This window comes from Parasteatoda tepidariorum, chromosome 4, assembly GCF_043381705.1.
Source record: "Parasteatoda tepidariorum isolate YZ-2023 chromosome 4, CAS_Ptep_4.0, whole genome shotgun sequence".
NCBI classification, from domain to species: domain Eukaryota; kingdom Metazoa; phylum Arthropoda; class Arachnida; order Araneae; family Theridiidae; genus Parasteatoda; species Parasteatoda tepidariorum.
This window is the reverse complement of record NC_092207.1, coordinates 88123249-88195337: the sequence shown is the minus strand read 5'-3', so window position 1 is coordinate 88195337 and position 72089 is coordinate 88123249. Positions and strand designations below refer to the sequence as shown.

At 28.2% G+C, this 72089-nt stretch overlaps 1 protein-coding gene across 2 annotated transcripts; it reads left to right on the top strand.

Moving 5' to 3' along the window:
- Positions 1–14609: 14609 nt before the first annotated feature.
- Positions 14610–53564, top strand: LOC107453880 (neurensin-1-like). Of its 2 annotated transcripts, XM_016070881.3 has the most exons (3): positions 14610–14983; positions 32298–32393; positions 49264–53564. In XM_016070881.3, exons 2-3 carry the CDS (start codon positions 32325–32327, stop codon positions 50029–50031), a joined length of 837 nt encoding a protein of 278 aa, XP_015926367.1. In that variant the 5' UTR covers positions 14610–14983; positions 32298–32324; the 3' UTR covers positions 50032–53564. The 2 variants fall into 2 exon arrangements, with proteins under 2 accessions (XP_015926367.1, XP_071036259.1); XM_071180158.1 differs by lacking the exon at positions 32298–32393 and having other exon boundaries at positions 14734–14983; positions 49264–50280.
- Positions 53565–72089: the final 18525 nt, after the last annotated feature.

The window sequence follows — 72089 nt, the reverse complement described above, 5'->3', positions numbered from 1 at the left end:
CTTCAATTACAAGAAAAATATTTTATCTCTTAGCTCTTTTAGTTATAAAAAACAGTTTAATAGTTACTGAAAAAATCTGTTAGATTATCAGAATTATATTTATACTAAAATATAAAATCCAAAAAGAGTAGTTTGAAATTTTTTTCGTTCATTTTCAAAATTTATCATTACTTGATTTTGTAAATTAAGTAAATTTCATTGACTAATAATTATTTCTCTTAGATCTAAATAACTGCAAATAAGTGGAAATTTGAAAAATTATTGATGAACTCGTGAACTTACATGTTTTTGCTAATAATAGGATATTTTCATAACAGCTACGAGTTCGCAACAGTTAGTTATTCAGGACGATTAGGTCAAGTTTAATCTATTTTTAGCACCTAAAAATTTTACCGAATTTGGTATTTTTAAAAAATTTTGTTACTTTTTAAAAATATTTTAGCTATTTATCCGTTCTAAAGTCTATCTATTATCACAAATACTGTTCACGCTGTTCTCAGAATTAGCAATAGTCTATATATCTGATCTAGATTCTGAAAATGGAGCGAAAAGCGTTTGGGATCAAATTATCTTTTCTTGCAGAATTCATTACATTATAAAAAGCGTCAAATTTGAGTTAAGGAGTATATGATAGACAAAAAAAGCTTTAAAAATTTCCGACAATTATTCCAATCATTGTACGAGCTTTCTTTTACCGAAATTAATAGCGTTTATTATAAATTTTTTTTTTGCATTTAAAAAAAGATGACAGCTTTATGGGATTAACAATGCTTTTAATTTTAAAAAGAAAAGCGTCAAGGAAGGATCTAATTTAATTTTACAGGAAAATTCAATTTGGACTTTTATTTGATTGCTTTTTGTGGCACTTTAAATAATATTTGAAGGAAACGAGTTTTTGGGTTCCTCTTACAAAATATGTTTTTTAACTACAAAATGTTTTTTTTATCCAAACATTTTAGACCAAAGATTTTTCATTTAGCATTCAAAATTTACTTTATACTTGCATTAATATTAAACTGTATTATGTAATGATGGTTTATTAGTGAAAACTTGTAAATTATTAATATTTATATAATTTAAAAAATGAAAAAATCGTGCCTTTGTGTCGAAATTTTACTTAGAGCACTGTATCAAAATAAAATCATTTAATCCGTAATAATGACCTATATATATATATATATATATATATATATATATATATACACTCTATAACAAAAAAATCGACGNCCCAAATTTCATTAGATTAAATTAAAAATCAATTTTATTCACAATTTCAATTCAATATTCAACTCGAATAAAAGTTTCTGGTCCAGCATAAAGAACTTACGTCCTTATTTTTTTTAGATAAAAAGTGTTGAAACCGAGCAGGAAAAATTTCTGGTAAAATTACAATATTCTATAGTAATGACTTTTCTGGTAAAATTACAGTACTCTATAGTAATGACTTTTCTGGTAAAAATTCATTATTCTGGTTAATAATACAATAATATACGGTATTTAAACCATTTATTTGGTAATTTTTCCTTTTATATGGTAACTGTCTACCGGAAATTCTGGTTTTCAAAATTATAGTTCTTATTACATTTAACAAATTTTTTTTTAACTGGATAGTAAGTTTAAACCAATAAATGGTTTTTATGCCACGCTATAAGGTATCACGATAAAATTACCAAATTTCACCGAAATTACCAAATTTTATCACATATAATAAAACAATATTTTATTGCTAATTTTACCAAAATCATACCAATTCTGGATTTAACAAAAGGAAATCCTAATAAATTCTAATGAAACTCTATTTATTTTTCTATAACATAAAACATCTTTCAATTTTGAATAGACATTGTCTTCAATGTAGCAATTCTGGACTTTGCAAGTACTAGTTGAATTTTCACCTCTCTTTCCCTCTTGCTCTTTATGTATACAACTGATACATAAACTAAACCAGAGACATCACAAAATGTATGCAAACTTAACGAGGAATTAGCATCAATCAATATAAATCTTGGAATTTCATTTTTGCCTGTTGCATTCGGTAGACTCCCACCCTCTTAATTCGAATTTGTTTTCAGCCATCCACTCGGTAAACACTTTAACAAATGTATGCATTTTTTCTTCCGAATCTACTGATATGACGCAGTTATCAACATAAAATGACTCAAAATTTTATAGCAATGTCTTTAGCTTCGTGTTACAAGCTACTCTGAAAACTACTCTCCTACGTCTAAAATCTTGCAGTTTTTCATTTTTGACATCGTCCCACCAGCGGAAACGGAGATAATCTGTACTTTCTTTGCAAATTGAAATTTTCAAAATGCTTTCTTTATATCAGCAGTCAATCCTATTTCCTTTTCTCAGAACTCAAGAAACACTTCAGGTATTAATTCGATGGTATTTGCTCCTTTTTCTAAGCAATAATTTAAAGAAGGGCTACCCTTTTGTTTGCTCAAAACATTGAAGAAGGGTTTAAGTTTTATTTTAGAGTGTTTTTTTGAACACTCCGCTGTGAGGAAAATAACATGAAGGATATGAAAGCTCTTCTGAAGGTACTTTTTCTACAACGTCATCCTCAAGACACTCTATGTAAACAGAGTTGTAAGCATCTTAATTACCATCCAAAATGAATTTTGATGTAAGTTTGTCGAATCTTTTATCCAGGAAAATTTTTGACCTCTTTCCATGGTAACTTAATTTCGTATCTTCCTTCTTTATTTATATAGTCGCTGTCTTTTTAAAATGATATGTGACAGCTTCTTCAGATTCTTTTCTGTTATGTAGCTCATAGGAACCTTTAATTCCAACGGTTTCTAACTCCCAAAGTTTCGGTAAATTGTCAGTGTGTTTTAGGAGTGTAACAGCTGCTAAAAGATCTCCAGAAACGCCTTCTGGCTTTCCCATCACAACCCATCGTAGATGAGTTTCCGCCGCTATTAGTCCTGATTTTAGTTCGTGAATTTTTCCAGCATAAATTTTTTAAGCGAAATCCGCTCCGATTAAAATTTCAATGGGCGTGTTTCTTCCAATAACATCTGTGATAACAACGCCCGCTTTTTTTAATTCTTCAATAATTAATCCATCCGAAATGAATGGTACATTTCCACAAATAGTTTTTTTGACAGATACAAACAAAACAACAAAAACTTGTATGTAAATTGTACACATTAATGTGAAAATATTTATGATCTGTGAGTGTACATTCACCTCTAAAAACAATGTTAGCCAATCTAGTATAACCATGAGATAATAATTTAAGTTCTTTAGCAGTAGATTGTAGAATGAACGAACTCTGAGAACTACAATCAATCAAGGCTCGTAGAGGCCGTTTCTTCCCCTTTCGCACCTCTCCCACCACTAAAGTTTGAATATAGATTTCAGCACGAGAACTGCATAGATTAAATAAAACATTATCTTCATCATTTTTAACTTTTAGAGAAATCTTTGGCTTTTGTTTAAATTCCAGGCACAGTATAATAAAATATCTTTTATCACATGACATACAGCGGACATTACTTTTACAATTTTTTGATAAATGGTCAATTTTTAAGCTGGTGTAACACACTTTTTGTTTTTGTGTTAGTTTTTGACCGTCCTTACTTCGAGGGTTTTATCACAATACACACATTTAAATTTAAACCCACTTTAGAGTTCAAATCATTTGCTGTGGGAGCAGCAACTTCAAACTCTTGGCGCTTTTGTTTTCTATAACTTAAGTCATTTTGATTTATACCCGATTCCGCCATATTTATACGCTATTCTCCCTCAGTTTTTTCTATTAGGAATAATAGGAGTTGAGACAGTAAGATTTGTCATCTTCATTTAATGATGAATTTCTTAACCAAACACTTTACATTTCCTCTGGATTGCAAAGCTCTACCAATTGAAACAGAATTACAGCATACTTGCCTGATATCATCAATACTGATTCTAGTGACTTTAAATATGAATTTAATTTGTCATACAATTGCATTTTAGTTTTAGATTTCATATTAGTAGCGTTTTTCAACACCAGTCCTAATAATTCTGTTACATAAAATTCTATTAATAGCTCTTCGCTACCGAATCTGTTTTACAAAACTCTCTACAGTTTTTGAATAGTTTTCGGCAGTTGGGAGATAACTATCAATTATTTCTTTGGCCCTTGTTCCTGAAGCCATACACTGAATCAAGTATTGAAATTTCTCCTCTGACTCCATGTGTTTATCTTCGTGAATTCTGCTGAATTTGCTCTAAAAAGACAACAAGTTTTTAACTTCTCCCCCAAATTTCATTAGTTCAATCTTGGAAGTTTCTCAACATTTGAAATTGCAGATTCTTGATAATAAAATACATTTTGTAAAATAAAATTTCCTCTTACTATGGCGTCATCATAATTTTCATTGTATTGTTCAACTGCTTCATATTTAATTATATATTCATCAGATTTTGTTTCATCGGCTGATAAAACATCTAAAATTTGTTAATCAATTATACTTAAACTATTTTTTAATCTTTCCAATGAAGTAAGTTTAACTTGAATTTCGGATATTTTAACTGTTTCATTTTCAAAAAAGAGTTACTAAATTATTCTACGTTTTGGAAAATGTTGCCCTTATTGGAGTATTTTTCCTTACTAAGTCATCGTTATGAACGTTATTAGAGTTTTGTTATGAACTGCCAAATCTTTTCAACTAAGTACCGAAAAATTCTAAATATCTTTACACAAATATATAAACTAATCAACCCTTACAGGATTCTGTCTCGGGTCCTATATATTGTATTGAACAAAAAGAAATTCCAATAAATTCTTATGAAACTCTATTTATTTATCTACAACATAAAACATATTCTTTTTAAAATACAACTTATTCTTCTTCAATTATTGACTATTGTTGTCATTATAGGTCTACTAAACGTACGATACAAAATGAAAATGGCATTTTTTTAATTGAGTCGCGAAAGGAAAGTTGGTGGCGCTTTCATCATATATCAACCAAAGCGCTTCGGTAACAATTTTCGAGCTTCGGGCTTTATGGTTTGCCATTGTAAATTTTACCATATTCTGTTAGCTTTGACAATGCTTTCCTTTTCTCAGTGTGCAAACCAACTTTGAAACATCGTCGCAGAATAAACATGCTAAAATTTCTATATTTCTTTGAAGTTATTGGTACATTCTTCAAAAAAATTGTCTTTTAAGTATACGTGTGGAGAGTTTCGTCCTCTTAAGACATTTTCCGTTTTTCTATGGGGTTCAACTTTTTTTTTTTATAGCGAAAACATAAAAATGAATGTTTTGAATATTCACAAGCATCTCCAAAAAATAATTATTGAAAGATATGTTTGCCTTATGTAAACTAACATCATAGAAAGTTTCACATTTTTTTTTTATTTCTCGATTTTCTTCCAAACAAACGAGAGCTTCATCAGCCTGTTTTCGAGAAACTTTACACTTTGATTTCTTCCAGTGGATGTTTGTTTAAGACTGTTTTTGAAAACTGAAATTTAAAACAACAATGGTAGATATTTTAAAAATTTAACAAAGAAGCTCAGATTTTTAAAGAAAAAAAAAACGATGAAGCAAAATATATTAACAACTGGCTTTGACTTTGGCTTTAACTTACCTTAGATTTTAAGAGTTATTTTTCCAGAAAATGAAAATCTTCACTTAACTTTTCATAAGATAAAGCTAGAAGAATAAACTAATTTTAAAAATCAAAATTGTTAATTTTTTGATAAACTAGTTAATAATATTTGCGAATTTTATTTTCAATGTATTTTTGTATTTTCATTATTATTTTGTTGTTATGGGGTCTAGTTTTAAGCAGCAGTTGTAATAAAACCGAAAATCTCTTTTGTGCTGTCTGCCATTTAGGAGTTCATACGAAAACATTTTGTAAAAAGTTGCTACCATTGGGGTAATCTAAATACACTTTTAAGTACATAAATGTAGTTATCATGTAAAGAATTATATAAAAACGACAAAATAAGTTGTTTGAAGGAATTAGCTTGAATATATTACTTACTAAGGGATTTTTTTTTGCGATGAAGCTATTAAATTGGTTCTAATGGGCATAGAAATATGTTTTGTCATTAAACAAACAAATAACTAAATAAATAAAACTATAACAGAGAAAAGTAAATGAAAAATGTGACTACATGCACAGTAAAATAGTTTAGTTTACCTAAACACCAAAAACTGTGGCAATTGCACATGAAACAATTTTCAAAGTGCACTGTAAGAAATTTCTCGGCAGAAACAGTTAAATAGCATTTTAATTGCTATTTTTCCATATTCAACCCAAACAGTCAAATAATCATAAATAATATAATATTCGAACTGTTAAGTGTGAAAAAAAAGTTTTTTGATTGTTTTTTTTCCTAATACGGTTATACCACCAGAATTCTACACGCACCAACTAAGCCCACACAAGGTCATTTTGTTTCATGCAGCTGGGTATGTACTGAAAGTGAGAGGGTTAATCAGTAAATCTCATGACTGGCTGAACAGGAGTTCGAATTCTGACGTTGATACTACATTATTTTTTTCTTTACTCGACTACATGAAGAGTTTCCAGTGTCCCGCACTCTTCAATTGTTGACCTTGGACTATTAGAATACGAAATGATCATTCACGCATAAATGACGCAGCACCAACAGAGCTCTAATTTCCGTTTAAGTTTAATTTTTATGGGTTAGAAACTATGATAGTTGTAAATGGTTACAAAACCGTATAGTTATGTACTCATGGTTTTTTCAGCGTATCACTTGTTAACGATTTCAAAACCACAAAGGTAAATATTGTCCCAAACTTTACGGTTAATCGGGTGGACAGATTGCTGCCGGTCATTTTACCGCTATTTCAAAATGAAAATTCTCACAGTGCGTTGGAGAGATTGGTGTTAATAATTACTAATATAATTAAGTCGCGAACAATCGTAATTTCTCTTAAATAAAATTGTTGTAAGTTTTTTTAAAATAAATGTCATGACTCTAGAGGTGAATATTCCGAATTAATGATTAAAGAACCGGAAAATGACAGGATTTTAATTCAAGCTGAAGAATCGTCAAGCAAAAAATAATTCAATAGTGTTATGATAAATGCCCTACATAAAAAGTTTTTCTAGATATTTTTTGCCCTATAAATTACAACTTTCTTTTTTTTTAAAGAGCTTTTCAGAATGTATAGTGATTCACTATTTTAGAAATATCTAAACTATTCGAGAAAGCTAGTTATATTTTTGTGTCATACGATTAATTTTCTTTACCACGCTACAGATTCTTTTATAAATATTATTTTCCATGTCAACGACTTCGAAGACTTTTGATATCTTTTAGAAAGAATGTTAGTAAGAAGGGCGTGTATAGATTTCTCTCTCAGTCAATCTTACTGATTGAAAAAAAAGATAAAAAGAAACATATACGTTGTAACCAAACACCATTTCCATTATTCCAAACGTTACTACAACGGATTGCGAGAATTTTTTTTATTTGATACCTCTTTTTTCTCTCTTTTTTATAAGACTTCTTTCATCTTTCAAAATGAAAGATGTATCTTTTTATTAAGGATTCGGAAACATTTTATTCAAATGTGAAAAGTATAGTATTTTATTTTTACTTATGAAAAAAAAACTAGACATCAAATTATTTTTTTCCATGTTTTTTAACCTAGAAGGGTACGAACTTAAAAATAACTTACACAACGCTCTGTTTCCTTAACACTGTTACTTTTGCAATATTGTATGTAACATGCTATACGTGGAAGCCTAATAAATGTTTGATAAATTAAGATTCTTTCAGAAATAAAACTTTTATTTTTGCTGATTCAGCTATCCTTAAAATGAATTTCGTTATTTTGATAGTTATTTCGTTGGAACATCACGTGATTAAAAAAAAATGGTGGGAGGCTTCGACCCCTTCTCGCTACCCTCTCCGATCCCTGTGGTTGCTTCTCATTCATCACTTAAGATCCAACGGAAGTTCGGTTTACGTCCATTTAAAAAAAAACAAACAAAAAAATAACGATTATATTGCCATCTGTTGTATTTTGAAAATTACTAAGTTTTGGCAAATCAATAGCGTGGAAAATCTGCTCCCAAGAGAGTTAGAGTTAGTACGCAGTGAAGATGAGCCGTGCTGAGAAAAAAACCGATCTGTCCTTGCGCAAATTCGTTTTTTTCCGCCTTAGAATCAACTTCCAGGGGCATAAATAGTTTTTCCCCTTGGAACTTCTTAAACGTTTTTTCGCTAAAAGTCGATAAAAAAATAATTTTGCTTATAAAATATATAATTATTATAATTTTATGTAAGCACATTTTATTAATATGTTAATCGTATCGAAATGAAAAGATAGCTAGATTTGAAATAAATAAATAAATAAATAAATAAATAAATAAATAAATAAATAAATAAATAAGCTGTATTAGAAAGAAAAATTAAATTCAGGAGTACAGGATATGCGGCCCAATACGAAGTAATAAATGAGAAGTAATTTTACTTATTAACTAGGATATATATAACGATATATAATGTTTACCTTATGTGATCTTATATAAATAGTCCCAGAAACTGAGGCGAAAAGATATTATTTGATTAAAAACTTTTTTTTCTCCCCAAATATATAAATGGGAAATAGTACTCGACGTGTTTCAAGTGCCCGAAAATAGGCATTCCTTTTCAAGACTTGCCAGAAGTGGAAGAGAAGACACAAAAGGGTTTTCAATCATAAAACATAAAGTTGCCATCTAAGTATGGAAAAATAAAGGTGAGAAAAAGGTAGGAAAACCATAGTAATCAAGATGAAAAACAGAGTAAGAAAAACCACAGTGGCAGTGAGGGACAAATCAAGGTAAAATGCATTTTCACGTGATATAGAGAGGAGGTGACGAACTAATGTCGTTAACAAGGGAATCAGTTTTCACATGAATACAAGATTCCGAGGCATCAAGAGGAGCTAATGTGTTTCAAGGGAAAAAATTTCGGTGTTGCCGAAATTGAATTTATGTCCTAGATTCCAGCAATGTGCATCAATCCATGGTTTCTCGTATTCTTGACAACTTGTACAATAGATATGTGTCCATTATCAAGAATACGATAAATTATCAATTGCAGCACATTGTTAAAATTTTGAGCATTCAATATCGCCAATATTATTTCCCTAGAGTCACATTAGCTCCTCTTGATGCCAAGGAACATTGCTCATTCATATGAATGCTGAATCCATATTTAATGGTATTAGTTTCTCTCTACCTCTCCAGGGTGTGAAGACACATTTCCCCCTTTTTTCTCCCCTTAATAGCCTGGAAGAGATCTATCTATAAGAATCCAAAGTTAAAACAGAAAGCAACCAACCTGATTAATTTTTTAGAAGAATACGAGGAAATCTTGAAATAATTTTCATGAAAAACATGACAAAATTATGCAATGTTGAGCACCAACCACTACTAAACTTGACCAATTAGCTCTGGATACTTTCTAATCAAAATGCCCTAACTAATAGAAAAATCGTTTCTTTCCTTTTTTTTCTTCAATTTTTGTATATTTTTTAATATTATTTTTTACATATTTTTAAATTTTATATTTCTTTTTCTTTTCTTTTCTTTTTGTTTCTATTTGCTATTTTTTCACGTTGTTTTTATCTCTCTCGTCTTCCAACCTTAACCATTAAGCGATAAATGCCCCTTCAGGGATATAGAAATGCTGTGTGTGTGTGCGACGATAGTGGTTTTTCTTGTTCTGTTTTTAATCTTTTTCCTCTTTTTCGACTAGAAGGGTTTTTCTAATTTTATTTCTTACCTCTATTTTTCAATTTCTCGTTGGCAACCTTACGTTTTGTATTTCAAATTCACGTCTGGCAAGTTCTGAAAATGGGTGTCTATTTTTGAGCAATTGAAACATGCCGGCTGCTTTTTCTATTTTTATAGTTTTGAAGAGAATGAAGTTTGTTACCAAGCAAAATCTTATGTGATCGTATTTGAAAATTTTTTTATATTTCTTCGGTCTTTATATTTTAAGAAACTTCGATTTAAATGTTAAGATGTATATCTGGCAATATCTAATCTCTCTCTTATTTTTATTTATTAATTTTTGTTATTTATGACATTAAATCAGGCGTGAGAGATATATATATTTTTCTACAACAATGAATAAATAATTATTATTTGAAGAATAAAATTTCAAAAAATAAAAATGGCAATCGCTTTCTGACAAATAGGAATTTCAAAAAAACTCTCGTTCAGTTTATAATTCAAAACTTTTCTATCAGCACGTCAAATTTAATATCCGTAGTTGCATTTCAGTGGAAGATAGATCGAGAAACATATACTTTTTTACTACAAGTTTAACGGTTTTTAATTCTCGAATTAACGATTGAATCGTAATTTTAATAATAACTTGCTTGAATAATTTTTCTCAAAATTATTCAAGCATTCTTTTCTTTTAAATATTATCTTCGGTTGCAACATTATCGAAAATTCGCTTTTAGAGAAACCTTTTTTAATTTTAAATTCAATTCCAAAGTAAGATTTTCGCTAAGTCTACACAGTAAAAACTGCGGTGCAACACCTATCTGAATTCGATGTTAAAGAACTAATAAAATTGAGTGAGCGAATACTTTAATTGAAGTTAATACCGAGCTGAGCATTCTTATATACTTTAAATGATGTAGTTAAAGCNTTAAAATATTAAGGATTACGAATTTTTTTGAGATAAATTGAGACGGTAGTTTCTTTACATACTACTCGTATGTATTTGTGAAATGTGAGTTCGTCTTGCCAGATTGAATTGACAAATTGAGGCTATTTAATGCCTAGTAAGTTTCAATCCTGTTTACTGTTTGATAAGGAATTATGACGGTAGTCGATTATTTTCCAAGTAATTTCAATTTTCTTGTCTGACTGATTCGATTAACTACTAATATAAACTGTTATTAAAAGCATGCATGTTTTTAGTTGTATAATAAAAATATTTATATTCTCATGAGAAAAATATATCAATTGTATTGAATAATTTTATAATTAACATCTATTCACTTCGATTCTGTTAAGCGTACTTTAGATTCATATTAATATTCTGTCTATACTATTTGTGTGTATGTTTGATTAGTTAATTGAGTAACTAATTGATTAATTAATTGATTAACTAATTGATTAACTAATGTGATTGTTAATCAATTGTTTGTTGTGTTGTATAATAAAAATATTTATATTCTCATGAGAAAAATATGTCAATTGTATTGAATAATTTTATAATTAACATCTATTCACTTCGATTCTGTTAAGTGTACTTTGGATTCATATTAATATTCTGGCTATACTGTCTGGGTGTATGTTTGATTAGTTAATTGAGTAACTAATTGATTAATTAATTGATTAACTAATTGATTAACTAATGTGATTGTTAATCATTGTTTGTTGTGTTGAATAATAAAAATATTTATATTCTCATGAGAAAAATATGTCAATTATATTGAATAATTTTATAATTAACATCTATTCACTTCGATTCTGTTAAGCGTACTTTGGATTCATATTAATATTCTGGCTATACTGTCGGTGTGTATGTTTGATTAGTTAATTGTGCAACTAATTGATTAATTAATTGATTAACTAATTGATTAACTAATGTGATTAATTAATTTTATTTGAAGAAATATTGTATACATTCAGTCGAAGTTAATGATTCTTGCTTTATGTTGTACTGTAAAATTAACTTTACTGATTCGTATGAGCACCATATCTTACAGTACATTACATTTGGCAAAAATTATAATATTTGCCAAATCTAAGACATAATGTTAACATTAAGACATAATATTAATTTTTTGAACAAAAAAGTAGTGCAATACATTTTAGCCTACATACTTTCAATCCAAAAGTTTTGTGGATGGTGTCAGCGAAAATCAAAATCAAAATACTCTTATTTTAAAAATTCATGCGGCTTTGAAATAAACTGGTGAAATCTATTTTATTTCTTTTTATGGATTCACATGAGTATTGAAAGTGGGTTTTTTCTTTGAAAGAAAGACATCAGTCAGATTTTTGAAATCTCTACGCAGTATTTACGATTTACTTGAGATTATATATTTTCACAAAAAATAAAAGAGAGTTTCTTTTTTTAATATTTCGAATGCTTTCTCGAATTTATGATATATTTTATTCTGAATACAAATTTTTGCTCTTCTAAAAATTTCTAATTCGAATTTGTTTGCTTTTCATTCAGTAAAATTATGAAATAATTTGTCTTTCAATAACGAAAACGAATGGCTCCAGTTTGAAAATTCGTTGTGGATTGATATTCCGTTATTAGGAAGTTAGAGATTTTGTAGTCAAAGTAAATATTTTAGGACTTTTAGTCACGGAGATAATTTTCATAGGATATAATTATGATTTTTCACTAAAAACAAAGTAATACAGATTATAAAAGAGATTTACACTGTGGAAACTATAGTGCATTAGTTCTCCGAATTTGGAATAAACAAACCGAAAGATTGTGGCATAGAAAACTTCATTTAAAACGAGCACGCACCATTCATTAATTATTTTCGCATCCGAAAACAGCAATTTTGGGGTGTTTTGGATATCGCTAGTAAATTGTTTATAATCGTGTATTTGATAACGTGAGTTTGTTGTTAGTTTGCATTCTATACCGCTACAAAATATATTTGTGTTTTTACTTGCTATAAGATAGTTATGCTATAATTTTCAAACATATATAAATTATATTAAATAGTTTGATAATATTTAATTTCCACCGCTGCTGTTTAACTTAAGCCTAATTCAAATTTTCTTAATACTCTCTCTGTGCTACGTATATGTTTAATTTACAAACCAATTTTATTTTAAAAATAAGTTAGGACATGTATCCTAAATTTATGATTCTCATTTTATATTGAATCGTAAAAATAACTTGATTGACTCTTATCTGGGTCATATCTTATAGCTATAATGAACTTTTGCCTTACTAAAATCTAAAATGGTGGCAGCTACTTTACACCGAGTAATGTAATAGAACATTCTGTGTGTTTGACTACAACAGGAACTCTTCTTAGTTTAGTGAAATTAGACCCAAGAGTTATGTATGGAATTTCATTGCATTACTTTGGCGTAAAATAGTTGCAGCACTAAAATGTTTTACTTCGCAAAAACGAGTTATTTTCCTTTGAATGGAATTCTTTTGTCATGCTTAATCACTGGATTAATTAAAGCTAGTGATTCTAGAAAAGAAGCACGCATGAAAAGAAATTGGTTTAACAGAAATTTCAACTTTTAGTTGCGGCTTTCTTCAAAAATGATCAAAATATAAAACGATAAATCTATAAAAAAATTCATGGTTTCGCATTGTTCGTATACCGTAAATTCTATGTTTCATCAGGTTAATACAACCAAATCTTCACCAAAACGGTTTTATACACCGTATACCCTTTGTTCAAGTACAAATCCCCCTCCGTTCACCAAAACGGGTTCGTATACCGTATATTCTACGTTTCAGCAAGTCTAAGCCAAGTCAAGTTCACTAGTTTGACTTTTGAAAACATGTAGTTGAACCATGTTTTTTAAAGGTCAAATGTTAACATTTTGGGAAACCATTAAATGAAGCGGAATACCACTTTTTTCATGGCATGCATTTATATCTGCAGTGGTTTGATATTTTTCTAATTTTTGTTTGGTGTCGAATAAGTGTCATGTTTAGAGTAGATGGGTTGTTAAGAAAGTAGTTTTATCACAAATAAAGATTTAAGTGAAAAAAACATTTGAGTTCACAAAATTATTTTAGCAGTCTATGCATGAACTGTCCGCTTACTAACAGTCACATAAGTGAGAAATTCTTTACCTACTAATTTAAATAAAAAAAAAAAGATCTGAATTAAAAGGCACGATGGTTTTTGAAAAAATTAAGTCATTTTTTCTTCTTTTTTATTATAATTTTCTTTTTATTTTCATAACAGTACCACTTCAATAAATTATGTTTCCTGTGAATGAATTCAATTATGTTTTCTATTTAAAATATTAAGGATTACGAATTTTTTTGAGATAAATTGAGATGTAAATAAGTTGCGAGATTCAGACCGATAATGAGTTAATAGGTTTACTCATTTCTATTTATGATTAAGTTTAAACTTTGTAATATTGCCAATTTAATTATGAAATAGACTTATTATAAAGCTGTTTGTGTTTTAATTAGGGAGTATTTATCTATCGCCGAGGGAAATTTTGAATAGGTAAAATATATCTTAAATAAAAAATCGACCTATTATAAAACGAGGATTACTCGAGATACACGTGACCGGAAGGATTAAGCCCTTATTAATATTTTAGTTTAGTATTTATAATCTTACTCCTCTTAAATTTATTCATTTATTTGCTGAAATTGAAAATTTTCAAGTGCATATCTAAGCGAAAGCATCAATTTAATTACGCAGTGCTTTTCAAAAGCTTTTTAAGTTTTTATTTTTAAGTAAAAACTGTTATTTAAAATGTAAACAACTATAGAAGTCGAGTCCCTAAATTTGTCAGTTCAAAGAAAAACAGTAAAGAACAATAATATTGCATTTTTAATTTTCCCTATATCACTCCAACTTTTAATTCAAATCCATTGAAGAAATTCCAGCTACCCTGAGGCTCAATGCGTGGGTGTTCACTCCACTGTTCGGAAGAAAACAAAATAAACGATCAGCTCTCCCCTCAGGAGAGGAAAAATTCGGCTCCACTTCGCTTTGTGTGATCGCAGCGACAGTGAAAAGGGCTCGGAATCATAGCAGCCACACATTTATCCCGGCAGTTGTCGTTGCAGCCAAGAAGGCAGATAGTCCGATTTCCCGCAATCGTCTGCTATTTATCCCTTTTCCTTTAATTTCCGAATTCATCGTTTTTAGTTTTCTGTCGCGTCCACTAGGCGACTAAAATCGTTTGGTTTTATTCTGACTGGTGCAAGTTTGATAAAATTGCGCTAGAATTTGTGGAAGTTAAGAGAATGGAAGCAGACTCAAAACGGCCATCTGGTGTTTAAGCAGGTAAGGCTCCGTTTCGTTTTTCTATTTTTTCTCAACAGGTGGGTCATACTCAACAGGTTAGGAGACTGTTATTATTATAAGACTGTTGTATTTGATATTCTGCCAGTAATTATAGTAAATTAAATCATTGTTATCAATGTGACATATTGTATTACGAATGTCATTGTTTATATCATTCAGATTAAAAAACTTTTCGCAGAGAAACTTAAAACAGTTTTATAAGATATATTCCATTAAATGTTTTTTTAAAAAAACATTTATTTAAATAGTTGCAAAATATTAATTTTAGTCATTGAGTTATGACTTTTAAGCATAACAATTTGGAGTGATAGTTATGCATAGCACTATTTAAATTAAAATAAACTCCAACTAACTGAAAGTTCTTAATTTTAATATTTTATTTTGATAGGTGTGGAGTTTGAGTATGATATGGCATTGGCATTTGTAATTGCTTCTTTTATTCAACTGCATTGTTTCAAATATAAATGTACAGCTTTATATCTTAGAATCATTTTGTGTAAAATAACAAAAAGAAAGTTTAAACTATAAACAATTTTTTCATAGACTTTTTCATTTCATAAATTAAAAATTAAGTTCAAATTTATATTTGAAATTCTACATTTTTTTATACAATAAAATTTGCTTGTTTGCTTACGTACATTTTTGAAAAGTTGTTTAATTAAGAAAAATTAATAGTACAATTTACCAAAAGAGTAAGACAACTTTTTTGAATCATAAAAATAAAGTTAAAATTTTAAATTTCATAAGTACTAGAAAATAAAAAAACGATAAAATGAGGTAGTGTTTTTAATAAATTAATACTTTTAAAATTAAATTTAAACAACTGAGCTGGTCGAAATTTGTAAGTAAAAATTTTCTGGAAGATAACTCTGTAGTTTTTTTATATTTCCTTGAATAAATTTAAGGAATGAGTTTTTTAATAAATTTATTATTTAGAACATTCAAAGTTTACATAAGATAAAAAATTTGAAAATTCATTTAAATAAAAAAAGTTTTTAATGTGAATTTATTAGACAAATTTGAGATGTACATCGAAAATGCCATTTTAATTTTTGTATAACCTTAGACATATAGAAGCAAAAATCGCTTTTGAGGATAGTATTTGTATGAATTACGCCATAAAATGTTTGTGCGATGTTTTCAATCATGTATATTTTTCAATTGAGTAAAAATTAAAATTTTGTTTCTTATCTATTTTAATGAAAAAGTAACTTTGTTACTTTGAGAAAAATGTTTTAATTTTTATATCAAGAAAAAAAATTAAATGAAAAGTATTTAATTATAAAAAATGCTTCTTATTTTGCATGGAGCAGGTTATTTAGTTTCATAATACATATTTGTTTATTTCAGTTAAAAGTAAATTCTTATTTTTATTATTTTTCGAGTAACGCTTACCAGACATAGAGATTTTTAGAATATTTTCTGAGATAAATCTCTTAAATTATACCTATTTGAAATAATTTTGACCTAAACTTTTAAAGCACTGTTTTCAAATGTAACCGTTTTTCAATTTCGTAAAGATTATCTTTTTTATAATTAGTTTTGTTTTTTAATGAAAACATTAGTGAGGTTTGTCCTTTAAGAAAATGTAACTTTTATTTGAAGAAAACAACTTATCAACCATTTTATACTTCTTATCTTTGTTATTTTTAAATAATTTTAAACAAAATAAAGGCTAGCTAGAGTTAAACAATTTATAAACTTACTACTCAATAACTATTACTTTAATGTTTATTTTTAGAATTAGGAATATAAATACAGTATATACAGTGTGAAATATAAGTGCGATATATACAGTGTGATATATAAGACTTAAAATTAAAAACGATTACTATTCAATTTTGAAAAAAAAATCACGTAAAAACAATGTTAATTAAAGTTAAGCATATTACAAACTTTTTGCTCAATAACTATGACTTATAACTTCGTTTTTAAAACTATTCAATATACAGTTTGAAATTTATAAAACTTAAAAAAAAACACCATTTAACTTGGTATGTTACGGACATTTATGGTATGTTTTAGTACATTTTGCTAAAAGTAGTTTTTTGGATAAAAGTAAGTTTTTGGATAAAAGTAGTTTAAAAGTTAGTAGTTTCTTCGCGTAGTTTTGACCAGTTTGAACTATTCAAAGCAAATTATAAAACTTGTTTTGTTAATAATGACTAAGTTTTATGTTCATTTTGAATGAGTTATCTTATTTTTTGTAAAATGAACATTTCATTTAAACGACCTATTTTTTCCCTTTAACTCCAGTACAATTTTGCTTTATAAATTTATTTTGAATTTTATTGCAAAGTGTCTTGATTGTTCTTGTGTGATGGTGTATTTTTTTTAACCAATAATAAAAGCTCGAACTGTTTTTCATCTGTTTTTCTTTGTAGATTATCTGTACTTGTTTAAACAATATGAGTTCGAAATTGGTTTTACTTAGGCTTTAAAAATATGTACTAGATGAAAAGATAGTAAGATAAAAAATATACTTGTATACTTTAAGAGTTTTGCTTTTTATTATAAAAGAAGATAATACGTGAAAATAATGACGAAAATTCTTGGAAATTTAAATTTTTTTTTTATATATTTAAATTAATATTTTAATATTTTTCAAAAATTATTATTCCTTTTCATTAAACACATTAGTTTTTAGGATTAAACACAGTATGTATATTGCTTTTGAAATTGCTGTGAATTGCTTTTTGGAAAACTTTCAGAGTATTCTTGCTCCAGATAATTTGCAATTTTTTTTTCAAAAACTATTTAAAAAAATAAATATGAGTTTTCTATTGGGCTTATAATATAATTTCATGTTAGTATAAACTTTTCTTTAGATGATTATCCAATTTCGAGTTAAGTGCCAAAGATAAATGCTTCTTGAATAATTGGTTGAACTGAATAAAAAAAAGTAAAATGCTTTCTAATTTATAAAATTATTACTTAATGAAGTTTAATGTGTTTTGAGTATTGAGCTTTTAACATTAAAAGAATTGATAATTTAAAAGCTTAATGTTATCTTAAGTTTTAACGCAATTAATTTGATTATAAATGTTTCTAAAAGTATCTAATCATGCTACTGTATCAGTGCAAGTCTTATACCAATTTTTTTAATGCTTATAATAAAAATTCATCATTTAAACTAAATAAAAAAACGATTTCAACAACACACATTGAAACTTTTTCTAAAATATATTAAAATTATCTAAGTATAAAATGTTTATACCAAAAATTACTGAATTAAAAATACATATTTTGTACCCATGTCTTAAAATAAATGATCTCCTGATATTTATTTATGATAATAATAAAATAGATTATGAAAACTATATAAATTATTTTTTAACTCCATCAATATTTTCCCAGTTTTCAAAATACTTTATATAGGTTCTGGTTATTTTTTAATTACACATAAACTTTCAAATAGTACACTGAGAAAAAAGTATGTTAAAAACTACCAGCTTTTATTTCTGGCTCTACGAGAATATTGAATAGATCGGTAATTTTTACCAAAATGCTTTGGTATTGACTTTGGGAAAATTAACAATAAAATATGGTTTCATAATATATGATAATATTTGGTAATAAATGTAACATGGCGTAAAACTATTTATTAGGTTAAATTCACTTCTCAGTTTTGAATTTTTTTATGAACTATGTGGTAATAAGAGCTATAATTTTTTAAAAACCAGAATTTTCGGTAAGCAGTTACCATATAAAAATAAAAACTACCAAATGAATGGTATATTGTAAAAACGGTATACTTTGAAAACTACCAAATGAATACAGTATATTTTAATTATGCTAACCAAATAATTTTTTTAAATCTAATGTTGATTATCATACAGTACAATGATTTTTCCAGAATATTTTTCTGAGAGAATATAAAAATATTTTTTAACCTCATTAATATTTCCGAGTTATCAAAAATAAAGGAATAAATTTCATCTATGTATGCATAGCATTTCTTTTAATTTTTCAAATAGTATAGAAATAGCGGGTCATTTATGAATAAATGAATGAAAGAATTTTTTTGGGCGTAGTGTTTGTGCTTGCTTGATTTTATATGGATATAGATTTTACATGAGACATTTATTTATTCATTCATGATTTTTAAATAATTTATTTTCAACTTAATACTTCGACCTATCGCATAAAATATTAAAATAGATCTGAATACATTGAATTTTCAATATTCTCAATTTTTAAGCCTTCTTCGAAAGTTCTAGAATGACTTTTTCCATCGCTAATAAATTGCGAAACAAAAGCATAAGTTTCGATCTTCCCTTATTTACGAAGGGATAATCTTCAGTTATTTATTTTATGAAATATTTATATCATTACATTTTAGATGTATTTGGTAATATTTGAATAATTTATTTATTTCATTTATTTGTTTTAAAATTGGATTATAGATTTTCTGCTACTGCTTAGTTTAAGGATTGAATTGTATCACTTATTTCCTTTCAGATATTTGTTTTATTTTTTTCTCGCTGGCATATTTTTTGAAACGTTCTAATAAATTATTGCTTTGAAAATGTTTTTGCCTCTATTTAGTTTCTTTCCAATTGGATGAAATCTATTGATTCGATATTTTCTTATTTGTTCAGTTCTATTTCTGTCACTAAATCTTTCTCGCTATTTTGAAGGAAATGTTTTAAATTCAAATGTTTGATCTTTTAAAACATGAATTTATTACAAAATTTATTAATGCTCGACCTTTTAATGAAACAATTTTTTTTTCATTTAAAGATTCATAGCATATTCATTCATAAATTTATAATAAATTATTATANATTGATGATGTTGACACATTGTTCTCCTCTAAAGAGCAAATACATAAATTTTGGAATTAAAAGACAAGAAGTTGTTATTGAAAAAGGTTACATGATGCTGTGATAAAGACATTTTATGTATATATATATATATATATATAATTTTTTTTTATACATTTTTTTTATAGGATATTAAAAACGCCAATCTCCTCTTCAAATGAATTAATTTCAGCGAGTTGATTACTTGTTTTGAATTTGAAAAATATTGAATTCAATTTTATAAAACTTGTTTTTATCGCCTGCTTGGAAAAACACAGAGGATTATTTTAATTTTTTTTTCGAAAAAACTTTGAAAGAATATCCTAGAATCAAAGAGAGATAGATCAAACATTACGTCTTAGTTCTTATTCTCTAAAAATTTCGTTTAATTCGTGAGTAATAATTGAGTTATGGTACTCGTAGGGAAAGTATGTGAATTTTAGTAGAGCAAAAGGAAAATCAAATCAAATTGGTCGTTAGTAATACATCATGTATTACTCTTGTTTGTCTTTTACTTATTTTACCGGGTTAATACTTTCTCTGAAGATCAATTCAACTATTAGTGAATATAGATATCGTTTTTTAAAAAAAAGGAAACTCAAATGTGAAATGACAAGTCGAAGGGGTAAGTAACAAAAAATATATTGTCTACAACATTATGTATACAAGACAGAGGATGATACTATTGCTTCAAAAAGGAGTAGGTGTTTTTTCTCAAGCATCTTTGATGAAGGTTACGGTTACAAATTGAATATTAATGAGTTCAATGATGCCCTCTAGTGGTGGCTTCAGATTTTCCCACAGCATGTACTTCACAAGTTTTTTATTGGTTGATGTAATTTCAAATTCTTCAAATATAAACTTATTATTTGAAGAATTAAAGTTTTTATCATTATTCACATGTAGAAAAATTCTGGTAAAATTACCACACTGCATGGTAAGGACATTTCTGGTAAAAATAAAACTGTAATAAATCATTCATTTGATAATTTTTCCGTTCATATGATAAGGGTTTACTGGAAATTCTGTTTTTTTAAACTTTAGTTCTTATTTCCACACATTTAGTAAAAAATAGAAAATTGAAAAGGAAAATTAACCTAATAAATCATTTCTATGACATGTTTTACAGTATTACGATAAAATTACCGAATTTTACCACATTTACTACATTTTTATAACATATCATGAATTAGCATATTTACCGAAATCATTACCAAAGCGCTTCGGTAAGGCCAAAAACGAGGGAAATTTTACCGTATTCTGGTAGTTTTGACCAAATATTTTTTCTCAATGCAGGAGGTAATAAAACTTTATTTGTTTCAAATTAAACTATTTACATAATACTTATCACTTAACAGTTGTATCGGTCAGTTTTAGTTTCTTCCTTTTTTGTCCAGATTCTATGATATATTCCAGTTCCTTTCCAATTTCTTCTCGTTTATTGAAAAAAAAAAAGGTTTTTATCGAAAAAAATTACAATCCTGATTGGGATTCATGAACTGACGATGTATGCACAAATTCTTTTACATTTCATTTTAATCGAGTTTAACAAAAATAGTTAAATGTTATAAATAAAGGATACTTATAGTGGTTGGAAAAAGCAACTAAAATTATTTTCTTAAAAATGTGCCTCCTTTCCTTGTCATGTCTAAACTTAAAAATTCCTCACGTAATTCACTCTTTAAACCACTTTTAGATCTGAAATATGTCAAATATGTTGTGATAAAATAAGTGCAAAATGTTTTCTTAACTTTAAATAAGCATATTCAATTTACTCTCTAGCTTTCTTGTCATATTATGTCTTTGAATCACGTGATAATAAAAAGTTTTTATAACAATAAAAACTTTTCTTAAAATGAAACTTTCTTTTCAAAAATAAAGCTTTGAAGATTTTGTGGAATAAAGATAATACGTTTTGTTCTTATTTGATGTTCCTATAGACTAGCTTGAAATTTAAAATTTTTGTATTTGTGTGTGTGAGCTCATTCAAAGAAATCAGTAGGGGAGAGTGGAATCAATTGGGACATTTTTCCCTTAACTATTTTTAACTAACAAAAAATCCAATATATTATTAGTATTAATTGACGGACGTCTGATAGTAGACTATCCTCCACTAGAAAAATTAAATACCTTATTTTAAATGTTATTATATTAGTTATTAACAACTTTTGACAGTGGTGCACTTGTTACAATTGTCCCCACTTACGGGGTCAATTGTAACTGCTTATAAATTCAACTAAAACATAGTTAATTATACATATTATCGTAGTTGTGATATATTTTTTTATTGATCAAAATAGTAGTGNAACCTTTCCTGCAAAATGTTTCGTCAAAACTTTCATTAAATTAGGGAAATTATTATAGTTATTTGTTTGAGGATCGGAATTCCGTCAAAAACATTAGGCTTAATCCAAAATGCTGATGACAAATGACAAGTGGGTGCACTATACCCTTTATCTTCCCACCATACAATAAAAATAATTTTAAAACTTTATATAGAATCTCCTAGGAGACTCCCAAAGTTCAATTAGACACACGAATGAAAAAGTAGTTTTGTTCAATATTTGAGAGTTTGCGTTTCGTTAAATGGAACGTTTAAAATAACTAAATACAGTCCAAGGATTGATGTATCGTCAAAAATGTGAATTTTTGTGTGTGAGAGTATAATGTTGTCATAACGTTGTAGCTATGCTTAACAGTCATGTGTTGCATGTGATTTTAAGGAAGGGAAGAGAACATATTTTCTTGTTTTTAAACTTATTTAAAATTACAATTAGTAAAATTATCTTGTTTTTTTTATAGCTTATTTCATGATTACAACAGTATTATAATAATTTTTTGGCTCGTGCTTTAATTAGCTTATGACATCCTTCTAAATATTCTGTATTTGAAAAGATAAATATTTATTTTTAAACTCATGAAATTAGCTAGATCAATGAAAGTCTTACTAGGCAATGCAACTAATTTAAGTTACAATGTAGCTGTTGTAAAATTTTGAAATCAGATTGTTGAATTTTTTTTATTTAACGATATATTGAATAATGCATGAAGAGTTGAATAAGGACAATAAATGATTTATTTGTACAAAATTTTCGAGGCTATTTGAATAAATAAGCCACGTTTTATGGCTTCATTTGGATCAATACTGACGCTGAGTATTGTTGAAATAAACGCAGTTCGGAGACCAATTATAGTAAATAAATTAAGTATATTTACTCATGCAAACTTAAAAATTGCTTTTTACCTTAATTTAGAATAACCAAACCAGGTATTAAATTATTGCTGCAAATAAAATAAAAAATAAAAAAAAAACTGGAGGAAAAATCATTTATTTTTAATAGGGTTTGACTGTGAGTTAAAAAGAATAAATTATACTGCTGTTAAAAAAGAAATATTTGATATTCAGCTACACATGTTCGTAAAATTTTGTTTTGCGTGATTTTTATTTATTTATTATTTATAATTTTTTATTTTTTTGAAGAAAAAAGTATAGAAGGGGAGTAAGCACATAATTATAATGTTATTAAATTCATTGTGAATTATTTGATCTTTTAAAATAAATTATATATCCATATAGGGAAAATAATAGTTAAATTTTTTTAAAAGAAGAAAAAGGGGAAAATTTTTCAGATATGATTTTTATTTCTTCTGTACTGTAATTATTTTATACTTTTATTATTTTCTGCAACTATTTTGTCTTATGCTAGCGTTTTCCATGCAGAATTCATGCGCAGGCATGCATGTGTCATTATCGTCAGATGGGTAGGAATGTACCTGGTTGTAAAAGAATAATTATCTTTAATGTATTTAAGGTAGTATTTTCAAATTTTGAAAATGAAATAAACTGTTACTGTAAAAATAGAACATTTGAAAAAAAAGAGAGATTTTTTTAATTACCTACTTATAGCATTTGATACCAATTGAACTCATTTTAAGATCATAAAAAAATCACATAAATATTTCTTTTTGTATCATTTACTTACTTGAGAATTGAAGGATAATGTGCTCAGATGTAAAGGCAATGAAAATGAGTTAAATTTATTAAAAATTTATGTGATTTATTTTTCGTATAAAAGTAGACTGTAAACAATTCTGGATCAAGTTACAGTATAAAGTACCAGTACTTACATTTTTATCGCAAAATATTATACCGTAATATTTATTTAATTAGAGTAAATCAGTGATTTTACTATAATTATTGTTGTAAAAATTACGGTGCATAAGATTTTTTGTTCCGTGACATGTTCCGGCTAAAATGGATTTTACGTAAAAAGTGCCGTCTCCCTGAGTGTAGGTATTTCGTAGCGGAAATTTTACAGTTTAGTTGGTTCTGCGTAAAGAATATAAAGAAAATAGAACGAGAAAGAATTTTTAAGCGCGAACTTTTCAGTTTTGGTAACCCTTTTTATTTATACTATTTCACAATGCAAGCTTATTTATAACAACACAGATAAAATAGTTGAGATACATAAATATTATCATACAATAAATTATAACAAACTTAGTGCAAAAATGTTTTATTTCCCTAATAAAGAATTAGTGCATAAATTGCTCAATATGTCTAGGCAGGGAACATAAATTTATTTCGATAATTTTTTTTATATGAAATTTTTTCCTTGTAAACAATAATTGGTTAAGCGTAATAAAGAATTTAAAGAAACCAGATATATACCTGGAACAATTCAAACGTGCAAACCTTTTTTTAATCATACTTATTTTCATTCTTCCACAATGTATGCTTAGTAACAACAACATAAATAAAATAGTTGGTATACTTTTTCGACAAAAGAACTAGTAAAAATATTAAAAATCATAAAATAAAAAAGAAATACCTATAAGAACAAATGGACGATATCCAGCTGCAAAAGTGCGTTGCAAATAAATACTGATATCTATTCAAACGTAACGGAGAAGAAATTTTTCTTGCCTGACGAGAAAGGTGCCACAAAAGTGTTGAATCCTACAAAAAATACCTTTTTTGCATTGTTTCATAGGCAAACCAACGTTTAGATATTTGAGTTGTGACAAATCAGAAACACCAGAACAAATTTAGTGAATGCGAAAAATTGTGGGAAGAACTATTGATTTCCCCAGGGAAGGTGAAACGGAAAAATTTTACAAGAGTTACACCCATGTGAGTCGTATGTTTTACATTTGTGAGTAAGTTCGTACGTGAATGAGATGTTTGAAATAAGAAAAGAAATTGGAATTTTTCAGAATATTGTACTTTAAGAACTATGCTTTGAATGAAGAACTATGTTTTGCCGGAAACTTTATTGTTCTATACTGAATCAGATTTGCAAAGGCCGTTTTTTTTGTTTAAATTGAAAGAGATTTGCTTTTATATTCATCATTGATAATATATATAATGTGAATTTTTCAGCATTATTTATATATGCATAATTATCAATGATGAAAAATCATTNATACTTGGTATATATATATTATATATATATATATTGCATATATAGGAATGACTCATCTGCGCATTTTTAATTTTCATGTACAGCTGAAGTAAGCGGCATGAATAAGCATTGATTGAATTGCCTTTAAGTGCTCGTTCGTTATTTGGCACGACTAAGCATAGATAGATTAAGTGCAAGGCATTATTATTATGTGAAAAGTATGTATTGTTACATACAATAAATGCTCTTGCATTTGCTGCCTTATTGATTGTAATTTAAATTTTTATATTTATCATTCTTAAAGCAAAGTGATTGGGATTCCATTTTTCCTTAATAAAAATAAGCAAGGCAGGGGAAATAAAAAGAAAAAAAAAGCTTTGTCTTATAAAGCTTTGTTTATGTTTAACTGTTGTTAATTTGTATAATTAAATTCGATAGTATATATAGCAAGTACAATAAATGTACTTTTTTTCTCCGTCTATGGTGGCGTTTATCCACCGTTTATGTTGGTGAATTTTGTCATAATTTGCGTGGTGCTTATTCAGCATTTCATGTTATTTATAGTTAAGAAATTAACTTTGCCTGACTAGATTTGCAAGGATAAGAAATACATGCCTGCTTGAAATTTTTTTGCTTAATTCTATCATATCGGGTAGTATAATTTAGTGAAGTTTGAGTAGAATGTTAGATTTATTTTACAATTATTTGACGGTAAATTTTATTGTAACGACGGTTAGTAAAAATTTTATTTTTCCTAATAAAGTTGAACTGCTTTTATGATGATTTTCACAAGACATGATCCGAGTATTTTATGAGAAAAAGATTTTACGTAGTTTGCGTATTTTACAAGCAAGCAATGAAGGAACACTGATTTATAACAGTGGAAAAATTTGATTTATTTTGACCCGACGTTATAAAGTACAATGTGCAAAAATAATAATAATGGAAAAAGAGAATAACTTTGAATAATTTTTGAAATTATGATCTGATTTTGACGTCTAGGATTCAAATCTTAATATTTCGTAGGATTGACATCAAATATGCTAATTAATTGAATCAGGCGATATTTTAAGTTAGGAAATCAGACACAAAAACCGTCTTGAATAAACAAGCCTTTTCTTCGAAGGGGTATGATTTCTGACCAGCAAAATATAGTCAGTAGATGCAATCTGGGAAATATAGGCCCAATTAAGTGATTTGAAAATATTTTGCAAACAATTATAAAATTCAGTAATCCAAGGGAAATTACGTGTAAAAAAACAATTTTCTATTGTTAGTTATTGTTTTTCAATATTTTTTTATAATAGTAAAAAAAATTTGAATTTTAAGGTATACAAAATTTTAGGTCACTTAGGCAAAATACAAAATACAAAATTTGACTGAAATCTGTCGAATAGCTCCTGAGAAATTGGATTTTAAGGAAGCCATATATTTTAAATTTGGTTTCTCATGACCTATTCAATCAATTCTGTTCAAAGTTTGTTTTTTTGCTTTATTAAATTAATTTTTTTAATAAGATGTAAATATTTGAATACCTTATAATTTGAAATTTTTTTCGACCTGTATTAAATAAAATAATGAAAATAATAATTAAATATTAAAATTTAATTTTTTGTATGGAGTTATCTTTGGATAAAGGAATTTCATATTTACGTACAGCATTTTTCGATTCACTTAAAATATCCTCGAGATATGATGAAATGTAAAAACAGTAAATTAACATTAAGGAATGCAAACTTTGAATCACTCCCCTGAGCAATTTATATGGCCCATATTTCCCATATTGCGGATGTGCTCCCCATATTTCATAAAATCAAATCCATCAGAGGAAGTAAGTTGTGTCTGATTTCATAACTAATAATGTAGTCTGCTTTAATTAATTAGCATACTTGAAATCACCCTCCTAATAAGGTATATAATTTGTTTCTTTCTACTATTGTGGAAATGCCTTTCATTTATTACACAATAATTATTGTGTATTATTTTATTACAAATAGTTTGTAACAAAAGTGTTAAATTCAAATTTGATTTTTCATTTTTCAAAGATTCTTTGTAATTCGATCTGGATCTTTATGATAAATTTTGTATTAGAAGCTTAATTTACTTTCAAAACAATTTTTTTTCCCCATTTTGTTTTGCGATCTACATTCAAGCTAACTATCGATTATGTGAACTGCTCACTGATCTTTAATTTGGTTTCGTTAGTGAATATTGCTGTTACCTCGGATACACTGTGTATTAAAACGCACCTAATTAACAATATGGTAATTCATGTTTGGATAGCATATTTCTTAGATACATAGGATGCTTAAAATGAGAGGCTAGGGTTTAAAGCACCCGGAGAGTGATTCAGTTTTTGCGCCATGCAATCATGTTTAAGGGACTTTTCGAAACAATTTTTGTTTTGAAATTCATTCCTAAATATTTTTAATGCATTTGTCGCCCTTCTAAGTTTCAACAATCCTTCCTTGAAGCTGGTTTTCATTAATTTAAAACTATAGGAAACCTCTTTATCCATATTTTCTTTTACAAAAATTTTCATATTTTTTTTCCTGAATTTAGCATAATTTTCAAATTAATTAAATAATTGTTAATATTAATTAAATAATTGTTATATAAAAATATTAGAAATTTTTGCTATGCTTTGTATTTTATGCTGCTTTGAAATGAGAAAAAGAATACAATTTCAGAGGAAATGATTTTTTTTATAAAACTTTCAGATTTCTCGAAATTTTTTCTAGTTTTAATTTTATGGATGAAAATTGCGATTTTAGGATGAAAAGTTGTTCTAAAGTATCTATTTTATTTGGTAAACAATATTTAACTTTTTTTTTTGGTCAGTTAGTTTTTTTTCTATGTAAGCTATAAGGTAACATCTAACAACATGTAAAACTATAAAGTATGTGCAATAATACAAAGCCTGGCCAAGGCTGAAATGAATGATTAACTTAAATGTTATGCCTCAGGCTGTCCAAACATCGTAAAATGGAGGCGTGGAGGTAGCGAATTCGAATCCCAATACAACCCTGAAAGCATTTAGTTATTTATATTTATTTATTTATTGTCATACATGCATATGCACGCTTGTGTATTATTTGCAAAGTTCAGCTTATATGCACGATTGCCAAGTTGAAGAGCAGATAGCACTAGATAAAGAAGGGTATCACTGAGATAAATACACGGATTTAAACCCACGACCTCCACATTACGTCGGATGCATTTGTGTAATGTCCTTCTTTAATCTGAGCTATCCTGTTCTTCAACTTGACTAGGACTTGAAATAAGTCGTACTTTGAAATGTGCAAACAAGCCTGAGTATATATGTGCAACTATAAATAAATAAATACTTGAAATACTATTGTTTTTTAAAAATTATATGAGTTACAGGGGTCTTCTTAAACGAGCAATCTCGTCTTTCTACCAAACGCTATTTAAAATAGAGGTAGCGAGTTAAAATTATTCATAAACAACTGGATGCGGATTAATAAATGAATAAATTTGGTTAAGATGCATCTCGTGCAAATTTACAGAGAAGACAGTATATGATTGTTTTACTTACAATTATCTTAGGGAACTTTCTCGCTGTGCAATATCGCCGTTCCATTAACCATTCTGAAGCATTAATGTAGTAGAGTTGATTTCTGCTAAATAATGGATGTATATTCTTGCTGTATTTCCTAAACTTGTATTAACTGTTTTTCAAATTGAAAAGATTTAAGACCTAGGTTTATAAATAAGTAAATAAACACCACGACCCTCGTAAAATATGAATAAAACAGACACTATATATTAATGCATTTCAGTTCAGCATCTATAAAATTCCTTAATTAAATATTTGAAGCTGCCATTCATGTCTCTTTTTCTCTTGTTATAATTGAGAAAAATATTAGGAAGAAAATTATTAAACCGTCATCAAACTCCTATCAGCGGCTTCAATAAATCATTACTAGAAACCATCGAAGAGTAAACATATTATTATCATTCTATTTGGCGTACACATCAAAAGGTTATAACTTCCAATTAAAGGATAAAATCAATTCTAGTTTTGATACTTTAGCGTATGACCTAAAAACAATTTATTTGGTTAAATTTACTTTTAAGACATATTTTTACTACATGCGTGGTAAAAAGAACTATGATTTTGCAAACCAGAATTTCCGTTAAACTGTAACCATGAAAAAACGGTAAAATTTGGTAAAAAATGGTGAATGGTTTAAATATCGTATATTTTGGTTTAATTTTTCTTTTGCACGAGATCCCCTCTGCAGAGGATCAAAATTGTGATGGCATGTCTTCTGATCATCCTCAGGGATGTTGCCCAGACCGTCACCAATAGCCCATTGTGCAGCTTTAGTGAGATGTAAATGAACTACAACAACAAAAACTTTTGCCAGAAATGTTTAAATCTTTTTTACCATAGTATAGTAAATTTTACCATAATTTTGTTATCAGTGTAGTAAGCCAATTTTTCACAGTGTCATTTAAACTCATAAAAATAAACAAAAGTTGAGAATTATTTTCATATATGTAGGAAAACTTCGCTAAATAGGCATTTTTTTTTATAACTGAAAATCTGTTTAAATATTAAAGCTATTTGTCCTTTTTAAAGTTCAGAAAATTTTAATCAGCAAAATCGCAGATATAAACTAAAACTAATGTATTTTTCTGAGTTTAAGGGACTGCAAACTGTGGAGTTTTCTTTTCTTGGCAAAAAAGCTTCGAAAAAGAAGAAAACTTATGGATATTTTCTTAATTCGATGGATTTTTCTGGAAAGGAAAACAGAAAGGCATAAATTTACGCAGTGCCATTAATAATGGCTAGAACAAATTAACCGAATAAGTGTGTCGACAAATAATACACTCACCCTTAAGACGCATCTGCCACATTTCTGTCTGCGGATAAATGCATAATAATGAAAATATATATCGGCTCTGTGCGAGTTTTTATCTTTTTTTCTTTTCTGCACTTGATTAAATGAAAGAGAGGGAATCACTTTATTACTATTCCCTCATTTATTTCTTTAGTTAGTCAATGATATAAAAAATATATTATTAAAAAACATTAGTCTAACTGTGAAAACAAGTAAGTTTTCAAAAGTAATAAAACCCTATAAAGTACACAGAAATAAGAATGTACTTTTTGCGAAAGATCATAAATTACTACTCGCATTAGAATGTTAAATATTTCATATTAAAATTCATTTTTAAGTGTAAATTACTAAAGAATTTGTATTTCCTTTAAAATGACTGTAGATTTGAGTAGATATTATTTATTTATTTAAGCAAAAATCTTACAAAGTTTATATGGGCTTATCCCACGAATTCATGAAAATTATAAATAAAGCACTTTTTGTAATTTGCATATTCAATAGGATTTATTGGGGGATTATTTTCAATAAAAACGAAATGCCTTATTGCGTCGATTTTGCCTTTTGAAAGTCTCTACCAAATTAATACAAAAATTTATATTGTGTATTACGAATATTCTTTATTCTTTGATTATAATCTATTTATTTCTTTGCAAATAAGTACATATAATCAAATATTTCATAAGGTATAAGACTTAATAAAATATTTTTTAACTGCAAATATGATACAAGAAACATCAAATAAATTTTTACGAAGAAGGAAAATATTATTATTATTAATGATAATAATAAAGCTTAATGAATAGCACACCGAGGAAAAAAAGTATGGTCAAAATTTCCGTAATATGATAAAGTTTACCATACTATATGAACACTAATTGCAGTAATTCTTACCGTAGCGCTTTGGTAATTATTTTTGGAAAAATAAATTGTAAAATACAATTTTATTATCATTCCATTTTGTAGTAAATAGGATAATATTTGATAATTTTATAAAGAAGAGTTGGTCATTTTAACAGTACTAGTATAATTTGAGATAAGGTAGTAAAAAGTGTTGTAAAAATTTGACTTTAGACTTGAAGGCTGACATATTATCGAAGGTCTAAGTATATAACGTATATGAAATCATGATGTTTCTTTGTCAGGTAAAATAAAATTTGATATATTGTTAATATTTTGTTTGTTATAAGCCCTCCAAAGTACAGAGGGAACTAGACACACCCTGAGTTTTTTATACGAAAAAAAAAGTTATTTTAACTTTTGAAACTATTTTCTTCTGAGACCCAGATTTTAAATAATGGTAAAAATTTATTTTTTAGAAATATATAATTTAAAAGAAATTAAACTCTGTAAGAGCATCTCGCAGTAGACTGATCGTAAAAAGACGGTTCCCAGTAGAACACCGAAGTCAAGAACCACTGGCTGTGTTCAGTTAGCGGGTGGGTGACTATTTTGATCAGCCTGCGAAGGGACCGAGGTTGCGCGATATCAGTCCTCGCTAAACAGCGTGACTCCTCTAGCAAGTCGAGCTATAGAAGTAGAGGAGCCATCCCTTCTGCAGAGGATCAAAACTGTGATGACATGTCTTCGGATCATCATCAATTATGTTTCCCGACAGTCCATTGTGCAGCTCTAGTGCGACGTAAATAACCTTGAGTTCAATAAAATATTTTTTAAAAAAGAAAAATACAATAACTTTAAATTTAGTTGTTTTTTTAAATTTTTACATACGAATAAACATTTTAAATTTTAGCAGTTTTTTAATGTTGCAGGATAATTTTATTATGTCGCTCTCCATATTTCAGTGATGGAACAACGTAGTCTATTAGACTCAAATAATAAGATATTTATATGCCATAAAACTGGAGAAGTTTCATAAAACAATTTCTTACTTTTCATTGCAATAAAAAAATTCCAACCAATGAAAGTAAACCAATTGTATTTTCATATAGACAATTACTTTGTGAAGGAATACAAACAGGAAAGAAATCTTGAAAGTTTTTTTAAAGTGATACAATTATACCAAGTGTTGTTCATTATATCGAATGCTGGGTCTCAGGAGACTAAATATTATATTCGTGAGATTTTCGCAATCTTATAATGATACATTTTTCTAAAATATTTCGTCAATAGTTTTATGAAACTAAAAATATTTTTTTAAGAAAAATCTGTGTGTATGTAAATTATTTTAATACTCTTATATCTTATGTTCTAGAAGTGTTAAAAATTGTCTTTGATTGGTATGCAGGCAAAAGATGAAAATTTTTCTCTATTAGGAACTGAAGATCAAAAGGCGTCCTCGTCAGAAAAGGTAAGAAATCTCGACTTAAAATTCTTTAATAAAGAACAGCTGCAAAATATAATAAACTTAATAGTTTAAATAAAGTTAATAACATAGAGCAGTTTAGAAATATAATAAACCTAATAACTTGAATTAAAATAAAAGAACGCTTCAGGGGTACACTGGGAGGGAAAAAATATGGACAAAAATACCGGAATATGGTAACATTTACCATGTGTTTGTCTCTATGGAAATACCAAACGGATCGGTAATTTTTACCGAAGAGCTTTGATACCGATTTCGGTGAATTTAATAATTAAACATGGTTTTATAATACGTGTTAAAACTTGGTAAATGCGGTGGGGAAATTCTGTAATTTTATTATGATACTATTGAGCATGGCATGAAAACTATTTATTTTGTTACATATGCTTTTCAGTTTTGTATTGTTACTAAACGTATAGAAATAAAAATTTAATTTTGAAAACCGGAAATTTCAAAAAAACCGTTACCAGATAAATATAAATATACGAACCATACGAACAGAAAAATTAGCAAATGAATGGTTTAAATATAGTATAGCTTGATTTTATTAAGAAGAATTATGGTTTTTTTTACCAGAAATGTCACTACCATACTTTATAGTAATTTTACCAAACATTTTTTCTCCGTGTAGATATTAAGAAAATTTAGTCAAAGTCAAAATTTAACGATTCCGTATACGTTTTCACTGGTCTTTATGCATATACTTTTGAAAGAATTAATTAACTGAATTTAAATTAAGCACTACAGTAAATTATGGTTAAGTGTTTACAATAATGATGAATTATGCTATTTTACAGCAACAACTCAACCCAAAACACGAAACAGAAAAAAAACATACCATCCTTACATTGATTGTTAATCCAGGGGACCACAAATAAACATTTTATTGACAATGTGAGTAAGAGTTTTGAGGTCCTAGACCAGTCACCGTTGACTGGCATCGCCATTGATTTCGAGTATTATTTTTTATTGTATATTTGGTTAAAATTTAGCTAAGTTATTATATATGTTGATAAAAATATTTTTATTGTATTCTAGCAGTTTTCAAGTTAAAATTTTTTTTAACTGAAAACTCAAATCAGTTTTAAAGCAAAATAACTGTTCTCAAATGCTGATTTTAAGAGTATTTATAATTCGTAAAATTGCTAATATTTATAATTTTATCATTTTGTAAAGATATAAAAGTATGACAGGTATTATTAGGTGAAATTTTGATGTTATTTATATGAATATGGGCTTTTAGAATGTGATAGCTCAAGGTAATTTTATGTTTAATAATATAATCTAACCAACCCCAACAAGAGTTTCATTACATACCACGTAAATATGAAATATTTCTGTCCATGTGGTTTTCTTTTTTTGATTATTGAAATGGTACCACCAATTGCAACAAACATCTTTTCAATTAAAGCATAACCGTTGACTAAAAAGAAAGGTTCCAAAAGGAAATATTTGAACATTGACTTCAAAACTTCTTGTGTTCATCTCTCCATTCTCAGCACATTGACTGGAGAACTTTTCTATATCTGCACATTGACTTGAAAACTTTTTTGTGTTCAGCAAGCTTTTAAATTTAAGTTTAAAAACAATATTCTGCGCAGTTATAAGATACGTCTAATTAATTATTTTACTTAACGGTTAAAGACTTCAACAAGAACAACAACAAAAAAAAAATCTCTAAGAGCAGATATCGATCCGAAAATAAAGGGCGAGAATGGTCTCTCTCAGATCTCTAACGATCCATGAGAATGGGGGCGGGGGGGGTATCTTGTACATCATGGTAGTCCGATAAGTACATTAGCGATATTATAAAAGAATTTAAAGATACTTCAGAATTTTTAAAACTAGAAGTGGCAAACTCGAATCATACCTCTTCGTAGTTTTGAGTGCATAAAGCAGCATTAATTGGTTTATTTTGCTGTAGTAGAAGGACTGTTATGAAATCAGCTTAATAATTAATTCATTATTTTAAATTATAATACTTTAAAAATAATTTTACCATGATGCTATGAAAAATTTATTCTTGAGACTTACTTCCATTTGTTTATTTATATTCTCTCGAAACACCCATCGTTATTACTGTATGTCAATAATAATGTAAGTATGTTAATAATAATGTAAGTATGTTAATAATAATGTAAGTATGCTAATAATAATGTAAGTATGTTAATAATAACGCAAGTAAGAAAATAATGGTATGAAATAGGATTATTTCATAACAATAATTAGTAGTATTACGATGTATTAAGTTTAGTTGAAAGAAATTTCTTGGTGCAACAAGATGGTTAATATTTATTTTTTTCCTTTATTAAGACGAGCATAAAAGTTTAGTAATTCATACATGCATAATAATGACTGAATAATAGCCTGGCAGTGATGTATGAGCCATTGGAATTATTTTCCACAATGATGATTTTATTAACCAGATATTATTAATAATAACCGAACAAGCTGGTTAAAGCAAAATTTGAGTTTCATTAAAATCGATTTATTGAAAAAATAAAACATAAATTTTTTTGGTAGTCAACTAAGTAATTTTTTTTAAACGAAGGAAGTTATATAATAATTCTCATAGTTCATACATCAGTAAACTAAAAGGTACTAAGTATTTTCAACTATACGGATAGTTCATATTTTATCTGTAAGACAGATGTTAACGTAAGAAAACATTATATGACATAAAAAATATAACGTAACGTAAACAAACTGATAAATATTATCTGCCGCTTCTTTTCTTAGGATTCATACTGTAGCTAAACAAATTTGGTCATCATGTACAACACTTAGATAAATTATAATAATTCTCAGAATTGTCGTCTAAAACAATTAAGCATTTTTTACCATGGTGACTTTTCCTACATTGTCTGTAATATAAATATTAGCATAAAAAAAGAGTGTCACTCCAGAAAACATAATGACAAAAGGAAAGTAAAAAAAAAAGAAAAAGAAAAATTCTTTCCTTTCTTGTGACTCATAATTAACTTAAAGAGCTTTTGTCATTGTAGGAAAATCTTGAGTAAAGTATAATAATTCTCATATTTCATACATCGCCTGAAATTATTAAGCATTTATTACTATGCCAAAACTTCCTACATTGTCTGTAATATAGATATTAATGTAGAAAAAGAACATAAGGAAATATAATAAAACAAAAAGAAAACGGAAAAAAATTTAGTGTTGTTTCTTTTCCTGTGATTTATACTTTTCCGAGAGACCTTTTGTCATCATGTACAACGTGTAGGTAAATTCATGCATCGCCTAATATTACTGAGTATATTCCGACAATTTCCTACATTGTCTGTAATGTAAATATGAACAAAAGGTAATATAACATGAAATAAGGAAACATAATGACAAAAGAAAGACGAAAAAAAAAGAATTCTTTCTTTTCCTGTGATTCATACTTTACAAAAAGAACTTTTGTCATCGTATAAGAAGCTTGGCCAAAGTATAATAACTTTCATAATTCATACATTACTTACAATTACTAGGCATTATTGTTGACGTTTCCTACTTTGTCTTTAACATAAATATTAAAGCATAAGAAAACATAAAATAGGAAATATAATGCTGCAAAAGGAGAGCGAAAAAAACTATATGCTGTTTCCTGATTTATAGTTTTCCTAGAGACCTTTTTATGAACATGTACGACGCTTTTATAAATTATAATAATTTTCATAATTCATGCATCGCCTAAAATTACTAGGCAATATTCACGCTCCCCACATTTTCGACGTTGTCTGTAATATAGATATTAACGTAACATAACATAACATAAGAAAACATAATGTAACAAAAGGAAAGCGAAAAACAATATGTGCTCTTTCTTTTATTGTGATTCATACTTTACCTAAAGAGCGTTTGTCATCGTGTACAACGCCTAGGTGAAGTATATAATAATTCTTTTTATTCATGCATTTCCTAAAAACAATAAATATTTTTTATAATGCCAAAATTTCCTAAATTCCTTTTTACATAGATTAAATATAATTAAAGTTATTATTTTATTTCATTCTGATAAAGACTTTTTCTTTAATATTTTATAAATTGAATAAATCGTTTCGAATAAATCGTTTCGTTTAAAAGCAGTTAAAATACTCCATTAACTTTTTACATACAAGAAAAATCAATTGTTGGAAAGTGTTATTATTAAAGAGTGAAGAAAGTATATATATATATATATTTGTCGTATGATAGAATTTCTAATTATTTCACATATTCCTTTAAGGTAAAAATAAGTATAGAATAAACAAATAGAAAAAAAAATCACAAGACTCTCCGTGAAAAACCTTACTTATCTTATCACGCAGAAATTTAAATAAATAGTTCCTAAATATATAAAGTAGAAAACGCACAATAGCGAAAGGTATAAGTTTTGGAAGAAGAGTGTGAAGACTGCCAAAACGCTTGAATAGTCGCAGGTGTCAACTACTCTGTTAGGTAACAAGATTATTCCTATTTAAGGTTTAGAGAATGAAGCATGAAAATGGTAAGAGAATAAAGAGCAAAAATATAGACTGATATACAATGTCTGACTAGTTTTCAAAAAAATTCTATTACATAGCACTGTTGCTTGTAATTTTACCATTTTCGAACTAAATAGTCAAATAACCATAAGTAAGATTCTATTTAAACTGTTAACTGTGAGAAAAACCGTTTATTTACTGCTTTCACCAAATACGGTTAAACGACCAGAATTTTATCGGACCGACTAGGCCCACCTAATGCAGCCATTTAGCTCCTTGCAGCTGGGTACATACTATAGCCGAGATGACTGATCTGTTAATTTCGTGACGATAGACCGGGGTTCGATTCCCAGAGTTGACTCTATAATATTTCCTAACCACAACCTATATCCAATGTCCATTACCAAACGAAAAGCCTAGCTTCAATATCCAGACATGCTAACTTTCCACGCCTTATGGAATAGGTTCTGTGGACCTCGCCTTATGGAGTAGGTTCTGTTCGCCTTATGGAATATTCTTTCTGTGGTAGCTAAGTTTATGCTTTATTCTTTCTCCTATAAATTTGATTTAAAGTTACTTTTCACACCTCTACATGTAAATGATTTGAAAGCTTATATAAAATGCCACTTTATATAAGCTTTCCATCCTTCTCATGGTGAAGCTTCTAAAATATTGGCGAAATAGCCAAAAATTCTGTAAGTTTTAGTTTATAATTGTCCGCCACCTAATAAAATATTTTACAAAAAAGCGTAGTAGTTGGCAGCCCTGAATGTTCAGTTAAATTTCCATTTTACGGTTTTGAAACAGTGATCGTTGAAATTGGTTAAAAAAACTGCATAGTTTTATATTCATGTTTTTTTTTCAGCCGTACTAGTTGTAAATGGTTTCAAAACCGTAAAGGTAAAAAAATGTACTTTACCGTAAACTTTACAGCTAATTGGATGGGCAGACTGCTGACGGTAATTTTATCATTATTTTAGAAGGAAAAATTCTAACAGTGTGTTAGGTAAACTTCTCTGTTATGCTCGAAACTTCAGTTTAGGACTTTTAAATAATTGTTAACTTTCAGTATAACTACAACACCAAACTACTTTGAAAATTTAATTTTGAAATTTATAATAATATGTGAAATGCTTAGACTTGAAATTTTTTTAATATTAATATTTATTTTTTAAGCGTAGTATTGAAATTTTCCATTAAAAAGGCTACAATAACACTTAAAAAATATTTTCTTCATTACATTAGAATTGTCCTTTGTGACTTATTTTCAGTTTATGTGAGGCATAAATGTTTTGAAATAAATACTCCAAATTACGCATACTTTTATATCAATAAATTATTATTTGTTTTTGCTATTGCTGGTGTATTCTAATCCGAAACTTTAAGGCATTTAATTTTTCTGTTCCACTAACCTAGAATATATTTTCCCTTCAACTACTCAATATTTATTTTAAAGATAAGAATGATCTTGAACAATTTGTTTGCATAATTTTGAAATGATAATTTCATTGAAAATGAAAGTTGAATTTCGAAATCTCTATAATTTTTGCTCTATGGCTTAAACAAAATGTTTAAGAAAGTTTAAAGCTTTTTGTATGTATATAGTATATTGTTTTATAATTTACAATTAGATTTTAATCATCTTTAACAGAATTATTATAAGAAAAGTTGAAGAATCAGATAGATTTTATAGCTTTTTTTTTTAAAAAAAAAAACCCCGTTATTATAATGTATATTTGAAATAGAGTTATTTGATTCAAAAAATTAGTTTGAAATAATACATAAATTGTGACAAAAATTCAATTTAAAATTTATGAAAATAATGCCAAAAAGTACAGTTAGTAAACCGTCGAAAAATGAAACCCTTTACTATTAGTTAAATTTTTTCACTATTTCTTGAGCAATTGAAAGAAAATTAAAAACTTTATGCATACTATTCACATATCCAAAGATAAATTCATGTAAAAAAATAATGTTTAACAATTATTTATTATTTGTTACGATTTTTTTAATTAATGTTTGAAAAATGTTTACTCAATTTTAAACACAAAACTAGAACGAAATCGGTTAACAGTTAGTTGAAAATTTATAATAATATGCCTAATAATATGTCTAATAATATGTCTAACTAATAATATGTCTTTTTTAACTGACTGCGTAGTGTGTAAAACGAATCTAAGAAGTCAAAAAGTCAAAGAACGTGGTCTATTCGTATTCATCACAATTCTGTTTCATTGGATGCAATAGAATTCGATCTTAAGGCGATTCCATTATTAATTCCTTAAGGCGATTAAGGGTAAATGAGAGATTCAACGGACAGTAATTCGTGATGTTAGCGGTATTTATATATATATATTTTAGTTAAGAGTAGATTAAACAATCTCATTTACTATGTATTAGCAGCTTGACCTAATACGTAATTATTCTTAAATGCAAAACTTCATATTCAGTCTAATGTACTTAATAATATGTGATGCTTTTAAAAACGAAGGAGGTAAAAATATAGCCTATTACCGGCATAACAAATTAACTCAGCAAATGAGTAATATTCATTAAACTTATATATTTTTTTATTTAATAGTAGTTTACTTGATTGTTTTAACTTTTGTTGCATCCATTCTAACTATAACTATATAAATAAACTAAACTTCCATATTGATGATTGATATGAACCTCTTAATTAATTTCCCTTCACTTGTGATATCAAAAGAAAAAAAAACAAGGAAATAGATATGCAAAGATTGCAACTTTCTGCTTCGGAAATAAGCTTATAATTTCTGTGAAACTCAAAAACTTGTTACGATGTTCATCAACAGGTGGCTTCATTCCAGCTGAAATATTTGGTCTATAATATTGTTCTCAAACTGCATTATACTCCGTTGCTGCCAATGGTTGTTATTTTATCGTTATGGATATTCCTTATAGCTTTGACCAGTTAAAAGCGCCTAAAGCAACGTCAAGGTTTAGAGTAAAGAAATATATTTCTTGTATAGGGGTTATCTTTAAATACATGAAATCATATATCATTCTTTTAAACAAAGCTACGAAGCCATTTATTTAATTTTAACGATAGATTTTCATCCCGAATGTATCATTTGGCCTTATCTTACATATTTTTGCTATAAATAAAGCCCATAAATAATTGCTATTCATCAGGATCTATGGCTCTGTGCCAGTACCCATCCGTCACATAAGCTTAAATTATAAGTTTGTCATTCTTATAGTTAATTTTATTTTTATTAAACAAAATAAAAGTTTTAAAACAAAAATAATAACAGAAGGCTTAAAACAAAAATAATTTGATCTGGGTTCCAGAAGAATAAATATTATTGATATTTTTCTTTGCAGTATATTCAATTATCAGGTCTAATAACTCAAAAAGTATCTCTCAATCATTGATAGGTTCTTTTTTGGAGTATATTGCATCAACAGGTTTACAATAAACTTAATAACTTCATTTTTTGTTTCATAAAATGCTGGCCAATAAGTTTTGCAATATTAGTGATGTGTTCTTTGCATAAACAGGTTCACAAAAAGCTTAATAACTTCATTTTTTGTTTCATAAAACATTGCGCAAAAAGTATCAATAAATTATTGATAGGTTTTTCTGCAGTATTTTCCATCAACAGGCATACAATAAGCTCAACAACTTCTTTTTTGTTTAATAAAAGGTTTCACAATGAGTATTGCAATGTTAGTTACAGGGCTTTTTACATTAACAAGTTCACAAAAAGCTAAATAACTTCATTTTTTTAAATAAAACATTGAACTATGAGAAAGGCAATATTAGTGATAGTGTTCTTTACATTAGCAGGTTCACAATAAAGTTTAATAATTCCATTTCTTGTTTCATAAAGCGTTGCATGAAAAATATAACTGAATTATTAATAGTGTTATTTACAGTATATTCCATCAACAGGTTTACAATCGCCTCAATAACTAAATTTTTTTGTTTAATAAAACGTTTCACAATAAGTTTTGTAATATTAGTTATAGTGCTCTTTACGTTAGCAGGTTCAAACTAAGCTTAATAATTCTATTTTTTGTATGACAAAATGTTGCAAAAAACTATCACTGAATTATTAATAGTGTTTTTTACAGTACATTCCATCAACAAACTTACAATAAGTTCAATAACTTCATTTTTTGTTTAATAAAATGTTGCACAATAAGTATGGAGATGTTAGTGATAGTGCTCTTTACATTAACAGGTTTAAAATATTAAAATAAGCTTAATAACTGCATTTCTTGTTTCATAAAATGCTGCTCCACACACCACCCACGCCGTTGTCGTGTAACATGCAGTATGGCTGAATTGAAACTAATGTCAAATTTTCTTTTACCTCTTTTGGTAGTCAAATTTAATTTTCCCATGCGACTGCAGAAATAACGTAACAACAGCAAACGTATTTATTTTGTTTAAATGTTGTCTTCTTATTAAGCTAGTTTTGGGGACAGTTTTAAAAACCGCATTAAAATCAAGAAGAAATGTTTTTTTTATCAATTTATTTAAATTTTACAACACGTATCAAACATTCTATTATTGATGCAACCTAGTTAGATATCCTAGTTAGATTCAAAAGTAGTTTCTTTCAATATCATCCGCGGGCTTCCATAAAAAAACAGTTTAAGCCTGGGACAAACTGTTTAATACACTGTAAAAATACAAATTACGTTAAGCATAACTGACATACTGGGGGTAGCATCCGTAAAATTTCATACTGCAATTTTCACAGAATTTTTTAATTTTTTTTAAATTTTTATTTTTATTTTTTTTATTTCCAATGAGCTGCACAATCGGTCTTGCCGATAAGCAGACCTAGTGCGTTCTCCAGAGGTGATATCCACTCTTTCAGGACCACCACAATGAGTGAGATACCGTTGGTCATGTTAATTTGGACGTCTAGTTTCTGCCACACTAGATGGCAGCACCGAGACTCTATTTGGATGCTAAAGTGCACTAGGAATTTGATTTCGCTGGAAATGCCAAGAGCCAATAAGGTACTCCAGGGATCTTTTACATGCCGCATAATCATACGACTTGATCGCTGAGGATTTTCTGCATCTGCGGGCTCGGGGATCGAACCCGCAGACTTGGGCTCAGAAGGCCGACGACAAACCAACTGCGCCACCTAGCCACCTTTTTTTAATTATGATTTAGTGATTTTACTGTAAATATTACGGTATATATCAGATATTTTGCTCCTTAAAATTTGATTTGGAACTTTTCACAGTGTACCCTTTTAATAGTAAGTCATCCAGATAGCCACTAGATAGTAATGTGAACAGTGAAAGCAAAAACAATCTAAAAGTAGCGCTTTTTATGCGCTAAAATATGTTCAACTTTTGAATTGTTCGTCCAGTTGATTTGCATTTAGTCTCATTCAAGTGTACAAAATACATGGGAAATGACGCCTTACATGTTTATCAATGTCACATGCGTAGATAGGTACAAGTACAAAATTGTACTATTTGTACATAACCCATATGACTTTGAAACTGTCACCATGATTGTTTTGAAATTGATCTCATTCGATTGAGGATTAAAAACTACATCGAAACAGTACATCATAGGGGCCGTTCAAAAAGTACGTGCACAAAAATGGAGAAACGTTAACCCCTCCCCTCTTTCGTACATTACCGTACATAAGGTCTTATCCCCCCCCTTAGAGTATGTACATTTTATTAGTCTACCCTCTTTTTTCATAAAAATTAAAATAATTATGTTTTAAATAAAATTAAATATTTATTTAAGGAGTGTGTAGGAAAAAGTCAAATTTAAATTTGGTGTATGCACATAATGTACATACTTTGTATAATAACTCCCCCCTCCCCATCGTACAAAACCGTACAAAATAGAAAATCCTCTCCCCCCCCCTTCGGAATGTACATACTTTTTGAACGGCCCCATAAGTCTTAATAGAAGTACGTAAATTTTACCTCATTTCTTCCTCTAGCCAAAATCAGAATGGTAAGATCGTATAACTTTTTACCATTTATTGAGAGGAGGGTATTTAGCAGCTTATTGCAGGTTTTACATTTTTTTTTGATATCCGGCTTTTGTCAAGTTTTTAGTATCTTACACAAAATAAATTTTAAACATATAATTCCTATTTAACAAAATTGTTGTAATGCAATTGTAACAATATCTTTATACGATTTTGCATAGCTTAAGATTTAGATAGCTTTTTATACTTCTACATTTTAGAAATGCTTTATTTTCCTAAAACAAAAAAAAGGAAAATAATTTCCAAAACGCTGTTAAAAAATATGCAATCTTGATGCAAATATTTACAATTAATAGTAAAAGTTGAATATTTACCTTGAAAATTGTATTTTAATGAAAAGGCATCTTTTGATGTAATCAAAATATCTATTAATCATTTGTTCATTATTCACCTGACTTCACTTATATTATGAAGCTGTAAACAGAACCTAATGAGCAATTGTTGCAAGCGGGCGATACATTTCTCTGGGGCATTGCATTTAATGATTTTATGATCACATTACCGTTGTAGTCTCTTTTATGTTACAGATATCTCTCAGAAATGTATGAGTTACCGCTGTTAGTAACTCTTTAAACATGATTACAATAGCATTTTAATATTATTGTAATGTTATTATAATATTATTGTAATGCTATTATAATATTATTGTAATGTTATTATAATATTATTGTAATGTTATTATAATATTATTGTAATGTTGTTATAATATTATTGTAATGCTATTGTAATATTATTATAATATTACTGTAATATTACTATAATATTATTATATTATTTGAATATTTTTCAGTAAATTTTGATCGAAATATTTATTTTGTCATTTAAGCTAACTATAATGAATTTTGTAAAAATATTTAGAAATGAATTATTTTTTTCCTGATCAAAAAAATAATTCACTTCAAAAATAAAACAGAAAAAGTTCAAAAACTCATTAAAAAAAATGAATTCTTCGAAATTTAAGTGAAATACTTTGGTGCCAACTCGTGCTTCGAAGTTGAGGTAACACTTTATGAACGATCAATATTTGTTTATATTCTTAGCGTTCGAAAAGCTCAAAAAGTAAGGCAGTAGTTCGTTCGAAAATGAAGCACGTAGTAAAAGCATAAAACTGTTTTGGAGCTGTTTATGACGTCACCAAATCATGATTTGCATGCTAAACATGGAGCATTACTCTTTCAATTGTCCATTTAGGGAATGAAAGAACCTATTAAGCAAATGTGGACGCATTTTATGCGTAAGATTAAAGGTATTTAGTTGAATAGTTAAGATTTAAATGAATCGATTTTAAGTTCGATTTCATGCAGTTTGAGATATATAGGGTGATTATAATTAAAGTTTTATTTTCAGAAAATTGTAAAAAAAAATAATAACGACTGGTCAGAATAACCTGATATTTCCTTTTTTCTGAATATAAGTGAAGTGCTACAATTTGAGTTTTCTTTCGAAAGAAAAAGAGATAGTTCAAATTTTGATAGATAGATGACTCGTCATAATGCTCGTAATGCTGAAAACAATTGCTCTAAAAGCTATGCTAATTAAAATACGCCACCTCACACTACACATTATGCTTGGAATTAAAGGCAGAAAACATGCAGTTTCTGTTATTCTGTTTCTGAAAAGGTAGTTACAACTTCAGATATCAATGATAGGTAAACTTTATCATTGATGGATCGGTCTCTGTTTGTGAAATTGTTTTATAAGAATTATTGCGGAGGATTGTTTCCAATTCAGGAACTACATGTTTATCTCAAGTGTAATTAAGATGACCATGTCATGTATTTTAGTGAGCAAGTCAAAATTAGCACGCCTTTCAAAACAATAAGTTTCTAGCATTTTATTCTGAGACATCAAGTAATCCACATTAAAAAAATTTTTTTCGCTCGAAAAATAATTCTCATTGCATTAAATATACTAAGATTAAATATCAGATCATCTTCACCAGTAGTTCTTAATTTGCAGTCTTTCGAAAGGGCAACCTGAATTGCCAACCTGCATTCCCTTTGGGTGCGCTATTTTTAAACTTTAATGCATTTAAACTGAATAATAGATTTAATATTAAAATCCTATACGTCACTTGCAAAGCCACTCTCAGATATAAATCTCTATTGAAAAATGCTTAATTTGAAATTTAAAACTTCACTTGAAAATACAAAAAAATAGAGTTAATTAAAAAAAAGACATTTTCAGTTTTAATTATCTTGAAATCAAACAGTTTTTCTGGTAGAAGAAGACTATATTTTTTGTAATCTCTAATAAGAAGTTTGTGAAATGCAATTTTTTAAATGCATACTTTATATTTAATGCCTTTAAGAGAATATATTTCGAAAAATAAATTTAAACTTTTAAAGATTATTTGGATGGTTGATTTTTTGATAATAGAACATTATCAAATTAGTTTTTTTTTATCTAAAATTACTCCAAATTAAATAAAAATTTAAAAATCTTTTGATTTTTTAAAAAAAATTCTTTTAGTGAGTACAAAATACTGACTTTATGAACGTTTTTTTAAAATTCAAGATAAGAAATTACAGCATGAAGGTTAAAACAGGCTGCTATATGTAAAGCTAATTCCTAAAAATAAATTAATCTAGAAATACATAAAATCAAATTATGAGTATACAGCTTTAAAAATAATTTATTTAAATCAAATATGCTTTTAAAATTAAAATTGAGCAATCTTTAAAACAGATTTGAGCACAATTACCAATTTTAAAATAAATAGCAACATATAAATATACTACAATGACCTCTCTCAATATACATACAATCTCTCTCTGTATATATATATATATATATACTCTAAGAGCCAAAACATTATGACCAACTCTTAATAACGAGTTGGCCCACCTTTAACCGGAACACAGCTGCTACCCGCCTTGGCATGGNTCAGGGATTGTTCTATGAGGATTATGGGTCCTAATGTGCCCCATGAAAACATTGTTCCTGGGCGAGAAACCATGAAAACCTGGGCGAGCCCATTGTTGTAGATGGAGTGTGGTCATAATGTAATGGCTCTTCGGTTGATATATATATATATATATATATATATACACGATGTTCGAAAACGAGTTTTTTCCTAGGGATTCTAGGGATTTTAACTAAATCTTCTAAAAGGGCTTTAAGGAATTTTCTGGGAGATTATGGAATAATTGATGGCAGGAAGTAGTTCTCACTAAAGAATTTTTCGTATCTTTTAAAGCATTTTTACAACAAATATATAATATAATTTTTTTCTTTTTTATATGCATGATTTTAAGTGATGACATAGTAATGGGTATTAACGTGGAGATTTTTTCAATTTTAACTTCCTCGATAAGAACAAGCATTAATGTAATAAATTAACTAATAAGTAAAAGTATACGGGGCTTTACATAGTACTACAGAATTTTTCATTTCGTTTATCTAAAAGAAAGAAAAAAAATCTTAACTAATGAAAAATGGCTTGGAGAAAGTTATAACTACGAAAAAGAAGGCTCTTGGATTAGATATAGTTTTTGAAATTATCATACCTTTTTTTTATAGTTATTGAATTTAGAAAAATTCAGATTAAAGTGAAAGTTAAAATATAAATTTCGTTTACATTTGTTTAATATCGCTAACTCTTTAAAGGTTTTAAATTATGCAGTTTTTTTTTAAAATTAAAATTTACCTACATTTACGAAAATTCTCATTCAGAACTGAACTGTCAAAAAAGGTGGAGTAAAGTAGGGAAAAATCTAAATATGCTTTTATTCATTTTAATTTAACATACACAAATAAACAACACTGTTTGAATTTTCATTCTAAAATTATGGTAAAATAACCGACAGCAGACTATTTATCCAATTAACTGCAAAGTTGACGGTAAAGAATTTTTTTTACCTTTAAGATTTTGAAACCACTTTCGACTAGTATGGTTAAAAAACCATGAATGCAAAACTATATGTTTTTTAAACCATTTACAAAGACTATGGCTTCAAAAGAAACTTAAACGGACATTGGGAATAATTTAGCAGATTTATAGCTCTGCTATATACGTATGAAAGTATCGTATTCTAATAGCCCAGGATCATAAGCTGGGAAGTGCAGTACACCGTTGAAGGAAATATTTTGTTGTTGTTGTCTTGTTTTTTAAAATGTATTGTTGGAAATATTTTGGTCTCAACAGAGGAAGACGAACTTCTAGGAAGTTCTAACGGTCATGAGATTGTCCGTTTTGCGGATTGTCATGAGATTGTAGTTTTCGTTGGTATAATATGTACCCATCTGCAGTGAACTAATTGGCTTCATTAGGTGAGCCAAGTTGGTGAGATAAAAGTCTGGTTGTTTAACTGTATTGGATAAAAGCAGTTAATAAACGGTATTTCTCACTGTTAACAGTTTAAATACCATCTTATTTAAGGTTGTTTGACTGTTTTATTTGAATATGGTAATATAACATTTAAATAAATTGCTATATTACCATATTCAAATAAAACTATATACATGTAAAATACGCGCGTTATTTTATATTCTCTTTTAATTTTCTTTGGCAAAATTATGACAATACTATTCTGCAATCAGCAGTGTTTGAAAAAGTATTTTAATTGTACGCAGTAGCCGGTTTTTAGATTTTTTTATAAATATCTTAGTTTTTAGGCAATTAACGCTGTAAGAATTTTTCAGAATCTTTCAAATCAGTTTTAATTACCTTAAACTGTAATAAAATAAAATTTTTAAAAACATAAAAACTGAGAAATGTGTACATTTAGACTATTCACTCAAAACCACAAATCGCATTTTTTTACTTCTTTAAAATTTTGAGGAAAAATTCATGGATGCACTAAAAATTATCAAGCGATATTTTTCCTAATCAAATAAATGACCTCTTTATTTTTTACCTTTTTTTAAAGGTATTGTGCCTCCGAAAAGTACTATATAATCTAAAGTTTGTTAAATACAAAAAATATCAAGAGTACCCAAATCAAAAAATTTATCTGAAATCCAAGATGGCGAGGGTAGATTCCTCATTAAAACTATCTAGTAATTACAAAAAAATGGTAATTCCAGATATAAATGTTAAAAACTAAAATGGTTAGTTTAGTTTAGCATGTTTATACATATTAAACATATTTTAAGTTTTAGAAGCATAGAAAAGTGTCATAATTTTTTTTGTATTTTTAAAGTGTCCTTTACATTAGTTATATCATTTATATAGTTCCGTATATTAAAATAATGAAAATAAATGAGTGTTGGCACATTTCACTTTCTTCGACCCCTTCGCATATAAAATATCGATGTCATCTAAAAATTTAGAAGAAAATAGCAAAAAACTCAAAATGTAGAAAATTAAAAGAAGTTCGTTTCAAGTTTGGACAAATTCTGAATATTAAAAACTCAAGTAAACTGTAAAACTTTCTGGATCAAACTATGGTAAAAAATACCGGGTACCGGTATTTTTTTACAGTAAAATCCATTTTTTTCTGGAACATGTTACATATATAATAATTTTTAATTACATAATAATTTTTATAATAATAATTACCATAAAATCAATTAATCATTTTGATTAAATAAATATTACTATAAACATTATGGTATAATATTTTATGGTAAAAACAGATTTTTCGGATGATACACCCAAAGCGTCCGTACTTTATTCCATAATTTGATCTGGAAGTTTTTACAGTATAGTAATTCCAGGTTGGTATGTTTATGTACATGAAATATATTTTAAAAATTGCATAGTAGTAACTACATATAAGTTCATGCATATTAAAATGCTGTTTCACTCACATCATTAGTTTCATTTTTATAGTTTCATACGCTAAAATATTTAAAATAATTGTGATGCCAGATTGAAAATCTAAGAGCCCATAACTATATATATTAGAAAAAATGATATACTACAGTAAAAATAAATTGTAAACAAAGCAGCTTTATAATTACAATTAGCCCCCAATAATGCTAAAAACTTGAAGTTATTAAAAGAAAGTTTGCACTAAGAGCTTTGGATTCATAGATTTGACGAAAGACTAAAAATAAGCTTGCTTTCGCTTTGAAAGATTATGAAGATGGAATTGGGAAGTTATGGCATATTCTAACTGATTTGACGCTTCATAATATGAAATATAGATGGCAGTAGTATACTGTTGTACTTTTATTCTAAAATTCGCAAGAAAAAATGGGTTCATTTTACGTTCGGACAAATTTTGAAAATTTAATATGGAGTTTAAGTATATCCAAAATCATTTGATACTTCAGAAAACCAAATATAGATGGCAGGAGTATACTGCCCCATCAATATCTTGAAATCGGTTGGGATCAGTAGTTTTTATTCTGAGAGCCTCAAATTTTGTGCTAAGATTATAAAACACAATTAAAATGCAGTCTTTAATTGTTAAAATTGCTTCTCTTTTCCAGGTCGATCAGTCGAAAGGCGCGAGACCGAAGGTAAGAAATCCAAAAGAAGCAAAACGTAGAAGATTTGTTATGAAGCAAGCAAAGACAATCTCTAAGCCACAACCATTAGAAAGCGTGTCAGAAACAGAAGAATCTCAAATACTCCTACCAAAAGCAAATCCTCTTCAAACGGAGATAAGTCCTAGCAAGAAAGGATCAGAATTTTTCGGCGTTCGGTCTTACGTCCACACGTTTTACGAAGCAATGGCAATGGACAATCCACACGGATATGAAGACATCGAAAACCCGTTCGGATATATCATGCCGGTTAGGAAACGGAGGAAACAGATTTTGTGCTGGAGGATTCTCTTTGGATCCGGTTTGTTCATACTTTGCGTGGGTCTCGTCGCTCTTTTAGTTGGTTTTCTTGTGCCAAAGAGGAAGGAGATTGTCGATTCGCAAGAGGACATTGAAATCATCGATCGCTATGACCAGGCCTTTAACCAAGATCTAGACACCTGCAAAGTGGTTGGTATCATACTATTCTGCACCGGAGGAATACTTGTTACAGTGGTACTGCTGGCATTGACTGTGTTATGGAAAAGTAAAAGAGACGACCCCTTATCGCTCGAAGAGTTGCCACTTACCACCAAAGAAATAGATCAGATCCCGAACACTCCTATGGATGTAAAGGTACCAGCGACTGAAGAAGTAAGTGCAGTGCAACCAAAAAGAGTAGATCCTGATGAGGTTGTCATGACCAATGCTGGACTGTGCAAGATACCATAAAAATAGGCTTCGTTACCGTTTAGATGTAAACATTTTGGTAATTACTCATAATGATCTCAACAGGTCTTTAATGTTTTAAGTAACTGTTCGAAGTAATTCTGCGCTGTTACGGAGCAATTCTGTGAGAATGCTTTAATTATGTATGCTCGGAGACTTCGGCATTTACTTACTATGTTCTTAAGTTAGTAGTATTTCTATTTTTTTCAAGTTTTGTAGCAACGCGATCCTTTTCGAAAGTCTAATGCAAAACGGTTTTAAGAAATTGAAAGCAATCTCTGATAAGAAAAAAAAAATTGATATGATTAGTTGTTACGCAGTGAATAATTGCAGTACAATCGGACAAAATAGTAAAGAAACATTTTATGTAACTTTAAAATAAAGAATGTTTTTGGTAAATTCAGTAAAATATTTGCGTTTTCTCTAGACAAAAACTTTAATACTTCACATGTGTAAAAAAGAAACTTCAGAATTTAATTAATTTTTTTAATGAAAATGTAGTAGTTCTAGCTTACCCTTACGAAATTTAGTTTGTAATTTGAGGATACTCTTCGAAATCTCTTTCGTTCTATGTAATAATGCTTTTTAGTGAAAAATGTATAAAATTTTTCAGAGTTATTTGTGACCTACATGTAAGATATACCATTTTGTAACAGTTGTTCATCGCTTTTTAGTTACGTTTTGGCTATTATTAAGAATGTCCTGTATTGCCTGTCATGAAAGTATCTCAAAATGCCAAAGTGCAGAAAAGCCACAGTTTTATGAAAATAAAAAATTTCTTTGATTTATTTTTTCAATTTTCAAAAAGTAGACCCGTGGGGGCTCAGGGGATAGAGCGATCGCCTCTCAATCGGGTGACCCGGGTTCGAATCCTCACCCGGCTTTCACAGACCACAGTGCTGACGTAAAATATCCTCAGTGCTAGACGGATCATGGATTAGAGTCCCCTTGCCGTCAGGCTGACTGTGGGAGGTTTTCCTCTCCCTGTAACGCAAATGCGGGTTAGTTCTATCAAAAAGTCCTCCACGAAGGCGAATTCCTTTCGATACTTGATCCAGGCGTTCCCTCGTCTTTTGGATCGGGTTTAAAAGTACAAGTTACGGAGCTGATCATTGGTAGCCGTAAACTCAAAATTGGGTTGACTGTTCAACGACGGTTATAAAAAGAGTTGTGAAATGTTCAAAAAGTAACTTCTATTCTGTTTTGATTAAGCTTATAGAAATAAGCAAGAATTCAAAACTGCATATTTCCGAATATAAGCCTATCCGTTAAAAGTCGAAGAGTAGTTATTATTTAATTTTATTTCGGAAATTCCCCAGAAATTTTACTCAGAATTCGAATTTGTATATAAGCTGACGTAAAAAAATTAAGTATTCTACGTTTGGAAATAAAAAATAAGCTCCCTCTCTTGTTATAGCGGTTGCAAGCGTGTAAAAGAAGCAAGAACTTTCCGAATTCGCAATCTAGAAGATAACAAAATAATAGTTCGAATTCTTCTTTCAATGTGTTTCTTTTTAAATTTTTATCTTTAATCATTCCGCCTACAACAATTATTTTCCGCCTTCAACAATTATTTTAAGCATGTACGTTTCGCGATATTTACTGATAATCGCTAATGTTCGACAAAAGATATTTCTTCTGGCGATGGAATTTTCCAAAGTTAATGGATTCGATTACAAGTCCACTCCCCAACTTCAGCTTTTGAAAATCTTTGGCTTATATTCGGAAATACGGTATTTATTAAATTTTAATGATTTTCATCTAGACGGAAAAGTTTAAGCAATTTAACGAGTTTTCTAAAAGAATAATATTTTTTTTAAAAGTATTTAAGATAATTTAGGCTTTAATAATTATTTTAAACAGGACATCTATTGTTAAAAATTAGACTTTGGTTTAAATTAACTTAAACAATGACATTTTTCACTTTGGCGAGAGAGTTTTTAAAGATTACCTTTAAAAATAAAAAGATAAACGATAATTAAGGATAAGTTTACGTAATCCTAGCGTAATTTTATTTACTTTACATCTGCAGACAAAACCGCTTCCTAGGAGGTGAGATTGTTTCACTGTTTTGAAAAATGGGAGGTAGGATAGTAAATGGTTATAATTTTCTAAGCAAGCGTTAAATGGTTGATTATCTTTTATTGGAATTAAAATATTTCCTCTAATCACAATTCCTTTTCTCCTTTCTTTTTAAATCTTTTTATTTTCTTTGTTAAAAAAAGCTTTGTAGCCAGGAAAGAATCTCTTACGAAGAATCTCGTCCGACTAGTTTCAAAAATTTTTTTGGAAAAAATAATATGAAATTTTTAAAAAAAATAGTTTAAAGTAAAACCCTAGTAAACTAGTAAAAAACTAGTAAATTGTTCGTTTTATTATGGGCAGAAACTTAAACTAGCAAAAAAAATATTACTTTTTAAACAAACATTTTTTTATTAAAAATAGGGCATTTTTTTGCATACATGCTAAACTCTGTAAAAAAATTCCTATCGCCTTAAACAAAAAATCATTTGAAGATTTTATTTAGAAGACTAACAACTATGTTTTGAACTATTATAATAAAAGCAAGTGCATGTACTGAGTTAGGGATCAATGTAGTTAAACAACACATTTTTAAAAATTCCCGCTCTTGTTCCTGTGAAAAAACATGCATAAAAAATTAAATTTTACTTTTTTCTCTTAGTCTGTAGTTAAAAACAAGTGTGCTATAATCATAAGCACCCATTAAAAATTGTAGACAATTATTTTAAAGTTAACATGAGAAATCATGTTTAAGGTAGTGTAAAATGTGAGTAAAATATGATTTTGAGATAATCTCATTTAAGACTTAAAATCATTAGTCTATTCGTCATCATTTTGCATAAAAACTTATAACTTAGTAAGTAATCGGAGTACATACTAAAGTAAAATATTTTTAGAAAGCTACAAGTACAGGAATTTTAAATTTATGATGAACTCATTTTCGAAAATTTTACCCGAAATTATGTTTTTGCACTAGTCAGATACTATAAAATCTTTGGGATGCGAAAATCAGGCTATTAGATTGAAAGCAAATCAGAGTAATAATTTGCTTCTGTGTAATTTTCTATTAATCGCAAAACTATATTCCTTTAGAGTGTTTTTTATATAGGATTGTAAAAGTTTAGCATTTATTTAAATTGTAATTATTCTATTATTTATTTAAAAGCTGATGTGTGATTTTCCCGTGGTGCTTTTTAACATGTCTAATTAAAGTGTTCCTCTGGTATTTTGTGGACATTGATATTTTATATATATATATCTCTTGTACACACTTAGATAAATGTATATGTCTATATTTAAAAGTTAAATCTATTTACTAAAAAGATATACATTTATGAAATATTTGATCATTATATTTGAAGAAGAAATGTTGTAATGAAAAAAGTGCATTGAATTTTCCAACATGTAAAATATTCTACCCCTTATACTGTTGCGCAAGATGTGTTAATCTTTTATCGGTATCAATATATTATGAAATGTTGTGAATGTTTATGTAATAAAAATGTTTGACTTTATAGTTTTATTTAATTATCAACTAAGGTGTTAGAGAAGTTAAATAATAATAATTATTCACTTTTTCAATATAAGTTTAACGGAAGAGACTGAATATAAAAATAATTTCACTCTTCTTATTTTTATACTTTTAATAATTCACTCAGTAGAGGTGAAAGTTTAGAATTAAAATTTTGACGCATTTCTGATTAGCCAGAGCACTTAAATCTTTTCTGGTGCTCTGACAAAGAAAGTCACACTTTTTTCTTAAATATATCTAGCAAAATTTGTCATCAGTCAAAATTTTGACTGCTTTTTAACGCAAATAAATTAACGGACACAACCTTTAAAAGAAAAAAATATATAAACAACAGAAAAAAATATATAAACAACAGATAGGTGAAGAAAAAATCATAAAAAAAATATATAAACAACAGGTAGGTGAAGAAAAAATCATAAAAAAATATATAAACAACAGGTAGGTGAAGAAAAAATCACAAAAAATATATAAACTACAGGTAGGTGAAGAAAAAATCATAAAAAAATATATAAACAACAGATAGGCGAAGAAAAAATCATAAAAAGCACATAAGCAACAGATTGGTGAAGAAAAAATCGTAAAAAAATATATAAACAACAGATAGATGAAGAAAAAATCATAAAAAATATATAAACAACAGATAGGTGAAGAAAAAATCATGAAAAAATATATAAACAACAGATAGGTGAAAAAAAATCATAAAAAAATATATAAACAACATATAGGTGAAGAAAAAATCATAAAAAATATATAAACAACAGATAGCTGAAGAAAAAATCATAAAAAAAATATATAAACAACAAACAGGGGATAGTGAACAAAAAGGAGAAAAAAAAATTGTAATTTTGTCAAAACGTGCGATACATCACTTTCGTAAAATCTTTTATCACCCACGACAATTCTCACCACGTCGAAAGTGATACTCACGATATCGTTCTGTTTAGATGAGGCAAAAACATACTTACTCTTTCCTTTTTTTAGCCCACCGGAGGGAACATAGTTTCCAAAAACTTAATTTTATTTCATGTTTTTCCTCTTATTTTTCTTAGCTCATTTTCTTACTGTAAAAAATTCAAGATCAAATTACAGTAAAATGTACAGATACTCTGGGTGCTGGTACTTTTTACCGTAAAATCCAATTTTACCTGAACATATCAAGGAACAAAAAATATGATTTACCGTTATTTTTACTGTAATAATTACGCATGAACCCGAGTCCGGATATATCATCATAAGTCACTATTGTGACATTTTATTACTAACTGTTTCTTCGCATGTTTCTGATCAAGTAGCAATAGGATAGCGTCCTTTGCCACCGTAAGACGACATTTTCAGGTATGTAATCCTTTGTAATTTTTATCCTGTAATTCTATTTCTATTCCTTGGGCATTTTTCTTAAAATGATTTCATAAAGGCAACCGTAAGGTTAAATATATTATTAATATAGGATCTAAACATAATCAGAGGTTTCAAAACTCATCACTGGTTGTAAAAAGGACTAACTGGGCTGAACCTCTTTAACTTTTCCATGGTTCCCTATTGTTCCGCGAAGCATTATTTGAGAACCACTGCCTTAAGCAACGACTGTCGTATACTCTAACCATTTTATGTTTGTAAAGAATTATACTTTTATTTCTAAAAAAACTCATTTTACCTATAGAAATAATTAATTTTATCAAGCACTTTAAGAGAAATAGTTCTGTTTTGAAAATAAATATTATCAAAATTGTTAGATACATAGATCATTTAATTCTATTTGTTCACACTGATGTATATTAATCATCTAGTATTTAATTTTATTATACTTCAAATAGTTAATAGTTAAAGTTGTGTTGTCCGGCATTTGGTTAACTATAATTTTTTTAGACAAGTATATTGCTATTTAACTCTTGTTTCTTAATTCTTATTAGTTAACTGTTATTTCTTTAAACAAAATTCCTAGAATAGTGACATTCCAAGAAAAGTGACATCGCAAAAACACAAAAGTAACGAGATCAGTTATGTGAGAGTTACAATACTATTAATATTTTTTGGAAAAAAAAATCTATTGTACGTATGAGATTAAATCTTACTTTCAATATATTTTTTTCACATTTGTTTTTATAGCACAAGGATTGCAAATTTAGCTGTCGTTCATAAAACTTAATTTAAAATTATTAATGATAAAACGGTAAAAATTTTTCATTTCTCTAATTAAATATTTTTAAAATAGTCTTTTATATAGGTTATAACGTTCACAATTACCTTAAACTTTATTTATAAAGATAGGGCTTCGCCAAGAGGAGTTTGATTATTTAGGGTTCCGTAGCCGGAAGAAAAACTACTGAGTTAAGGGGTACATCCAAAAATGTTTTGTTTAGAAACTCGTATACACAGAAGAGCCATTACATTATGTCCACCCTGCTAATAACATGTAGGACCACCTTTAGCCCTCAAAACTGCTAGCACCTGTCGTGGCATTGATTCCACAAGGTGCTGATAGGTAGTCTGAGGTATCTGGTACCAAGCGCTCACCAACTGGTCCCGCAATTCCCTCACATTGCGAAGGGGTAGCGTGGCAGCATGAATTTGATTTTCCAAGTAGGACCACAAATGCTCTATTGGATTAAGATCAGGTGAATTTGGGGGCCAAGACATGACTTGAAAGTCACTGGAATGTTCCTTGACGATTCGACCCTTATGACATGGTGCATTATCCTGTTGGTAAACACCATTCCCCGCAGGAAAAACTGTTGCCATGAATGTGTGATCCTGGACTGCAACTATGTTCAAGTAGCTTACAGACGTTAGGGATTGTTCTATGAGGATTATGGGTTCTAATGTGCTCCATGAAAACATTGTTCCTGGGCGAGAAATTATGAAAACCTGGGCGAGCCCATTGCTGTAGACGGAGGGTGGTCATAATGTAATGGCTCTTCAGTGTATATCTCAATGGTGATATAACACAATTTACTATTAACTTCTTATTTTATTTTCTACTAAAAATAAGTCATTAATCAAGGAAAAATGTCTGAACTGTCGCCAATCTAATTCATTCCTGAGAATTCCGTAACAAATATTATTTTAAAAGCGTGATATAATTAAAATTGTTAATCAAAAGATATTTCATCGAAGATTGATATAATATTTTCTCTTCTTTATGTGAGTTTTAATACTGTTATATGTATCTGTATGTAGGAGGTAAAGAACATCATGTCCATTTGTTTCTAAAATTGAGTAGGTACTATGTCCATATTGTAGATTTTTCATTCCATCTTGTGGTTTGTGACACTATATCCTGTAATAATAAATGGTGAAGTAAGGCAGTTTGAAAAATCACTTTGTCCAACTTCCTGTAGAGGTAAAAGATGCTAAAAGAGACTCTTCTAAAAAAAGTAAATTTTTGTGACATAGTTTCGTTTACTCTGACGTACAGATGTTTAATATACAGTTTGGTAAGCAAATTAATCTCAATTAATAATTTTATAGTCATCAAAATATAGCGGTAGAGAATAAAATTTTATGCTTATATGCAGAGAAGATAAATTTTGAGGATAGTGTTTGCCCTGGCATTGTTAGACTAAAATTTGACTCCTCAGACGAATTCTGAGTGCAAATCAAATTTATTGGTGATTTGGATTGACAGAACGACAAAATTAATAGTTAAAGATTTTTAAGATTTGCTGAAAAAAGTATTGTTAAAATAACTAGAATATGTTATATGTTAAAATTTGCCATGCTTTTGGATCTATGAGAACATCAAAACATTGCTTTGGTAATGATTTCAGTAAAATTTGCAGTTAAATACGGTTTTATAATCTGTGATAAAATTGGGTAAACTTGCTAACATTTCGTAGTTTTATCATTCTACCTTAGAGCATGGCATAAAACCATTTATTTATTTAAATTTACTTTTCAGTTTTGTATTTTTTTAATAATGTATGTGGTAATTTATTTTGAAAACCAGAATTTCCGGTGAACCGTTATTAAATTAGCAGAAAAACTACTACATGGATGGTTCAAGTGCCGTAGATTATATTTTATTAACCAGAATTATGTTTGCTTTACTAGAAATGTCATTATTTTACAGAATGGTTATTTTACCAGAATTTTTTTCTCCGTTCAAAGTAATTTCTTATAACTTATATGTATGAGAAGAAAATTCTTCAAAACTACCATTCTGTATTGGAAGGACAATTCTGGTAAAAAGAACCATAATTCTGGTAATAAAACCAACATTTATGGTATTTAAGCCATTTATAAGGTGTAATGGTTTTCGTTCATATGGTAATGGTTTACCAAAATTCCAGTTTTAAAAATTATAAGATATTATATAAAAATTATAATTACTTATTACCACATATTTAGTAAAAATACAAGACTCACAAATAAATTAACCGAATAAATGGTTTTATGCCATGCACTAAGCTATCTTACCACATTTATCAACTTATATCATTTATGATAAGATCATATTTTATTGTTAACATTACTAAAGTGATTATCAAAGCGCTTCAAAAATTGTTATTAACCATACTTTCTTCTCAGTGTGTTTTAGAAAGTTATTTTATAAAAAGATCTAGATTTATATTGCATCATCATTTAATTTCTTAGGTTTTGTAACGAAACTCATGAAGAAATAATTTTTTAAACTCAAATATTTGTTTATTACATAAATCATTTTAATACTTTGCAATGTTAGAACTCATTAAATATGTTACATGCACTATTAAAATGTTTCCTCATTAAATTGTACATTTTATTAAAAGGAATCTGTTTTTTTCTTCAAATAAATCATAGATTTTTAATATCTGTCCAGAAATGTGTTTTTTTCAACATTGATTTAATTGAAATTTTTTTTTACATTGCAAAATGTTTTTTTGCTTTTGATATTAGTGTAAAATTTTTAACGTAACCATTTATAAAAGCTTTTACTTAATTTTTCAATAACTTTGCTTTGTATGGAATGATGCGTTACAGAAATTAATTTTTATCTTCTAAAATAACTTAAAACTAAATCGACATTATTATTATAAATTTAATATCATTTTTTTATTGATGTTCATTACTTCTCAACGGTTTGGAGACTTGAGTCCTTTTAAAACATATAATAATTTTTTTAAATGTGTCTTTGTTAGTGTTAAAAATGTAGCAATTTAATTCTTGATAATTTGCTTTACTTTACTAAAGTGCATTTATTTTTTAATCAGGTTTGAAATTCATAACATAATTCGTGATAATTCATTTAACAAAATTTATGAATAATTACTACAATTTGTTTAACATGTATTTGAAACTAAGGGTCTAGTGCAAGTTTTCTTTTAATTTATATATGATGTTATTTAATTGGGATCCTCTTAACTATTGAATTTTTGCGATCGTTACAGTTAAGTCGATTCCAAACGCGAAAATGTATAGTGTGCCAAAAAAGGGACCACATTGAATAAGTTTTGATCTAATGATCGGATCTTTCCGTTCAAGGACTCAATTTTAATAGTTCGAAGGGATGGCCTCAAATATGCTAATTAGTTAGAGTAGACGATATTTTAAGTTACGAAATTACACACAAAAACGTTCTTTCTCTAAATAAGCATACCTTTTTTCGACAGATTCGGTCCAAAATATAGAGAGAAGCAGCACTCTGGGAAATATGGTTCCCTTAATTTGGTCATTAGAGTTATCCAAAGTTTTTGAACCCTTAATGTTAAACATGCTGATTTATGTTAAATTAAGTTGGCTATTAAACCGATTTCACCCAAATTTTGCATTTTGTCTTGTGAATTTATGTACTTTAAAATGACATAAAAATTTTATACCTTACAATTGGACTAATATTATATAAAACGACAAGTCGACTAATATTTTTGGATAAAGCAATAAACAATAATAAATATTTATCAAAATTAATCTTTTTCTTGGAATTTTATAATATTGTGAAAATTTTTTAAATTCACTTAAACTTTTTTCAAGATACGACAAATACACAAAGAAACGTTTAAGGAATAAAACAAAACCTTTAAGAAATCCAAATTTTGGATCGTTTTCCTGATCAAACTAAAATACCATATTTCCCAGATTTCGGATTTTCCCTACATTTCAGGTGTTGGAAATCTGAATCCGTTAAAAAATAAGATATGTGTATTCAGACAAAGTGTGTTGTTGTGTCTGATTCGTAACTTAAACTATTGTTTGCACTAATTAATCAGCATATTTGATATTAGGCACTCGAAACATTAAGATTAAGCCTAAGTAGGTGATTCTAATCATTCGATCAAAAGCTATTCGCATTGTGGTAATTTTTTTTCATATTGGCCATTTTAGTATGGGCCAGGATTTGGAGCCGCTGTAAGGAGTATATTGTTGAATTTTGAAAAACCAACTTTTTGAAAAAGTTACTAAAATCTTTTTAATTCTTTGAATTAAATTAACTTTGGATCTTAATAAATCAAAACACGTAAATTTCGCTTAAGTTTCCCAGTGTTACCAACTAAATAAGCAAATACATTAAAACTAACTAAATTCTTTATATTCTCCTAACTATTTCTGCTGTTTTGCAAAGTTTCGAGTCTTGTTAGGAGGATAAGCTTTGAATGACATTTGCAATCAAAAAATTCAATACGAAAGCAATTTATCTTCATTTAATACTTGGTCTTGTATTATATTAACTTTCTCAAATGTAAATGCATGACCGAAACACAAAGAAATTCTTATCTTCGTAAAAGAAAAGATAATTAGGCATTCTGAGCTGTCTGTTTAAGACATGAATCTGAAAGAGCTTTAGATGAAGCTTAAAGTACGATTTTCTCAGGAAGTCGAAAATAATTGAAGAATTTTCTAGAGAAGTATTATTATTCGAGTGAAATTAAGTAAACTGTTGTTAATTCTAAATGCTGACATTACTATTTTGATTTGTTTTGTAAAGGCTAAAGCTTGCTTTGTTATAAGATTATGTTTTAGATGTATTTTCTTTGAAATGTTTGTTTGGTTTATATATAATGAAACGTTATAATCCAGCAGGCAAAATAATATTTTTTAAATTGTTTAATAATGGTTTTTTAAACAAGGTAACATATTTGGAGGAATATTTACACTGAGAAAAAAAGGCATGTTGACATGTTGAAAACTACCCGAATATGGTAAAATCTACCGTGTTTCCAGCTCTTTGGAAACATCAAAAAGTTCTGTAATTTTTACCGAAGTGCTCTGGCAATGATTTCGGTAAACTAAAAACAAATTGGGTTTTATAATATGCGTCTGTAAGTGAGGTAAAATTTGGCAATTCTATGATGATACCTAAGAGCATAGCATAAAAAACAAAAATTTATTTTTCAGTTTAGCATTTTTTACTAAGTGTGGGACAATAAGAACTATACTTTTAAAAACCAGAATTTCCAGCGAATCATAATGGTACGAATGAACAAATTATCACAGGACTTAAATTGCCACAAAACTTGAAATTTGATTGCCATATAGAATGGTAATTTTACCACAATTTTTTTCTCTAACTTTGGTTTTAAATTATATATTGTATACTAATTTATTTGTACTTAATTTGATAAATGCATTGGAATTGATTTTTTTAAAAAATTAAATATTTAATTCTGAATTATATTATTTTTAATAAGTACATATACCTTTTTGTTAAACCCGACAATTTTAAAAATGCAAGTGTAATTTACGAATAATTATGCAAGATTACTTTTTATTGCATTAACAAAAAAAAATGCACATAACTCCTTACTTGTTGTTTCAGATGAAAGAAGCGTATGATCTTTTTGCTATAATTTTAAATTTAAAACTAAGAATTGTTGAGAAAGACAAAGTAAAAAAGAGTAAAAATGCATACTATAATATGGGTACTTATTTAATTCGGGAGAGGAGGGGAAGAAGGCGTGAAAAGCCTATTATCACAACACATACATTAGGTACTTAGGAGTACCTATATTAGTATATTAAGTTATTAAGTGTGTATTATCGTAGTAGCTATGCCACATTTACGACAATACCAGGAGTATTAAGATGTGTTACATATATTAATGAATTTTCAGTTAATACATGTAGTATATTATGCAAGTCAATGAATAAGGAAAATGCAACAAAACCCAAAATTAATTAAACTGTGTAGCGAAGAAAATAACGTTCCCTAAGCAAAACGCAGGAAACCCTACTTATTTGTCTCGTTCCATTTTTCTCTAATTGATTTTTAAGTCATCTGTAATATTTGCGACATCAACTATGCTTAGTTCTGCAAACAAAGCTTTTTGTGGGGGCATAAGTTGTATTTTTTTTTGTAAAGCTGATTTTATATAAAAACTTAATTTAGGAAAAATGCTTATTGTGGATGCTTAGATTATCTAAGCGAATATTGGCTGTTTATGCTAGATAAAATCAATGAAACAAAAGCTAAATTACAAAGAGAGGAGGCAAATAATGTCAAAAATTAAATTTGGCTTTTGAAGAAAACTTCTACGAATGCTGATGAACGATTTTGCATACCTTAGTTATGAGAATGTAAGTTGTAGTGTAACTTTAAGAGCACCAAAATAGTACCAATTTCCACTCAGAAATCATAAGGAGTACAGGAAGTTAGAATTATTTTGCTAAGATAGAGCCATGGCGGCTCAGAGGATAAAAGCATTCGCCTCCCAATGAGGTAACACAGGTTCGAATACCAACTTGATCCGAATTCTGCACTCAGTTTGCAAGGATCACAGTGCTGACGTAAAATATCCTCAGTGGTAGACGGATCATGCGTTAGAATTCCCTCGCTGGTGGGCAAACCGCGGGAGGTTTTCGTGGTTTTCCCCTCCATGTAACACAAATGAGGGTAAGTTCCATCAAAAAGTCTTCCACGAAGGCTAGATTGTTCTCTTTTCTTCTCGATTTAGTTCCAAATTACAAAGCTACGGAGTTGAACATTGGTAGTCGTAAACTCAAAAACAGGGTCGGCTGTTCAACGCCAGTAATAAAACAAAATAAAAAATTTGTATAGATAACTTTATTAGTTTTATTGCCAAGGTTAAAATTCATATTTAATATAAGCTTCAGAAATTTAAAATGAGTTGGCGTTGGGAAATTAATAATGGATACTTTTTAAAGCCAAAAACATATCACAAAAATTTATCTTTAAACTTTATCATCGGTTTTGAATATTTATATGAATGAAATTAGCATTAAAATAAATAATTTCTATTCATAGAATGAATGAATTCCCTTGAAATGATTCCCGTTTAATTTCATTACCGAGAAAAATGTTTGATTATATATTTATTGAGAAAAGGATTAAGTTCAATTACTAAAAGATAGGAATCACCAATGCATTATTAAAGGACAAGTTCATTTTAATTTGCTTTGTTGAAATTAAAACCAAATTATAGACCAACTAATCAAGAAATCAAACAACTATTTCGTTATTGAGTTTTAGGAGATGATGAGTTTTCTAAAAGTATTTACTTTACTTTTAATAACTTTTTAAGACTTTTACTAACAACTTTTAAATATAAATATAAATGTACGTAGACTTATGCGTAAAAGTACTTTAACATGAAAAGCGGGAAAATCGATAGGTTTCTTTATAAATACTTTTCATGCATGATGACTCTCTCTCTCTCTCTCTCCTTAAACCTTAATCAAAACATTAAGGTTTAATACCAAATAAGCATTAGTTATATAATTTTTTAACATTAAAGTTAGTAATACAAATTGGTAATCAGATTCAAGTAAATATAATTGCATAAATGAGTTGGATACTCACTGTTTATGGTAGTAAAAATAAACGCAATACTCTTTCTTTAAACCATAAAACCCTTTAAAACTTCAAGGTGAACCATATAATTGAATTTCTTAAGTTTATGTACATGATGCTGTTTATTTAACATGAAAAAAAGGATTCTATGTAACCATCTTAATAAGCTTTTAGTAAATTTGCTCTGCATAATAAGTACCAATATTATGGTGTAACTTTGAACATCGTTTCTCTTTAAAGTAAGAAAAAAAAAACAATTAATAAATATGATTTCTGTTCAGTTTTTAAACTTTGTTTCAATAATTTATAGAAAAGCCTTTAAGAAAAAAAAATTATCATATCTGTATCATAATATCGTACAGTTATCGTACAGTTACAGAGCCATATTGTACAGTTATCATATAGTACAGTAAACAGTATCATATTGTACAATTATCATATTGTACAGTAATGGCATTTTTGGTAAAAAACAACAACATAATTTTCGTTAATAAAACCAAAATATACGGCTTTTGAACCATTCACTAGGTAATTTCTCCTTTCATATGATAACGGTTTACAGGAAATTCTGGTTTTCAAAATTATAGCTCTTATTGCCATACATTTAGTAAAAAATATAAAAGTAAATTTAACCAAATAAATGGTTTTTATGCCGTATTCTAGGATATTATGATAGAATTACAAAATCTTACCACATTTACCTACTTTTATTACTTGAGCAATCATTTAACCATATTTTATTGTTTAAAACCTAACTCAATTACCGAAATCATTACTAAAGAGTTTCGGTAAAAATTACATCGCTTTTTGGTGTTCTCTAAGAGCCAAAAACACAGTAAATATCACCATATTCTAGTAGTTTTGACCTTACTTTCATTCTCAGTGTAATTTTCATATCTCAAATTTTGAAACTAAATTGTTTTTTAAGAATGGATTTCTTTTTGAATACAAATGCATTATTTAAATAATTTCAAAGCATGGGATTTCAGTTTGGAATCATTAAATGATTTTATTCTGCCGCAGAAATAGAAAACGCTAACCAAGACATGAAAAAATAATTGAAATCCCCTATAAGAGCTATTTTACTCGCTTCTTGTTTAAAGCAAGGTAGAACACACGAATTGAATAATTCAATTGTTTAATACTTCAGCAGCGAAACCAAGATTACTCAGAAATTTTTTTTTACTGAGGATTTAGTTTAAGCTTACTAAATCAGAAGCTTTGTAAGTTAAAAAAAAAAACTAAATCTTCATTGGTTGAAAATGCTTGACATTGGCTTAAATGAGCAATTTTTGAAATCAAAATGTTTTTTTGCTTGTTTTATATGTTATTTGATTTTAACATTACAGGTGAATGCAGTATTTTTTTTAAAGTCAAAATGGATTATTATTTGATTTTTATTTCATTTGGGTTTATATTTTTGATTTTTATTTGTTATTTGATATTTTGAAAAGCCAATTCATCATTTTTGAAATCAAAATGGGATGATATAATATTATTCCGTACATAGAATATTGTAAAATATTTGATTTTTTAATAACAAGTAACTGTAACTGTGATGTAATATATCACCAAATATGATGTTGAACAACCTAAAAAATTAGACGAAGGAGCACTTTATTCTAGGTTAACATATAATTGAGAGTTCATGCACGATTTAAAGCGTGTAACATAAATTTAAAATTGCATTGCTGAAATTGCATAATGTTACACGAAACACTCGTGCCTTCACACCTTATGAGAATTATTTTATCTGCCAAAAACAATAATTTTGGTGTGCCCATTACCACGCCAGCAGTTTGTTTGCAATTCAGAAAAAGCTGGTTATAGCTTGTAGCGGTATTTCAATTTGATATTCATCAACAGCAGCGAAAATTCACTGTTAAAATGTGCAATACGTTTTTAGTTGTGTAGAAAGGATAGTTATATTTTAAATTTTAAATCTTTGAGAACTGTACTAATTAATTTCATCATGTATAATTTACACGTATATAATTTACGTTCTGTTAAGCTTAACTCGAATTCGTCTTGATATCCTCTCTGTTCTATGCCTATGTTTGATTTGCAAACTAATTTTATTTTAAGAATTGGTATATATGTTACGGTCAAAGTGAGTAGTTGGTTATTGTTAGTATTAACCGGTCAATATTAATAATAAACAAATAAGTCGGTTAAAGTGCAAAATTTAAGCGAATTTATTATATTATTATAATATACCGGTTGTTATTTATAATAACCAATAAAGTTTGATCAATGTTATTCTTTCGATTTTTTATTTCTCCCTTTGACCAAAAGAAGAGGTTATTAATTTTGACCGGTTAAACCGTTTAATCATATTGAGAAAACTTCATTAGTTATCATTAATAATAACCGGTTAAAGTGAATAATTCGAGATACTTCTCACTTTGACAAAAATTAGCGGTTATTATTAATATTGACCAGTTAGTATCAGTAATAACCTGGTTTGTCACTTTAACCGTTAGACATCTTCAAAGAGGCACATCCATGTCTCAATGCTATATAAACCGTTTAATCACATTGACTAAACTTCATTGGTTATTATTAATGATAACCAATTAAAGTGAATAATTTGAGATATTTCACAGATTGACCAAAAGAAGCGGTTATTATTAATATTGTTTACATACTATTGTTACGTAATTAATACGTTATTAATATTGTTACGGTTTGTTAACATGAAGTTTACTGATGAAATGCGAGTTCCTGTCTGATTTAATTGACAGACTTGTCATCGTCAACCGTTGTTGAACAGCCGACCCAATTTTGGGTATACGACTACCAATGTTCAATTCCTTAGCCATGTAATTTTGAACACTATCCAGAAGACAAGGAAACTCCTGGATCAAGTATTAGGAGAAAATTTGCCTTCGTGGAGGATTTTTTGATGGAAATAACCCTTATTTGCGTTACAGGGAGAGGAAAGCCACGAAGACCTCCCATGGATAGTCTGACGGCAAGGAGACTCCATGATCCGTCTACCACTGAGGGTATTTCAAGTTAGCACTGTGTTCGGTGCGAGACGGGTGCGGAATTCATATCGACCAGCTATCACTGATATTCTAACCCGGTTTACCTCATTGGGAGCCGAGAGTTCTATTCCCTGAGCCCCCACTGCTCAATCATCTTTGATTGATGAAAAAATTGTTTATGACCAATTATTTGAAAAGTTTTCAATCTTTTTATCGGATTATCTTTACAAACTACTCATATAAACTGTTATTAAATGCATCTATGCTTTTAGGTGTATAATAAAGATGTTTTGTTCTTTTAAAATTTACACAAATCTCTCAATTGCATATAATACTTTTATAATATTTAACTTCGATTCACTTTGGTTTTATTCGAATTCATATTAATATTCCGTATTTGTTGCATGTATGTTTGATTAACTAATCAAATTATTTTAGGAAATATTGTAAATATACATTCCAAATTTACAATTCTTGCTTTATATTTTATCATAAAAGTAATTTTACTGATTCTTATGTGTGTGTAATTATGGATTTTAGTTTCACTGAATGATGGTGTTGTCTACTTTATACCAAGTAGCGTAAAAGAGCATACAAGGCGGTTTCACTAAACAACACTAGAAATGTTCTTAGTTGTGGTGTAGATTGAACACATTGTGAAACACTACTTTGGTGCAATGTAGTTGCCACCATTTTTGGTGTTTAGATTCACGGAATTTTTTTACATTGTTGATTGTTATTTTCTTTTTCATATTTTTTTATTTTACGAATTTGTTTCTTTACATTATTTGATTTTCCATTATAGGTAAGTGATTATTTTCGAATTTATAAGGAGATGATAGATGATAATAAGCAACAGAATGCGTGTATTAATTGAATAAAGGGTAAAAATAGTTTTCCAACTTTAAAGCAAAAAAATATTTTGAGGATATTTATTTGAAGATGGAATTGGCCTACTTGTTCTTGTTGATGGACTGATGAATAGTTCAAAAAATAACGACAGAAAGAAGGAGGTCAAAATAAAACAAGATGTTTCAATAAAAAGAGGTCCTTTTTTTATAAGATTTGGCTACTTGCCACACTTAAAAAAATGAAGGAATACTTTGTCAAATAAAATGTAGCTGTTTAGGAGTAGCTGAGAAACTATCTGCGTTTTAACCCCATATTCAATCTATGTGTTTCTGCAAGCTGTTTCGTAAAAAGAATTACGGAACAGAAAATAGTCTCATTTGATCATTGATTCAAGTATGGTATATGCTTTAAAGGAATCTGTAGCATTACTTGAAAATCTGTTGAAAATTGGGAATTCCATAAAATTTTCTAGTAGCATAAGTTTTTATAGAGATTTTCTTATATTACTAATACAATTTTTTTTCCTGTGTAAGGATGAGAAAAGTGTCGAAATTTTTCGTAGTCTTCCAGAATCTGTGTCAAAACGAATGAAACTACTTCTGAAATCAGAGAGAAGATATTTTTTAGTATAACAGATGCGCTTTTGTGCTTGTCGAACTAACAAAATTTCTGCAAGTAAGTCGGCTAATCAAGCTACTAGAATTTAAAAAAATTTATGTTGAACGACTATCCTCAATAATTCTTCAATTCACACTTGGGAACAAATTGGTTGATGCATTTTTACAAATATTTGATCTTGCTTAATTCGGGTGTGAGGATTTTAAATCTGAAACACGTTTTGCTCATAAACTGACATTTTTAGTCTATTGTTTGTCGAAATATTCACGTTTAGAAATGTAATATTTAACAGGGGTCAAGTAAACATTTTGACAAACTTTTAGGGGAGTTAAGGCACAACACAAATTGTTACGGAATCCATGTACAGTAGTATCGTTTTACGCCAATAGGTGGTTTTTCCTATTAGATCTGTTCAGAAGAGCACGAAGAGATAGTTCATAATAGGGAACCGCCCCTAGTGGTGAATAACTATATTTCCTGGCAACATGTGTCAACTACCCTAGATGTTTGTCGAAACGTTTTTGTGACACCCTGTTATTTATAACGTTTTCAAACTTATATAATCTCAGAAATTGACTAAAATATAATTAACAAAACTGTAGCTTGGAATGAGAATCTGATTGCAAATTTGAAATCTGTCATACAAAATTATCCAAGATCTGCTAAAAAATTTCATGAAACAGAAATAAAATTGTTCCTCAATCTTATTGATAATAGTGTTTGACAAGCATTATATTGTAGTTATGTAATTTGTAATTCCGAATTAAACTTTAAACTGCGAATTATACTTTTCAGTAATTTTTCAGTAATTTGCGAATTATACTTTTCAGAAAGTATAAGTCTCAAGTTACGTATTTTGTTCATGAATGCACTTTGTTTAAATGGAATTGACTAAATAACTTCAAATGACATTCTTTGTTTTCTGGTGAATGAAATATTGAAATGAAAGTAAAATTTTACTTATTAATATGAACCTATTTGTATTGTTTTAATTCTTATAATATAATTGAAATATATTTAAAATTGCATTGTTAAGGTATCTTTTGTCTTAGAATTAAGACTTCAAATTAAAAGTACATAAAAAATTTAAAGTTTTAAATCAGAAGAACATTTTTTTATTAATATGTCCAAAAATCTTTCGATGTGAAAAATGTTGTCTAATGATATAAGTTTTTCTAACGAGCGTATAACTCTAACCGAAATTGTAGCAGTTAAACTTTTACTGCCAAATAATATTTATGTCCCAGGATGATGCCAGCAGAAGAGGAGCTATTGATTTTCCTCTTACTTCTTAATTTTTCTTTCTTGTGTACTCTGTAAATTTTTATAAGTGTTAATTTTTGTTTTAAGCCTTCTTTAATATATTTTTCTTTATTGTAAACTGTTTGCTAAAGTCTTTAGTAAAACTATTACTGTTTACTTTTTTTTGCCGCGACCAGTAAAACCTCAGGCAACCTAAGCGGACACATTTTCCTATTTTGATTTTAATGATATTATGGATTATTATTATTATTATTATTATCTGAAAATAGCATAATTCCTAAACTGATACTAATAATACGTTTTATATTTCAATTATGTTATTAATACAATGTACTACGAAACATGCAAACAAAACATGTGAAAAAAGTTTAATGTAAAGAGAAGTTTAATTTCTAAAATTTTACCTGCTTTGTTTTTAATGATCCTATTGATTATTATTGTTATTATATTGTTATCATTGTTCGTAAACTGACATCAAGGAGTTATTTCATCCTTTAATTATGTTATGACTACAACAATAAGTAACGGAACATATGAACAAAACATATGAAAGACGTTCAATATCGAGAGAAGTTTAATTTTTAAAATTTTTTTCCTATTCTGTTTACAAGGATCACATTATTACTGTTGTTATTAAATGAAAAAAAAACATAATTTGTAAACTGAAACTAATGAGATGTTTCGCATTTCAATTATGTTATAAATACAATGATCTACGAAACATGTAAACAAAACATATGAAAAATGTTTAATATAGAGAGAAGTTTAATTTTTTAGAAGGTCCCTACTTTATTTTAATGATGCTATAGATTTTTTTATTTTTCTTATTTCCAATGAGCTGCACAATCGGTTTTGCCGATGAGCAGACCTAGTGCGTTCTTCAGAGGTGGTATTCACTCTTTCAGAACCACCACAGTGGGTGAGATACCGTTGGTCATGTTAATTAATTTGGACGTCTAGTTTCTGCCACACTAGATGGCAGCACCGAGACTCTATTTGGATGCTAAAGTGCACTAGGAATTTAATTTTGCTGGGGATCGAACCCGCAGACTTGGGTTCAGAAGGCCGATGACAAACCAACTGCGCCACCCAGCCACTATAGATTATTACTGTTATTATTACCAGAAAAGAGCTTAATTCGTAAATTGAGATTAATGAGACGTTTCTTATTTCGTTACGTTTTAAATACAATGATTTACGAAACATGTAAGCAAAACATATGAGAATAATTTAACATGGAGAGAAGTTTAATATTTAAAAATATTTTCATATTGTGCTTAACGATCTTATAGATTATAATTGTTATTATTAATTAAAAAGTGCATAATTCGTAAACTGTCATTAATAAGACGTTTCTTAATTTAATTACGTTATTAATACGATGATTTATGAAATATGTAATTAAAACATTAGAAAATATTTAATATAGGAAAGAGCTGGCAACTTTGCGTAATATTTTTCAAAAAAATTAATATTCTTTTTTCGCATTTAAATTTCATGCAGTGTAAATTAAGCAGTTTATCGATAATGCTCATGTATTTTTTTTAAATCAAAAAATATAACTGAAAGTTCTTGATCAAAAAAATAAATTATCAAGCTTTTAAAAATGATTTGTTCAAACCTTCCCCAATGATTCGAACAAGGCCGGGGCAGTTTTGATTATTAAATAAATATTTACCAAGTAGCAATTTTTATTGTAAACTAAGTTTTAAAAAGTACACAGTATGACTAAAGCAAACACTTTTAAAATTATAAGTTTTTAAAGCTGTTAACTATAAAAAATACCCAAATTTATAGTAATTTAGATTTGAAGCACATAATTGATTAAGTCGTGCTTGATTGAGGTACAATATCTGAAATTTTTTTAAAATTGAATTAAAGTTACACTCCATAAAAATACTATTTTTTCATCATCTTTTTTACTTATAACCAGTTTATCAAAAGTAGAAGATAATCATCATCTTCGTCATCATCATCAATTCCAAACTATTATGTCGTTTCATATACGCTTTCATTCGGTTAACTCCAGCTTTTATCGTATTATACCAATTGTTTGGAACAATGCATCCAATTCTTTTTGCATAATATGCCAATTAATATATATGTCATGCCATTATTAATTTTTGTACAATTCAAAATGTGTTCTTCAATAAAATATTCTTTTCGATTGAAGATTTGGCAAACATTAAGAATGAAAGAATAATTTAATTTTTCTACTTAATGTCTGTGTCACTATTTTGGGACTTTTTTTTCCAACCGATTTAATAAAGATAAATTTAAATTCTTATGTATATTTTAGATGAATGTCTTATGTTCTGAATGAATGATGTATGTACGATAAATGTCCATATGATGGAATTTTTTTTCTCTTATATAGCTGCACTCTTCATGTCTTATTCTATTACTTCGGCCGTCTGATGCCTATTTTAACATAAGTTCAAAACTTTGAGTCTTTGCTTTATCTGCAAAAATAAATAAATAAATATTTTTGAAAATGGCTGTAAAAACATGTTTAAAATAATTTATATAACTTTATATACTTTGTTTGAAAAATACCTATTCATTTTTAAGCCTACTATTTAAGATTTCAGTTAAAAGACAGTCTATGCAAAATTAGTTGGAATAAATATATATTCCTTAATTTCTTTAAATGTGATTTCCTTTAAAAATATGTTTTTAGTATTTATTTGCGTTTTTATCTATTCCGCTGAATTTATTTAGTATTTAAGGGCACCTCATCATATACAATGTAGTTCTGCCAAAAACATGTCTATTATTAGTAAATATTTTATTAAAATGAGTATAGTAATTGTGGACTACTACTTTAAGTTAAACGTTAATCAAAGAATAAAACAATTAAATATAAATTAATTTTAGTTGTAAACTTAAAATTTTATTTTTATGTTATTAGATTCCAGGGTCAAAGAAAATAATTACTTTGATTAGATTACATAGTTCAAGATAACAGTTTAATTTGACTCAGTTTGTTGCTTTAGATCAGCGGTTCCCAATTTATGCACCGTGGAACCTTAGGGTTCCATGGAAGAGTTAAAGGTGTTCC

Excerpts from the sequence above, each read along its gene's own strand:
- LOC107453880 (XM_016070881.3), top strand. The coding sequence starts at position 32,325 with ATGCAGGCAAAAGATGAAAATTTTTCTCTATTAGGAACTGAAGATCAA. Across the intron at positions 32,394-49,263 it reads AGGCGTCCTCGTCAGAAAAG|GTCGATCAGTCGAAAGGCGC; the intron begins GTAAGAAATCTC and ends TCTCTTTTCCAG.